General features: G+C 46.2%; 1 protein-coding gene across 2 annotated transcripts; it reads left to right on the forward strand.

Annotated features, from left to right (window-relative positions):
* The first annotated feature begins 1,626 nt into the window (after positions 1 to 1,626).
* Positions 1,627 to 31,770, forward strand: LOC135036325 (oocyte zinc finger protein XlCOF6-like). 2 transcript variants are annotated; one of them, XM_063954426.1, is made up of 5 exons: positions 1,627 to 1,815; positions 3,588 to 3,666; positions 3,785 to 3,882; positions 11,546 to 12,218; positions 28,046 to 31,770. In XM_063954426.1, exons 2-5 carry the CDS (start codon positions 3,633 to 3,635, stop codon positions 29,626 to 29,628), a joined length of 2,388 nt encoding a protein of 795 aa, XP_063810496.1. In that variant the 5' UTR covers positions 1,627 to 1,815; positions 3,588 to 3,632; the 3' UTR covers positions 29,629 to 31,770. The 2 variants fall into 2 exon arrangements, with proteins under 2 accessions (XP_063810496.1, XP_063810497.1); XM_063954427.1 differs by having other exon boundaries at positions 28,049 to 31,770.
* The last annotated feature ends 38,339 nt before the right edge of the window (positions 31,771 to 70,109 follow it).

Consider the following 70,109-nt stretch of genomic DNA (forward strand, 5'->3'; position numbering starts at 1 on the left):
GGAAGTGAGTTTTCATCGACTGCTGCAGCCTCCCAGTGTCCTTGGAAATCAGGTAATGGCGTCTTACTATACAGGGGGAGCAGCCTGTGGTGACCTGTTATTATTATTATACAGGGGGAGCAGTCTGTGGTGACTTGTTGTTATTACTATACAGGGGGAGCAGCCTGTGGTGACCTGTTATTATTATTATACAGGGGGAGCAGTCTGTGGTGACTTGTTGTTATTATTATTATACAGGGGGGAGCAGCCTTTGGTGTCCAGTTATTATTACTCTACAGGAGGAGCAGCCTATGGTGTCCTGTTATTATTACTATACAGGGGGAGCAGCCTGTGGTGTATTGTTATTATTACTATACAGGAGGAGCAGCCTATGGTGTCCTGTTATTATTACTATACAGGGGGAGCAGCCTGTGGTGTCCTGTTTTTATTATTATACAGGGGGAGCGGCATGTGGTGTCCTGTTATTATTATACAGGGGGAGCGACTTGTAGTGTCCTATTATATTTTTTCAGGGGGAGCAGCCTATTGTGTGATTTTATTATTAATATAAAGGGAGAGCAGAATGGGGTGTGTTGTTATTAGTGTTATACAGGGGGAGCAGGTTTTTGTGTATGGTTATTATTATACAGGGACAGCAGCTTGTGGTGTCCTGGTATTATTATTATACATTAGGAGTGGTGGTGATTTCCTACAATACAGGAGGAATGGTCTGTGGTGTCCTGCTTTTAAATACATTTGTTATTATTGTTATACTGGTGTGCAGCCTTTAGTGTCATTATTATTACTACAGGTTGAGTATCCCATATCCAAATATTCCGAAATACTGACTTTTTTGAGTGAGAGTGAGATAGTGAAACCTTTGTTTTTTTGATGGCTCAGTGTACACAAACTTTGTTCAATGCACAAAGTTATAAAACAATATTGGCTAAAATGTTCTGGCTGTGTGTATAAGGTGTATATGTAACATAAATGCATTCTGTGCTTAGACTTGGGTCCCATCACCATGATATCTCATTATAGTATGCAATTATTCCAAAATACGGAATAATCCGATATCCAAAATACCTCTGGTCCCAAGCATATTGGATAAGGGATACTGTGGGGATTGAAAATATTGCTCAAAATCTAGGATGTATTAAAGCAGAGACCATAATATCCCTGGCATGTGTATCAGATGATAATTGGAGCAGTATGAAGCAAATGTATATCAGACTCCTGGGAGTGTCACAGTGACATAACATATCTATAATAATAATACAGGAACATGACTGGGGAGGTGAGGGGGATCTGGGAGTATCACAGTGACGTCACTTATATCTATAGTAATAATACAGGGACATGACTGGGGAGGTGAGGGGGATCTGGGAGTATCACAGTGACGTCACTTATATCTATAGTAATAATACAGGGACATGACTGGGGAGGTGATGGGATCTGGGAGTGTCACTATGACATCACTTATATCTATAGTTATAATACAGAGATATCACTGGGGAGGTGAGGGGATCTGTGAGCATCACAGTGACATCACTTATATCTCTAGTAATAATACAGGGACGTGACTGGGGAAGAGAGGGGATCTGGGAGTATTTGCAGCGAAATTGATGTCTCCCCATTTCGCAGGGTTACACAGTAGTGAAGAAGATCTCTGGTGAGTGTGAGACACCCAGCAGCCATCCTCGTGTGTCAGGCGGACTAAGCAGGACCCACAGCCCCATCACAGTGCCTCCACCTCACTCACTAATACATGAGAGACACAGTGACCAGAAGATCCTGGAACTCACCAACAAGATCATTCAGCTGCTGACTGGAGAGGTGACTGCTGGGAATGGAACATTATACAGTAACACCAGGGGATGTGACTGGGTGATGACTGGAGAGGTGACTGCTGGGAATGGAACATTATACAGTAACACTGGGGGATGTGACTGGGTGATGACTGGAGAGGTGACTGCTGGGAATGGGACATTATACAGTAGCAACAGGTGATGTGTCTGGGTGATGACTGGAGAGGTGACTGCTGGGAATGGGGCATTATACAGTAACACCAGGGGATGTGACTGGGTGATGACTGGAGAGGTGACTGCTGGGAATGGAACATTATACAGTAACACCAGGGGATGTGTCTGGGTGATGACTGGAGAGGTGACTGCTGGGAATGAGACATTATACAGTAACACCAGGGGACGTGTCTGGGTGATGACTGGAGAGGTGACTGCTGGGAATGGAACATTATACAGTAACACTGGGGGATGTGACTGGGTGATGACTGGAGAGGTGACTGCTGGGAATGGGACATTATACAGTAGCAACAGGTGATGTGTCTGGGTGATGACTGGAGAGGTGACTGCTGGGAATGGGGCATTATACAGTAACACCAGGGGATGTGACTGGGTGATGACTGGAGAGGTGACTGCCGGGAGTGGAACATTATACAGTAACACCAGGGGATGTGACTGGGTGATGACTGGAGAGGTGACTGCTGGGAATGGAACATTATACAGTAACACCAGGGGATGTGTCTGGGTGATGACTGGAGAGGTGACTGCTGGGAATGGGACATTATACAGGAACACCAGGGGACGTGTCTGGGTGATGACTGGAGAGGTGACTGCTGAGAATGGGACATTATACAGTAACACTGGGGGATGTGTCTGGGTGATGACTGGAGAGGTGACTGCTGGGAATGGGACATTATACAGTAACACCGGGGACATGTCTGGGTGATGACTGGAGAGGTGACTGCTGGGAATGGGGCATTATACAGTAACACCAGGGGATGTGTCTGGGTGATGACTGGAGAGGTGGCTGCTGGGAATGGGGCATTATACAGTAACACCAGGGGATGTGTCTGGGTGATGACTGGAGAAGTGACTGCTGGGAATGGGGCATTATACAGTAACACCAGGGGATGTGTCTGGGTGATGACTGGAGAGGTGACTGCTGGGAATGGGGCATTATACAGTAACACTGGGGGATGTGTCAGGTTGATGACTGGAGAGGTGACTACTGGAAATGGGACATTATACAGTAACACCAGGGAATGTGTCTGGGTGATGACTGGAGAGGTGACTGCTGGGAATGGGGCATTATACAGTAACACCAGGGAATGTGCCTGGGTGATGACTGGAGAGGTGACTGCTGGGAATGGGACATTATACAGTAACACCAGGGGACGTGACTGGGTGATGACTGGAGAGGTGACTGCTGGGAATGGGACATTATACAGTAACACCGGGGGACGTGTCTGGGTGATGACTGGAGAGGTGACTGCTGGGAATTGGGCATTATACAGTAACACCGGTGATGTGTCTGGGTGATGACTGGAGAGGTGACTGCTGGGAATGGGGCATTATACAGTAACACCAGGGGATGTGTCTGGGTGATGACTGGAGAGGTGACTGCTGGGAATGGGGCATTATACAGTAACACCAGGGGATGTGTCTGGGTGATGACTGGAGAGGTGACTGCTGGGAATGGGACACTATACAGTAACACCAGGGGTCGTGTCTGGGTGATGACTGTATCACTGTGTGTGTCAGGTTCCTATGAGGTGTCAGGATGTCACTGTCTATGTCTCCATGCAGGAGGAGGAGTATATAGAGGAACACAGGGGTCTGTACAAGGACGTGATGATGGAGAATCACCGGCCCCTCACATCACTGGGTAAGAGGAGACTGTCATGTATTGTACAGGGGAGAGCAGGTATGGGGCCCCCTATATACACACATCATCTGATAATCACATATATACACTGTACTCAGTCACTGTGTGTCTCCTACAGATGGGCCCAGTAACAGAGATACCCCAGAGAGATGTCCCTGTCCTCTGTATTCCCAGGATTGTACAGAGGAGAATCACAGGATCCCACAGGAGGATCAGGTAGGTGGGCTATGGGTTCTCCCCAATAAACCTAAGTGACTGTCACTATATGATCTGTAGAGGAGCTGTGTGACTTATACACTGATATTATACTGTTTCACCTCCGTTTAATCACTATGTAAATGCCATTGGATTTTCTGCAGCGGGATACACTGGGCTCCACAAGGATTAACATCGGGTGTAGAGTAGGATCTTGATCCGAGGCACCAACAGGCTCAAAGCTTTTGACTGTTCCCAAGATGCTCAGTGCCGCCTCCTCTATAGCCCCGCCTCCTCTATAGCCCCGCCTCCTCTATAGCCCCGCCTCCGTGCACAGGAGCTCAGTCAGTAAGTTGGTGTCTTGCAGTAAGCAGGCACATAACAGGGGTGCTGCATTAGGCAGCCTATTGATGGGTTTATTGTAAAGGAAAAGACTGAAGATTCTTCTGACAGAGTAACAGGGCTGCAGCCGGCAACATCTCACAGACGTCCCTGACTGCAGCTCCATCACTTCCAGCGGCGCTGTATACTCCCGCGCCCTAATTGCCGGGTCACTGCAGCGGAGGCTCCGGTTCTTTCACAACATCAGTCACACACTCGCCGCCGTCCTCCCGGATCGTGGGGCCGCAGGTACGGGGGAGGTAAGGGGTCTCTCTGGCCGCACTTTACCGCGATCCAGTGATCTAGTAAAGGGTATTTCACTCAGCGGGCTATTCCTATATTGCTGTACCTGAGGGACTAAGTGTATCAGATTTCTTTCTGTATAATATAGGATTGTATCACAAGATATAGTTGCTGTGTATTTTTCCTTGTGATTTATAGTCACCATATTGATTTATATCTCTTGAACTCCCGGTTTGTGCTGTCATAGTCACATCACCAAGTGTTCTTGCTGGGTATATTCCTGCTACACCTTGTGACTGTTGATTTAAAAGGAAGGAAGGACCAGACAGGAGGCATACTTACACCTTGACAAAGACCCCAGTTAGGGGAAGAAACGCGTTGGTGGTGGAGGAGGCGACCCGATCTTTGCCACACAGGAGAACTGCCGAAAGCTCTGACGATCCTTGAGGGGGGATACCGTGGGATTATTTGTTCTGAGCGTGATTTGAACTGTCTACACCACAGTTCAGATTATACTGGTAATTATCCGCTGTTAACTATTGACGGGAAAGCCACCTCCCTAAAAAGGAACTATATTATGCCATGCACTGCACTTTTATGTTCATCATAGAACCAGTTTACTTGTTGTCTGTCTATTTGTGTATATTAAAACGATGTTACACTATATACTTTCCATTTTTTTCTTTTTGCATACCTTGTATATCCTAAACGGAAAGGGTTAATGCGAATGAGCCACCTAATACCCTGATTTATACCCTAATGGGGGCTGTGCATAGGCCAACCATTGCAGCAACTTGGGCTGCTGAAGCTGTTGAGGCGTGGGCTCAGGAGCTTGAGGCGGAACTGCCTTCCATGCTCCACAATGTCTCTCGTATATTACCACGGCTTCTCTATACCTTAAGGAGGTGGCCTCCGATGCCAGGGTGCTCGAGACCAAGGCTGCTACTACGTCTGTCTTGGCAAGACTTATCCTTTGGTTGAGATTCTGGTCGGTGGATGTGGATTCCAAGAAAACCCTGGAGGTGCTTCCTTTCAAGGGAGACATTCTCTTCGGAGAAGACCTCAATAAGATTGTGGCTGATCTGGCTACTGCTAAAACTGCTTGCCTACCTAGTACGACTCCTTCCGCACAGAAGGCTAAAAGTACTTTCCCTCTGCCCTTTCGTCCTCCAGGAAAAGCAAAAGGTCAGGTGTACCCAAAGCAAGCTCGTGCTTCCAGACCTGCCAAGCCCAGACCGAAGAGTGCCTGGGCCGCCCATCAGCCTGCTTCCATAACTGAAAAGCCTGCCACATGATGGGGCGGGCCTCCCACTGGGGGATCCCAAGGTGGGGGGCCGACTTCTAGCTTTTGCCCAGGAATGGTTGCAGACCACTTCGGATAACTGGGAAAGGGAAGTCGTCACTCGAGGTTACGCCATACCCTTCAAGAATCTTCCCCCTCATTGATTTTGTTTGACAGATGCGCCTCTGGATCCGGCAAAAGCAAACACTTTGTATTCGGTGGTGCGCTCCCTCCTGTCCACCGGAGTGGTGATACAGGTGCCTCTAGCTCAAAGGGGCAACGGGTACTATTCAACGCTGTTCCTAGTCCCGAAACCGGACGGGTCCTCACGGCCCATTCTCAATCTGAAGTCCTTAAACAAGCATGTGCGGGTCTCCAAGTTTCGTATGGAAACTCTGCACTCTATTGGGGTTCACTACGGTATGCCGGCGGCCGGGATCCCGGCGGCGGTATACTGTGCGCCGGGATCCCGACAGCCGGCATACTGAAGACAACCCCTCTATTGTTCTGGCCTTGGAGCCTGGGGACTTTATGGTCTCCCTGGACATACAGGATGCCTTCCTGCATATTCCTATTGCGGTATCTCATCAGCAGTACCTGAGGTTTGCGGTGGGCAACCTACATTACCAATTTCGGGTGTTACCCTTTGGTTTGACAACGGCTCCCCAAGTTTTCACCAAAGTTATGGCGGTCATGACAGCTTCACTCTGCCGTCAAGGGGTCAAGATCCTGCCGTATTTGGATGAATTTTTGATCCTGGCGAATTCCCCAGATCTTCTCCTGTGTCATCTCGATCTGACGGTCCAGTGCATGAAAGCCCACAGGTGGCTGATCAACTGGAAGAAATCCTCCCTGGTTCCTGCTCGGAGTATGGTACACCTGGGAGCGTTATTGGACACTCACAACCAGCGGTTGTTCCTGTCTCAGAAGAAAGTCCTGAAACTTCAAGACAGGATTCAATGCTTCCTATCACGTCCGCAAGTGTTGATTCATTCGGCAGTGCAAGTGCTAGGTCTCATGGTGTCGGCTTTCGACATGGTGGAGTATGCTCAATTCCATACTCGCCCTCTGCAGAATTTGATTCTGTCAAAGTGGGACGGCCTGCCTCACTGGATCAGGTTTCACATGATCTCCTTGTCTCCGGGGGTCCGCCTGTCACTGAGCTGGTGGCTCCAGGACCAATGGTTGTGCAGGGGCCGTTCCTTCTGGATATCCAACTAGGTCCTGCTAACGACGGATGCCAGTCTAAGAGGTTGGGGAGCAGTGTTGGAACAGCACTCTCTTCAGGGTCAGTGGACCAAGGAGGAGTCTCTACTCCCGATAAATATTCTGGAACTGCGGGCAGTGTTCAATGCATTGACAATGGCCCAGCATCTCATACAGAACAGACCTGTTGAAGTACAATCGGACGCCACCACGGTGGCGTACAGCAATCAGGGCTGCACTCGAAGCCGCATGCCATTGAGGGAAGTATCACAGATTCTTCAGTGTGTGGAACGTCATCTGCCAGCCATATCGGCAGTGTTCATTCTGGGGGTCCTAAACTGGGAAGCAAACTTTCTCATTCGTCAGGACGTACATGCCAGAGAGTGAAGCCTCCATCAAGAAGTGTTTCAACTCCTCGTGGACAAGTGGGGCCTTCCAGATGTGGACCTGATGGCATTTCAACACAATCACAAGGTTCTGGTCTTCAGAGCAAGGACAAGGAATGCTCAAGCTGCGCTCGTGGACGTTCTTTCAATACCATGGAACTTTCAGCTACCGTATGTGTTCCCTCCGGTGTCACTCGTGCCCAGAGCAATACAGAAGTTCAAGTAAGAAGGCGGAAACCTGCTTCTGGTTGCTCTAGCGTGGCCCAGATGGCACTGGTTCTCCGATCTACTGGGTCTCTCGTGGGATCGTCCCCTTCTACTTCCACAACGACTGGACCTCCTCGTTCAGGATCCTTGTGTTTACCAGGATTTGGCCTGTCTGTCTTCGACAGCGTGGCTCTTGAAGCTTTCGTCCTGAGGGCCAAGGGTTTTTCTGAGGTGGTCGTTCAAACTGTGTTGAAGGCCCGTAAGCCGGCTTCTGCTCGGAACTACCATAGGGTCTGGAATGCTTACTTCACTTGGTGTGCGTCTCATAATCATGACGTTTTCAAATTTAGTGCGGCCAAACTATTGGCCTTTCTACAACAGGTCCTGGACTTAGGCCTGCGTCTAGCCTCTCTCAAGGTTCAAATCTCTGCCATCCCTCAAGGTTCACATCTCTGCTTTGTTGGTTTGGTTTCAGAGAAAGATAGCTACCCTACCAGATGTCCATACATTCTCTCAGGGTGTGCTGCGGATTCAGCCTCCATATGTGCCACCTGTGGCCCCTTGGTTTTGGAGGCCTTGCAGGAGTCTCCGTTGAGCCTCTTGCCTCTGCTGACCTTAAGTGGCTGTCCCTTAAGGTCCTCTTCTTGCTGGCGATTGTTTCAGATAGAAGGGTATCGGACTTGGGTGCCTTATCCTGTAAGTCTCCCTATTTCATTTTTCACTGTGACCGGCCGGGTTATTTGCCTATGGTGGTGTCTTCCTTCCACCTTAACCAGGAGATTGTGGTTCCGGCTTTTAATTCTCCTGAGTTGTCTTCCAAAGAGCGGTCTTTGGATGTGGTACGGGGTCTCCGTATCTATGTGAAGAGAACTGCCTCTTTTAGGAAATCTGATTCTCTTTTTGTGTTGTTTGGTTTTCACAAACGTGGCTGGCCTGTTTCCAAGCAGACTTTGGCCAGGTGGATTAGAATGGTGATTGTAAATGCTTATGTACAGGCTGGTCGTCCGGTTCCTGCTACTATTAAAGCCCATTCTACTCGGTCGGTTGGACCTTCTTGGGCGGCCCACCATGGTGCGACCCTTGAACAGTTTTGCAAGGCGGCAACGTGGTTCTCTGGGAACACGTTTATAAGGTTCTATGCTTTCGATTCTACCGCCTCCCAGGATGCTTCCTTTGGACACCGGGCTCTTGTGCCCACTACAGTGCTTCCCTCACATAAGGAACTGCTTTAGGACATCCCCGATGTTAATCCTTGTGGAGCCCAGTGTATCCCGCAGCAGAAAACAAGATTCATGGTAAGAACTTACCGTTGTTAAATTTGTTTCTGCGAGATACACTGGGCTCCGCAAGGCGCCCACCCTGACACACTTAGCTTCTTTGGGTTGGTATTGGCATAGCCGCTGTCACCCTTTCCTGTGGTGAGTGTGCGGTGTACTTGGCTACGAGCGATTGTCGTCTCTGATACCTGCTACTGCATTGAGCTGATTAACAAAACTGAGCTCCTGTGCACGGAGGCGGGGCATATAGAGGAGGCGGCGCAGTGCATCTTGGGAACAGTCAAAAGCTTTAAGCCTGTTGGTGCCCCGGATCAAGATCCTACTCTACACCCGATGTTATCCTTGTGGAGCCCAGTGTACCGCGCAGAAAGAGATTTAACAACGGTAAGTTCTTACCATAAATCTCGTTATTTCTCTGACGTCCTAGTGGATGCTGGGAACTCCGAAAGGACCATGGGGAATAGCGGCTCCGCAGGAGACTGGGCACAACTAAAGAAAGCTTTAGGTCACCTGGTGTGCACTGGCTCCTCCCACTATGACCCTCCTCCAAGCCTCAGTTAGATTTCTGTGCCCGGCCGAGCTGTGCGCCATTGCTCCTCATACACACTTCACACTCCGGTCACTGAGGGTGCAGGGCGCTGGGGGGGGGGGGCGCCCTGAGCAGCAATAAAAACACCTTGGCTGGCAAATATATCACAATATATAGCCCCAGAGGCTATATATGTGATAAATACCCCTGCCAGAATCCATAAAAAAGCGGGAGAAAAGTCTGCGAAAAAGGGGCGGAGCTATCTCCCTCAGCACACTGGCGCCATTTTTCCCTCACAGCTCCGCTGGAGGGAAGCTCCCTGGCTCTCCCCTGAGAGATATTGCGCCAGGTCAAGGGACCCTCAGGCGATAGCTGTGGACGCTCTAGTGACACCGTGGGTGTACCAGTCAAGTTATGTGTTCCCTCCTCTGCCTCTCATACTAAAGGTACTGAGAATAATAAGAAAACGAGGAGTAAGAACAATACTCGTGGTTCCGGATTGGCCAAGACGAGCGTGGTACACGGAACTTCAAGAGATGATCTCAGAGGACCCATGGCCTCTGCCGCTCAGACAGGACCTGCTGCTGCAGGGTCCCTGTCTGTTCCTAGACTTACCGCGGCTGCGTTTGACGGCATGGCGGTTGACCGCCGGATCCTAAAGGAAAAGGGCATTCCGGAGGAAGTCATTCCTACACTGATTAAAGCCAGGAAAGATGTAACTGCAAAACATTATCACCGCATATGGCGGAAATATGTTGCTTGGTGTGAGGCCAGAAAGGCCCCAACAGAGGAATTTCAACTGGGTCGATTTCTGCACTTCCTACAGGCAGGAGTGACTATGGGCCTGAAATTAGGCTCCATTAAGGTACAGATCTCGGCTCTGTCGATTTTCTTCCAGAAGGAACTAGCTTCACTACCTGAAGTTCAGACATTTGTAAAAGGAGTGCTGCATATTCAGCCCCCGTTTGTGCCTCCAGTGGCACCTTGGGATCTCAACGTGGTGTTGAGTTTCCTAAAATCACATTGGTTTGAGCCACTAAAAACCGTGGATCTAAAATATCTCACGTGGAAAGTGGTCATGTTATTGGCCTTGGCTTCGGCCAGGCGTGTATCAGAATTGGCGGCTTTGTCATGTAAAAGCCCTTATCTGATTTTCCATATGGATAGGGCGGAATTGAGGACTCGTCCCCAGTTTCTCCCTAAGGTGGTATCAGCCTTTCACTTGAACCAACCTATTGTAGTGCCTGCGGCTACTAGAGACTTGGAGGATACCACGTTACTGGACGTAGTCAGGGCCTTGAAAAGTTATGTTTCCAGGACTACTGGAGTCAGGAAAACTGACTCGCTATTTATCCTGTATGCACCCAACAAGATGGGTGCTCCTGCTTCTAAGCAGACTATTGCTCGCTGGATTTGTAGCACAATTCAGCTGGCGCATACTGCGGCTGGACTGCCGCATCCTAAATCAGTAAAAGCCCATTCCACAAGGAAGGTGGGTTCATCTTGGGCGGCTGCCCGAGGGGTTTCGGCTTTACAACTTTGCCGAGCTGCTACTTGGTCAGGGGCAAACACGTTTGCAAAATTCTACAAATCTCTCATTCGGTGCTGCAGAGTCATCCGCACTCTCCCACCCATTTGGGAGCTTTGGTATAATCCCCATGGTCCTTTCGGAGTTCCCAGCATCCACTAGGACGTCAGCGAAAATAAGATTTTACTCACCGGTAAATCTATTTCTTGTAGTCCGTAGTGGATGCTGGGCGCCCATCCCAAGTGCGGATTGTCTGCAATGCTTGTACATAGTTATTGTTAACTAAAGGGTTATTGTTGAGCCATCTGTTGAGAGGCTCAGTTGTGTTTCATACTGTTAAACTGGGTATAGTATCACGAGTTATACGGTGTGATTGGTGTGACTGGTATGAGTCTTACCCGGGATTCAAAATCCTTCCTTATTATGTCAGCTCTTCTGGGCACAGTATCCTAACTGAGGCTTGTAGGAGGGTCATAGTGGGAGGAGCCAGTGCACACCAGGTGACCTAAAGCTTTCTTTAGTTGTGCCCAGTCTCCTGCGGAGCCGCTATTCCCCATGGTCCTTTCGGAGTTCCCAGCATCCACTACGGACTACGAGAAATAGATTTACCGGTGAGTAAAATCTTATTTTTTTTGGGTTATTTAGGTAGAACGTCTGTCTGATATTAAGGCAGAAGATATAGATGAAGAAGAAGAGATGTATGTGACGGATATAAAGGCAGAAGATATAGAGGAAGAAGAAGAGACGTATGTGACTGAAATAAAGGCAGAAGATATAGATGAAGAAGAAGAGATGTATGTGACGGATATAAAGGCAGAAGATATAGAGGAAGAAGAAGAGACGTATGTGACTGAAATAAAGGCAGAAGATATAGAGGGAGAAGAAGAGATGTATGTGACTGATATAAAGGCAGAAGATATAGAGGAAGAAGAAGAGACGTATGTGACTGAAATAAAGGCAGAAGATATAGAGGGAGAAGAAGAGACGTATGTGACTGATATAAAGGCAGAAGATATAGCGGGAGAAGAAGACATGTATGTGTCTGATATAAAGGCAGAAGATATAGAGGGAGAAGAAGAGACGTATGTGACTGATATAAAGGCAGAAGATATAGCGGGAGAAGAAGACACGTATGTGTCTGATATAAAGGCAGAAGATATAGATGGAGAAGAAGAGACGTATGTGACTGATATGAAGGCAGAAGATATAGCGGGAGAAGAAGAGACGTATGTGACTGATATGAAGGGAGAAGAAGAGACGTATGTGAGGGGTGATCAGCAGTGTAAGGAGGAGGAGATGCCTACAGATATCAGCACAGGTGAGTAATAAACACTTATTACAGAAGTCACATATTCTCATTGCTCAGTCACTACAGCAATCTCTTATCCTACACCCTCCTCCGCCATCAGCCCTGTTCTCAGTTGGGTGTTTCTAACACAAGGCTATCCATGACAAATATCACATGTAGAGAGTTATTACACACAACACTATAATGTTATTAAAAGTAACAAGCAGAAGTTTATTATTAGTGATTATATATAATGTGTATATATGTATGTATATAATTAGTATTATTTTTTGTGGAGTGTCTAATTTATATGCATTTTGTTAGATGATGCAGGTATGAAATATTTCCTGCTATACAGTAGACCTGAGCTCACCAAATACAATTCGTATAAGATTCAGAAATAAAATGAAATTTGAATCTAGGACTTCAAGTAAAACAGATTAAAAGCTTATCACAAGTACATATCTGTATAATCATAAGACAAGCGTTTTGCACTTGTTGTCACCCTTGCATGGGCAGGCTTGCTCTTATCCACTCCAATTCACTCTAAATACAAATTGTGTATTCCCAACGCGTTTCATCAATAGTGACTTCTTCAGGGGTGTTTTCTGTTAAAGGCTTTATCCTCAAATATCAATTGTGTAGACTTGAAATAATTGTGTAAACTTCAGACTGTAATTGTGGACTTGTTCATGATGAACACATTCCTAATTACTTGTGAATAGTTTCTGCTCTATGTTGTGGACTTGTTCATGATGAACACATTCCTAATTACTTGTGAATAGTTTCTGCTCTATGCAGGTTTGAGGTTAGGACTTTAGGGAATGTAATGGTCAGATCCAATATTGCTCAATCTAAGGTCTCCAGTAGCCTTACTATATATATAAATGTGTCTTGCACTCACTATATTAACTAACAATAATAAACAGTGGAGTTTTAATTCATGTATTGCTCAGTGCATTTAAGTCTTCAGCTCCCGACAAGGAACCCCACTATACTGCAGGCCCTACTCTATTGCTCAAAACAATTACCATAAAAACAGCTATCACATTAGTGTTAAACTTAAGGTATGCTCTCAGCGGTGTAACAGTGGCTGAAAGGCTTGGATTGTTTTTCAGAGCACCAGTCTGATGTACCACATCTCACGTGGCCCTCCAATTCACCAGATCTGGGACTGTGGGACTGTTTGGCTGGGTCCGGCATTGTACTGTTGGTGCAGTTCCTGATGTGTTTGTAACGATTGGTGGTTGCTAGGCGCCCTAAATGCCTGTGGTCCCGATTTGTCGTGATCTACTTTCACGACCACTGTTCCGCCGCTGAGATTCTTGGTGTCCATTCTTCTTCCACTGTAGATGGATACTACTCACTGTCTACAAGGGATCACCAACAAACAAATGCCGGTCTCTGCCAAAACCAATGGCTCCCTTATGTGTTGTTGAACTTTATTTTTATATATTTATATATCTATATCTATAAAATATTTTTTTTTTTGGGGGGGGGGGGGGGGGGGGGTTAAGCGGCACTCCTCAAGAAGACCTGAAGTAAATATTAAAGAATCAATAGCCGGTGCCCTCCAAACCAGGCTGCATGAGTTGGTGCAACGTAATATAGAATCCATACAAGGCAGCACTCAGAATAAATAGACCGGGCAGGTTTAGTGTACCAACGTTTCAATGCTCTGTTTGTGGCATTTTCATCAGAGTGCAGAACAAAAAGAGACATACAACCACTCACCTAATATACCCTGTGGAACCATCCATGTCGCCGTCCGTCGCACGCTCCAGTGCATCAAAGTGACGTCATCTGACACACGCTACTTCTGGAGACACGGAGAGAACCTCATCTACATGACCTAACAACACCGATCAAATTCTATCCTCTTAGATATATATATCTTTTCTCCGCCAGGGTCCACAGGTTATCCACAGGATAACATTGGGATATGAAGACGTGACAGCGGATTTGTACCAAACGGTCAAAGCTTTCGGCCTCCCAGCATGCAACGTGCCTGTCCATATATCCCCACCTCCTGGCTCAGGCAAATCAGTTTTTTGTTTGGTGTGGCAGGAGCCGGACCATGGTCAGGGGGTTGCTGTTTTTTAGTAACCATGAGCTTTCTTATTTTTTTTTTAGTATTACTGTTTTGTTTTTTTGTGATCTTTCTAAAAAGCGTCTTAGATGCACCTCAGAGTCGCTCCAACAACTCCCCGCCGGGTCGCGACAACGCTTACCCACGTGTACAGTGTAGTTTCGGCGGACGTCTGTGTAGAATGTACTAGCAAGCAGCGAGGAAGGCACAGGTTCTGGTGAACCTTCATGGGCTACTTTGCAGACATTATCTAATGTAGCTCAGCAGTTTATACCAGCTCCTATACCAGTGATAGGTTTCCCTATTAACCCTTACATGCAACATTCATTCTGAAGTTTATACACCTAGGGAATTGTCAGCCTCTCAAAAAAGCAGGCTGAAACGCTAGTGGTAAGTAAATCACATAGACATGATACATCTTCACAGTCTACACATGTTTTAGATGAGGATTCGTTGGAGGATGAGGACTCATTGCACTTCAGAAGGTCTCAGCTCAGTGGACATATCATCTGAGCTAATTAGTGCTATGTAAGCCATTCTATCCTTAGAAGAGGCAGCAGAGTAGGCAACTGTGTTTAAACATCCCAAAACAGCTGATGGAAATTATGGGTTACGCCCAGTAGGAAGTTAGAATTCCAAGAAATGGAATTTTAATTATCCTTGTCCAGCTGGGGACTGTTAAAAAAAAAAAAAAAGGGAGGTGGCTCCCAAAGTAGATTCGCAGGTCTTAGATTGGAACAAAACTCTACATTACTTTTGTTTTCAACATTAATAAATTATGTCACGGGGTGTGTGGCCTGACTGGAAAGGCAGCTCCTGCTTATATTGGTCCTTTCTGCCTTTTACAGCTGTCCTATGGGCTCTTTCTGGCCCCTCTGATTGTTTTGACACTCTGGTGTGTAGGCTGCGGACCCGGGGAGCCATTCATTTGGCTTTTGCAAGTTGCGGCCTACAACCAGATTCGAAGCTGCGGACTGAAGTTGTGCAGTGATCCCACCACGGACCGGACCTCAGCGAGGTAGCGCTGCTACTCACCGAGGATTGTGCGCCCTGTCCACTCTTGTGCCTAGCCATGCTGTTGGAGTCGTGTGGAGTGGCTGACTGGGGAACAGCGGTGGCATCGGCTGGAGACACGGAGCGGAGCTGCTATCCCGGCATCTGATGCAGCGCATACTACGGGGATTGGTGGCCCCAGCAGGGATGCATTGGGTTAGTCAGCTCACCAGCCCGCAGCCTGCCTTCTACTGTCAGGCCGTTGGAACCCGTAGTCGTGGCAGTGGGGAATACACGGAGCGCTTGCCTATCATCACTCCAGCGTGTCCCAGCATCTCCTCCTCTCCTCCTAATTTATGGTGCTACGGGGGAATCTGGCAGAGCTGTGAATTATAGAGGACATACATGTGGGGTTCCTATGCAGCCAGATACGCTACCCTGTGCCACTGCATCCTAGTACCCTCTCCTCTCCTGCCTTATTACTGACCTGGTTCACCCGCCATAGCCGAACAGTTTCTTCTGATCTAGGCTTCCCTGCCAGAAGTGGCCATCTTGAAAACTGGCTATATAGCCACATGCCCTCCTGAAACCAGCCGCTTCTCTGGGAGCTACAGACACTGACAGCCCATGATCAGTGCCCTTCACTACAGCCTCAGTGATTTCCGGCAGGGACTTCTGTCGCTGCGGCCCTACCTGGGCAGTAAGTGGTCGCCTGGACTGCTTTTATTATTATTATTGCCTGGCCTCCACTCCTGCTCTGTCGACTCCCTCTGATGGCTCCTGTGCGACAATGCCCCCAATTCTGACACACATCTGGCAGAAGCCAAGGCCAATAACGTGACCGCCTTTCAAGTAAGAAACTTTACGTCCACCTCCTGTAAAAGTTCGAACCAATCCGATTGCAGGAACTGCAGCACCACATTAAGATCCCAAGGTGTCATAGGAGGCACAAAGGGTGGTTGGATGTGCAGAACTTTCAAGAAAGTCTAAACCTCAGGGATAGCAGCCAATTGTTGCTGGAAGAAAATAGACAAGGCCGAAATCTGGACATTGATTGAGCCCAAGCATAGGCCAACATCCACACCTGCTTGCAGAAAGAGGAGAAAATGTCCAGTTGAAACTCCACCGTAGGAAACTTCTTGGATTTACACCAGGACACATACTTTTTTCAAATCCGATGGTAATGCTTAGACATTACCCCTTCCTAGCTTGGATCAGAGTAGGAATAACCTTATTTGGATGGCCCTTCCGGGCTAAGATCTGGCGTTCAACCTCCATGCCGTCAAACGTAGCCTTGGTACGTCTTGATAGGCAAACGGCCCCTGCAGTAGAAGGTCTTCGTGAAGAGGAAGAGGCCTCGGATCATCTAGCAGTAATGCCAGAAGATCCGCGTACCAAGGCCGCCTTGGCCAGTCCAGAGCGATGAGGATCGCTGGAACTCTTGATCTTTTTATTAGTTTGAGAATCCTTGGGATGAGTGGAAGTGGAGGGAACACATACACTGACTGGAACACCCTTGGAGTCACTGCCTGTGGGTCTCGTGACCTGGAACAGTACCTCTGAAGCTTCCTGTTGAGGCGAGAGGCAATCATGTCTATCTGAGGTACATCCCATCGGCGTGTTACCTCTGTGAATACCTCCAGGTGGAGGCCCCATTCTTCTGGATGGAGATCGTGTCTGCTGAGGAAGTCCGCTTCCCAGTTGTCCACTCCCTGAATGAAGATCGCTGACAGCGCCAGCGCATGTCTTTCTGTCCAGAGGAGGATTCTTGTTACCTCTGACATTGCAGCCCTGCTCTTCGTTCCACCCTGCTTGTTTATGTAGGGCACCGTTGTGACGTTGTCCGACTAAACCTGAATGGCTCGATCTTGCAGAAGATGAGCCACTTGTAGAAGGCCATTGTATATGGCCCTTAGTTCCAGAATGTTTATTGGAAAGACCGATTCCTGGCTTGACCACTTTCCTTGGAAGGTTTCCCCCTGGGTGACTACTCCCCAACCTTTGAGGCTTGCATCCGTGGTTAGAAGAATCCAATTCTGAATCCCGAACCTGCGGCCCTCGAGCAGGTGAGAAATTTGCAGCCACCAGAGTAGTGAAATTCTGGCTTTCGGCGACAGGCATATCCGCCGGTGCATGTGAATATGCGATCCTGACCACTTGTCTAGGAGATCCAGCTGGAAGAACGGTGCATGGGATCTACTGTATTGTAGAGCCTTGTAGGAGGCTACCATCTTCCCCAGAAGGCGAATGCACTGATGAACCGATACCCGGGGGGGGGCTGGGGTTTCAAGACATCCCGGACCATTGATTGGATCACCAATGCTTTTTCCTCCGGTAGAGACACCCTCTGCATTTCTGTGTTGAGTATCATCCCCAGGAAGGGCAGTCTCCTTGTTGGTTCCAAATGTGACTTTGGAAGGTTCAGAATCCACCCATGATCCCAGAGTACTTGAGTTGAGAGCGCAATACTCTGCAACAGCTTCTCCTTGGAAGATGCCTCTATCAGCAGATCATCCAGATATGGAATTATGTTCACTCCCTGTTTGCGTAGGAGGAGCATCATCTCCGCCATGACCTTGGTGAACACCCTCGGTTCTGTGGAGAGGCCAAATGGCAACGTCTGGAACTGATAGTGACAGTCCTGTAGTGCAAACCGTAGATAAGCCTGGTGAGGTGGCCAGATCGGAATGTGATAGTACGCATCCTTGATATCCAGGGATACTAGGATTTCCCCCTCCTCCAGACCTGAGATCACCGCTCTCAGAGACTCCATCTTGAATTGGAAAACCCTCAAGTTAGCGGTTCAACGACTTCAGGTTCAATATAGGCCTTACCGAACCGTCCGGTTTTGGTACCACAAACAGGTTTGAGTAATAACCCTTAGTTTTTGGGTGAGGTGGAACTGGAACAATGACATTTGTTTGTGCCAGTTTTTGAATGGCTTCCTGTAGGATAGCACTTTCTGTCAGTGAAGTTGGTAAGCCTGATTTGAAGAATCTGTGAGGTGGGAGTTCCTGAAACTCCAGTATGTACCCCTGGCTAACAATATCTGTCACCCAGGGGTCTAGACATGATGATGCCCAGACGTAACTGAAATCTTTTAGTCTCGCTCCCACCTGCCTGATCTCCAGGCTGAGAGGTCCACCGTCATGCTTAATGTTTGGAGGAAGCAGAACCTGGTTTCTGTTCCTGGGAACCTGTTGGTGCAGGTTTTTTGGATCTTCCCCGACCTCGTTTAAAGAAGGTGGGAGGCGGTTTGGATTTTTAAAATTTTGCGGTCCAAGAGGACTGCAGTGTAGGTGTAGGTGTAGGATAAGATTTCCTAGCTGGGGCTGCTGTGGAGGGAAGAAATGTCAACTTACCCGCAGTCATCATGGAAATCCACGCATCCAATGCATCCCCAAATAGTGCCTGTCCTGTGAATGGCAGGTTCTCCACACTTTTCTTGGATTCTGCATCCGCAGTCCATTGGCGTATCTGGAGTCCTCTGCGTGCCGAGACAGCTATGGAAGTAACAGGCCAATATCCTTCATGGCCTCCACCATGAAACCTGCAGAATCCTGTATGTGACGTAAAAATATGTCTATGTCACTCCTATCCATAGTATCTAAGTCCTCTTAGGTGCCTGATCACTTTACTATGGCTTTAGGAATCCATGCACAAGCAATAGTGGGCCTTAAAGCCACGCCTGTAGCTGTGTATAGTGATTTGAGCGTAGTCTCAGTCTTGCGATCAGCTGGCTCCTTTCAGGCGGTTGAAGCAGGGACAGGTAAAACCACCTTTTTAGACATCCTAGATACTGAAGCGTTTACTGTAAGTGGGTTTTCCCACTTCTTCCTATCCTCTTCAGGGAAAGGGAAAGCAATGAGAATTCTTTTAGGGATCTGGAATTTTCTCTGGGTTTTCCCAGGATTTTTTAAACAAGGAGTTTAACTCCTTAGAAGCAGGGAAGGTAAGCGAGGACTCTGCAGCACAGGACACAGAGTCCTTAGACAAGGTAATGTGGATATACACACACACACACACACACACACACACACACACACAGGAAAATGTCAGATACAGTTTCCCCCAGAGTACCTTCAGAGAGTCATAGAGTATAAGGAGCCAGCCACACAGCGCCCCTGTAGGCAGTTATTATGATAAAAGCCCGGCGCTGACTAACTCACCTTAATAGGGAGGGCAGCGCTCCCTGTCAGTGTCCTAGTTCCTATGATCTGCAGGGAGAAAATAAGAATTTACTTACCGATAATTCTATTTCTCGTAGTCCGTAGTGGATGCTGGGACTTCCTTAAGGACCATGGGGATAGCGGCTCCGCAGGAGACTGGGCACATCTAAAGAAAGCTTTAGGACTATCTGGTGTGCACTGGCTCCTCCCCCCATGACCCTCCTCTAAGCCTCAGTTAGGATACTGTGCCCGGACGAGCGTACACAATAAGGAAGGATTTTGAATCCCGGGTAAGACTCATACCAGCCACACCAATCACACCGTACAACTAGTGATCTGAACCCAGTTAACAGTATGATAACAGAGGAGCCTCTGAAAAGATGGCTCACTACAGCAATAACCCGATTTTTGTAACAATAACTATGTACCAGTATTGCAGACAATCCGCACTTGGGATGGGCGCCCAGCATCCACTACGGACTACGAGAAATAGAATTATCGGTAAGTAAATTCTTATTTTCTCTGACGTCCTAAGTGGATGCTGGGGACTCCGTAAGGACCATGGGGATTATACCAAAGCTCCCAAACGGGCGGGAGAGTGCGGATGACTCTGCAGCACCGAATGAGAGAACTCCAGGTCCTCCTCAGCCAGGGTATCGAATTTGTAAAATTTTGCAAACGTGTTTGCCCCTGACCAAGTAGCTGCTCGGCAAAGTTGTAAAGCCGAGACCCCTCGGGCAGCCGCCCAAGATGAGCCCACTTTCCTTGTGGAATGGGCTTTAACAGATTTTGACTGTGGCAGTCCTGCCACAGAATGCGCAAGCTGAATTGTACTACAAATCCAACGAGCAATAGACTGCTTAGAAGCAGGAGCACCCAGCTTGTTGGGTGCATACAGGATAAACAGCGAGTCAGATTTTCTGACTCCAGCCGTCCTGGAAACATATTTTCAGGGCCCTGACTACGTCCAGTAACTTGGAGTCCTCCAAGTCCCTAGTAGCCGCAGGTACCACAATAGGTTGGTTCATGTGAAACGCTGAAACCACCTTAGGGAGAAATTGAGGACGAGTCCTCAATTCTGCCCTGTCTGAATGAAAAATTAGGTAAGGGCTTTTATATGATAAAGCCGCCAATTCTGAGACACGCCTGGCTGAAGCCAGGGCTAACAGCATTACCACTTTCCATGTGAGATATTTCAAGTCCACAGTGGTGAGTGGTTCAAACCAATGTGATTTTAGGAACCCTAAAACTACATTGAGATCCCAAGGTGCCACTGGTGGCACAAAAGGAGGCTGTATATGCAGCACCCCCTTGACAAACGTCTGAACTTCAGGCACTGAAGCCAGTTCTTTCTGGAAGAAGATCGACAGGGCCGAAATTTGAACCTTAATGGATCCTAATTTTAGGCCCATAGACAGTCCTGCTTGCAGGAAATGTAAGAAACGACCCAGTTGAAATTCCTCTGTGGGGGCCTTCTTGGCCTCACACCACGCAACATATTTTCGCCAAATGCGGTGATAATGTTTCGCGGTTACATCCTTCCTGGCTTTAATCAGGGTAGGGATGACTTCATCTGGAATGCCTTTTTCCATCAGGATCCGGCGTTCAACCGCCATGCCGTCAAACGCAGCCGCGGTAAGTCTTGGAACAGACAAGGTCCCTGCTGGAGCAGGTCCTTTCTTAGAGGTAGAGGCCACGGATCCTCCGTGAGTATCTCTTGCAGTTCCGGGTACCAAGTTCTTGGCCAATCCGGAGCCACGAGTATAGTTCTTACTCCTCTCTTTCTTATGATTCTCAGTACTTTCGGTATGAGAGGCAGAGGAGGGAACACATACACCGACTGGTACACCCACGGTGTTACCAGAGCGTCCACTGCTATTGCCTGAGGGTCCCTTGACCTTGCGCAATATCTGTCCAGTTTTTGTTGAGACGGGACGCCATCATGTCCACCTTTGGTTTTTCCCAATGGTTTACAATCAGTTGGAAGACTTCTGGGTGAAGTCCCCACTCCCCCGGGTGGAGGTCGTGTCTGCTGAGGAAGTCTGCTTCCCAGTTGTCCACTCCCGGAATGAACACTGCTGACAGTGCTACCACATGATTTTCCGCCCAGCGGAGAATCCTTGCAGCTTCTGCCATTGCCCTCCTGCTTCTTGTGCCGCCCTGTCTGTTGACGTGGGCGACTGCCGTGATGTTGTCCGATTGGATCAATACCGACTGACCCTGAAGCAGAGGCCTTGCTTGACTTAGGGCATTGTAAATGGCCCTTAGTTCCAGGATATTTATGTGAAGAGACGTTTCCATGCTTGACCACAAGCCCTGGAAATTTCTTCCCTGTGTGACTGCTCCCCAGCCTCTCAGGCTGGCATCCGTGGTCACCAGCATCCAATCCTGAATGCCGTATCTGCGGCCCTCTAGAAGATGAGCACTCTGTAACCACCACAGGAGAGACACCCTTGTCCTTGGAGATAGGGTTATCCGCTGATGCATCTGAAGATGCGATCCGGACCATTTGTCCAGCAGATCCCATTGAAAAGTTCTTGCATGGAATCTTCCGAATGGAATCGCTTCGTAAGAAGCCACCATTTTTCCCAGGACTCTCGTGCATTGATGCACTGACACTTGGCCTGGTTTTAGGAGGTTCCTGACTAGCTCGGATAACTCCCTGGCCTTCTCCTCCGGGAGAAACACCTTTTTCTGGACTGTGTCCAGAATCATCCCTAGGAACAGTAGACGTGTTGTTGGAATCAGCTGTGATTTTGGGATATTTAGAATCCACCCGTGCTGGCGTAGCACTACCTGAGATAGTGCTACTCCGACCTCTAACTGCTCCCTGGACCTTGCCCTTATCAGGAGATCGTCCAAGTAAGGGATAATTAAGACGCCTTTTCTTCGAAGAAGAATCATAATTTCGGCCATTACCTTGGTAAAGACCCGGGGTGCCGTGGACAATCCAAACGGCAGCGTCTGAAACTGATAATGACAGTTTTGTACCACAAACCTGAGGTACCCTTGGTGAGAAGGGTAGATTGGGACATGGAGATAAGCATCTTTGATGTCTAGAGATACCATAAAGTCCCCTTCTTCCAGGTTCGCTATCACTGCTCTGAGTGACTCCATCTTGAATTTGAACCTTTTTATGTAAGTGTTCAAAGATTTTAGATTTAAAATTGGTCTCACCGAGCCGTCCGGCTTCGGTACCACAAACAGCGTGGAATAATACCCCTTTCCCTGTTGTAGGAGGGGTACCTTGATTATCACCTGCTGGGAATACAGCTTGTGAATAGCTTCCAATACTGCCTCCCTGTCGGAGGGAGACGTTGGTAGAGCAGACTTCAGGAACCGGCGAGGGGGAGACGTCTCGAATTCCAATTTGTACCCCTGTGATACTACCTGCAGAATCCAGGGGTCCACTTGCGAGTGAGCCCACTGCGCGCTGAAATTTTTGAGACGGGCCCCCACCGTGCCTGAGTCCGCTTGTAAAGCCGCAGCGTCATGCTTAAGACTTGGCAGAAGCAGGGGAGGGCTTCTGCTCCTGGGAGGAGGCTGTCTGATGCAGTCTTTTTCCTCTTCCTCTGCCCCGGGGCAGAAATGAGTGGCCTTTTGCTCGCTTGTTCTTATGGGAACGAAAGGACTGAGTTTGAAAAGACGGTGTCTTTTTCTGCTGGAAGGTGACCTGGGGTAAAAAGGTGAACTTTCCAGCCGTTGCCGTGGCCACCAGGTCCGATAGACCGACCCCAAATAACTCCTCCCCTTTATACGGCAATACTTCCATATGTCGTTTGGAATCCGCATCACCTGACCACTGTCGCGTCCATAACGCTCTTCTGGCAGAAATGGACATAGCACTCACTCTCGATGCCAGGGTGCAAATATCCCTCTGTGCATCTCGCATATATAGTAATGCATCTTTCAAATGCTCTATAGTTAATAATATACTGTCCCTATCCAGGGTATCAATATTTTCAGTCAGGAAATCCGACCACGCCACTCCAGCGCTGCACATCCAGGCTGAGGCGATTGCAGGTCGCAGTATAACACCAGTATGTGTGTATATACCTTTTAGGATATTTTCCAGCCTTCTGTCAGCTGGTTCTTTGAGGGCGGCCGTATCAGGAGACGGTAACGCTACTTGTTTTGATAAACGTGTGAGCGCCTTATCTACCCTATGGGGTGTTTCCTAACGCGCCCTAACTTCTGGCGGGAAAGGATATAGTGCCAATAATTTATTAGAAATTTGCTGTTTTTTATCGGGGGAAACCCACGCTTTACACACCTCATTTAATTCATCTGACTCAGGAAAAACTACTGGTAGTTTTTTCACACCCCACATAATACCCTTTTTTGTGGTACTTGTAGTGTCAGAAATGTTCAATGCCTCCTTCATTGCCGTGATCATGTAACGTGTGGCCCTACTGGACATTACGTTTGTCTCCTCACCGTCGACAGTAGACTCAGTATCTGTGTCTGGGTCTGTGTCGACCCACTGAGGTAACGGGCGTTTTAGGGCCCCTGACGGTGCCTGAGACGCCTGGACAGGCACTATTTGATTTGCCGGCTGTCTCATGTCGTCAACAGTTTTTTGCAAGTTGCTGACATTGTCACGTAATTCTTTAAATACGATCATCCAGTCAGGTGTCGACTCCCTAGGGGGTGACATCACTAACACAGGCAATTGCTCTGCTTCCACATCATTTTCCTCCTCATACATGTCGACACAATCGTACCGACACCCAGCACACACACAGGGAATGCTCTGATAGAGGACAGGACCCCACGAGCCCTTTGGGGAGACAGAGGGAGAGTTTGCCAGCACACACCAGAGCGCTATATATATACAGGGATAACCTTATATAAGTGTTTCTCCCTTTTATAGCTGCTGTTTTATATTAGCTGCCAATAGTGCCCCCCCTCTCTTGTTTTACCCTGTTTCTGTAGTGTAGTCTGCAGGGGAGAGTCAGGGAGCCGTCCTTCCAGCGGAGCTGTGAGGGAAAATGGCGCTTGTGTGCTGAGGAGATAGGCTCCGCCCCTTCACGGCGGCCTTTTCTCCCGCTTTTTTCTGGAAAACTGGCAGGGGTTAAATACATCCATATAGCCCAGGAGCTATATGTGATGTATTTCTTTTGCCATCCTAAGGTATTTATGTGTTTTATTGCGTCTCAGGGCGCTCCCCCCCAGCGCCCTGCACCCTCAGTGACCGGAGTGTGAAGTGTGCTGAGAGCAATGGCACACAGCTGCGGTGCTGTGCGCTACCTTATCTGAAGACAGGACCGTCTTCTGCCGCCGCTTTCACCGGACCTCTTCGCTCTTCTGGCTCTGTAAGGGGGGCGGCGGCGCGGCTCCGGGACCCATCCAGGCTGAACCTGTGATCGTCCCTCTGGAGCTAATGTCCAGTAGCCTAAGAAGCCCAATCCACTCTGCACGCAGGTGAGTTCGCTTCTTCTCCCCTTAGTCCCTCGATGCAGTGAGCCTGTTGCCAGCAGTACTCACTGAAAATAAAAAACCTAAATATACTTTTACTTCTAAGCAGCTCAGGAGAGCCACCTAGATTGCAACCTTCTCGGCCGGGCACAAAAATCTAACTGAGGCTTGGAGGAGGGTCATAGGGGGAGGTGCCAGTGCACACCACCTGATCCTAAAGCTTTTATTCTTGTGCCCTGTCTCCTGCGGAGCCGCTATTCCCCATGGTCCTTACGGAAGTCCCAGCATCCACTAGGACGTCAGAGAAAATGGCGCTGGTGAGTGCTGGATCCGCTCTGAGGAAGCCCCGCCCCTTGTAATGGTGTACGGTTTCCTCCACTAATTGTTTATACTGGCCTGAGGATTAGCCCCTGTTAGCTGTGTGACCAGTGTAGGGTTTATCCGCGCTGGCTCAGGACGCCCCTCAAAGCGCCTACACTGTGTTGCTGAGCCTTCCTGGAGCGCAGCCTGTCAGAGCTGCGCTTCCACCCTTGCGCCGGCAACCTGCTAACTGGGACGCCGGCGCTGTACTCACCACTTTCTTCTGGCTTTGTTAGGGAGTGGCGGCCGTGCTGCGGGAGAGAGCAGTTGCCTCGTGGACTTGCGATCAGCAACCTCAGGAGCTCAGTGTCCTGTCAGTAGAGTAGAGAACCGTTAACTCTTCAGTAGTGATGAGCAGGTTCGGTTTCTCGGAATCCGAACCCCCCCCCCCCGAACTTCACGCCTTTTACACGGTTCCGACGCAGACTCTGATCCTCCCGCCTTGCTCGGTTAACCCGAGCGCACCCGAACGTCATCATCCCGCTGTCGGATTCTCGCGAGATTCGTATTCTATATAAGGAGCCACGCATCGCCGCCATTTTCACTTGTGCATTGGAGATGATAGGGAGAGGAAGTGCAGCGTTCTCTCAGTTTCTGTGTTCAGTGTGCTGCAAATATCTACGTTCTCTGCCTGAAAAACGCTCCATATCTGTGCTGCATTGTAGTATAGGAGGACAGTGCAGAATTTTGCTGACCAGTGACCACCAGTATTATATAGCAGTACGGTACAGTAGGCCACTGCTCTACCTACCTCTGTGTCGTCAAGTATACTATCCATCCATACCTGTGGTGCATTTTAGTTGTGCGCAGTATATATAGTAGGAGGACAGTGCAGAATTTTGCTGACCACCAGTATATAATATATAGCAGTACGGTACAGTAGGCCACTGCTCTACCTACATCTGTGTCGTCAAGTATACCATCCATCCATACCTGTGGTGCATTTTAGTTGTGCGCAGTATATATAGTAGGAGGACAGTGCAGAATTTTGGTGACCACCAGTATATAATATATAGCAGTACGGTACAGTAGTCCACTGCACTACCTACCTCTGTGTCGTCAAGTATACCATCCATCCATACCTGTGGTGCATTTTAGTTGTGCGCAGTATATATAGTAGGAGGACAGTGCAGAATTTTGGTGACCACCAGTATATATATATATATATATATATATATATATATATATATATAGCAGTATGGTACAGTAGTCCATTGCTCTACCTCTGTGTTGTCAAGCATACTACAAAAGTTCAGTAAAATGACCTAAAAATCTAAATTAAAAGCATCTGATGAGAAGCGTAAACTTGCCTATATGTCATTTACGACACGGAGTGGCAAGGAATGGCTGAGGCCCTGGCCTATGTTTATGGCTAGTGGTTCAGATTCACATGAGGATGGAAGCACTCATCCTCTCGCTAGAAAACTGCAGTGCCACTCCTAGGTGGGCCAGGTGTTTGTGTTGGCCACTTGGGTCGCTTAGCTTAGCCATCCAGCGACCTTGGTGCACCTCTTTTTTTCTTTGCATCATGTGCTGTTTGGGGACTATTTTTTAAATCAGCCATCCTGGCTGACACTGCAGTGCCACTCCTAGATGGGCCAGGTGTTTGTGTCGGCCACTTGGGTCGCTTAGTTTAGTCATCCAGTGACCTTGGTGCAAATTTTAGGACTAAAAATAATATTGTGAGGTGTTCAGAATAGACTGGAAATTAGTGGAAATTATGGTTATTGAGGTTAATAATACTATGGGATCAAAATGACCCCCAGATTCTATGATTTAAGCTGTTTTTTAGAGTTTTTTTTTTTTTAAAAACACCCGAATCCAAAGCACACCTGAATCCGACAAAATATTTTCGGTGAGGTTTTGCCAAAACGCGTTCGAATCCAAAACACGCCCGCGGAACCGAAACCAAAACACAAAACCCGAAAAATTTCCAGTACACATCACTACTCTTCAGGAAGTTGGTCCCACGAAGCAGGGAGGCTGTTGCCAGCAGCCTTCCTGTAACCTATCTCTAGAAAATAAAAAGCTAAGAAAACTCCTAGGAGCTCCCCTAGCTGTGACCGGCTCCTCCGGGCACATTTTCTAAACTGAGTCTGGTAGGAGGGGCATAGAGGGAGGGGCCAGCCCACACTATTAAACTTTTAAAGTGCCAGTGGCTCCCAAAGGACCCGTCTATACCCTATGGTACTAAATGGACTCAAGTGTCCTCTAGGACTTAAGAGAAAGTGGATTATAACCTAGCAGATGATGATGATTACAGGGTATCATATGGTGTATTGCATGTAAAGTACCTTGTACCACACCTACTCTGCTGTAGGAATATACCTTTATATAAGGGAGAGTAACACTTGTACAGGCTTACCAGCGTATGAGCACACACGTAAAGGAATACTACCTTACCAATGCTTCCAGGAGTAACGTTAGGAGACATTTCTCTGATCCATCAGCTCATACGCCTGAGGTTATTGTTCATCTAGAATCTCCAATTCATACGATATGTTTCCCATCCATTGTTTTACATCGGTGCTGACATAGGACTTGCCGAGTGACTACATCTCCATTTATACTTCATGGTTAGTTACCAGTACAAGAGAGAGAGATATCTAAGTCTTATTATAATATTACATTTGTTATTGTGAGTGTTCTCAGGAGGGTGGACACAATGATTGTCTGAGACACAATATTATAAAGCCTTCATTAAAAGTTATGTTTTATTATACACACATTTACAATTAAGTGTCCCAGAGAGTCGTCTTCTCCTATTGTTTACAAGATAAATATTGTTACAGAAAATGTCACATTTCCATAATGTATTTTATTTCCAGCAGATGGACACACAAGCAGGAATATCTCAGAAGGACATCTAATGTTATCCCCGGATTGTGACATAAAAGATGACAGTAGACCGGGTTCTCCAGGAGATAACCCCATTACCCCAATTATACATCCAGCTCTATCAGCTGATCCCTCTGATCCTGGGAAATGTTCTCCTGATCACTCTGATATTGGTGCATCTGTTACAGCTCTGACAGTAGATACAGTGTTTCAGTGTTCTGTAGATGCCAAATGTTTTACGAAGAACACAAAGCCTAATAACCCATACACAGGTAAGGCAGGTGAGAGGCCACTGATATGTTCTGAGTGTGGGAAATGTTTTACATACAAATCACAACTTGTTATACATCAGAGAAGTCACACAGGTGAGAAGCCATTTTCTTGCTCTGAGTGTGGGAAATCTTATTTAACTAAATCACATCTTGTTATACATAACAGAAGTCACACAGGTGAGAAACCATTTCCATGTTCTGAGTGTGGGAAATGTTTTGCACACAAATCGCAACTTGCTACCCATCAGCAAAGTCACACAGGTGAGAAGGCATTTCCATGTTCTGAGTGCGGGAAATGTTTTGCACACAAATCAGTTCTTGTTAAACATCAGAGAAGTCACACAGGTGAGAAGCCATTTTCTTGCTCTGAGTGTGGGAAATGTTTTACACAGAAATCACATCTTGTTATACATCAGAGAAGTCACACAGGTGAGAAGCCATTTTCTTGCTCTGAGTGTGGGAAATCTTATTTAACTAAATCACATCTTGTTATACATAACAGAAGTCACACAGGTGAGAAACCATTTCCATGTTCTGAGTGTGGGAAATGTTTTGCACACAAATCGCAACTTGCTACCCATCAGCAAAGTCACACAGGTGAGAAGGCATTTCCATGTTCTGAGTGCGGGAAATGTTTTGCACACAAATCAGTTCTTGTTAAACATCAGAGAAGTCACACAGGTGAGAAGCCATTTTCTTGCTCTGAGTGTGGGAAATGTTTTACACAGAAATCACATCTTGTTATACATCAGAGAAGTCACACAGGTGAGAAGCCATTTCCATGTTCTGAGTGTGGGAAATGTTTTGCACTTAAATCATATCTTGTTAAACATCATAGAAGTCACACAGGTGAGAAGCCATTTTCTTGCTCTGAGTGCGGGAAAAGTTTTACCTGGAAATCCAAACTTGTTATACATCAGAGAAGTCACACAGGTGAGAAGCCATTTCCATGTTCTGAGTGTGGGAAATGTTGTGTAAGTAAATCACAACTTGTTAGACATCTGCGCAGTCACACAGGTGAGAAACCTTTTCCATGTTCTGAGTGTGGGAAATGTTTTGCATGTAAATCAGATCTTGTTATACATCAGAGAAGTCACACAGGTGAGAAGCCATTTCCATGTTCTGAGTGTGGTAAATGTTTTGCACTTAAATCATATCTTGTTAGACATAACAGAAGTCACACAGGTGAGAAGCCATTTTCTTGCGCTGAGTGCGGGAAATGTTTTACACAAGAATCAAATCTTCTTAGACATCAGCAAAGTCACACAGGTGAGAAACCATTTCTATACTCTGAGAAATAATTCCGCTCTTGTTGCACACATTAGACATCACTCAGGTGAGGAACCATTTTAATCTTCTGGAGTATACTTATCATTGCCATGCGTTGTTCTTCATGGTTCTTATCCTATCTCCTATGCTTTTTGCAATATACATGTTACCACTGGGTGAAATAATCAGATGTCATGCCATCATCTACCACTGCTATGCAGATGACCTGTCTTTGCTCTAGGTACTGAGAACCCAGTACCAATCCTAAATGGTTGTCTAGCTGAGCTCCAGGTGTGGGTGATGCCAGTTGGCTGTGATTCAGTCCTGGTGAAACAGGTCTTTAAGCTCACCAACAAAGGGCAGGGCTACAGTTCAGCTTTGCTACCAACCAGGCTTACGCTTGGGGGTTCAGAGTTACAAAATGCTGATCATGTGCGGAATCTTGGTGTCCTAGGTGGTGGAGTGACACTTAGATATCGGTATCTGCCACAATTAGATCCTCATTTGAGGAACATAGCCAGACTCCAGCACTTTATTCCCTCAGAAAATCTACCTACAGCAGGGGTGGGCAATTATTTCAGCTGGGGGGCCGCTTAACACTTCCAGCGAATATTCGAGGGCCACACACAAAATACTCAAAAAGAGTCCCCTTTTTACACATTACAGCAGACATCGTCCCCCTTTTTACACATTACAGCAGACAGCGCCCCCATTTTTACACATTACGGCAGACATCGTCCTCTTTTTACACATTACAGCAGACAGCGCCCCCGTTTTTACACATTACGGCAGACATTGTCCCCCTTTTTACACATTACGGCAGACTGCGTCCCCTTTTTACACATTACGGCAGACATCGTCCCCCTTTTTACACATTACAGCAGACAGATCCCCCGTTTTACACATTACGGCAGACATCGTCCCCTTTTTACACATTATGGCAGACATCGTCCCCTTTTTACACATTACAGCAGACAGCGCCCCCGTTTTTACACATTACGGCAGACATTGTCCCCCTTTTTACACATTACAGCAGACAGCGCCCCCGGGTACTAATGGTTCCCTGAAGGAGGTCTATTATTGGGATCCCGGTGCCCTCTGGAGGGGACTTTACTTCTAATCAACGGTTGTGCTGCCCGTGTCCAGTGTATGTATGTATGTATGTATGTATATATATATATATATATATATATATAAACACACACATATTATATATATATATATATATATATATATACAGTATATGTTTACAAATACTCACACACACACATATATATATATATATACACACACATATTATATATATATATATATATATATATATATATATATAAACAGACAATGTGACCCGGCACTCACAGCTCCTTGATAAGGCTTCCTTGGCTCACGGTGCCCTCCCTCGGGTGACGACCCGACAATACAGCGAAACAGACGGGCGGCACTCAGAGCATGTAATCAGGTGAAAGCGTGCAGTGAATTTATTATCATAAAGACATCAACGTTTCGGGGTCGCAGCCCCGTCGTCAGGATTAGTGTACATAAGCAAATAAAGTGTTTAAATACCTTAACTTCAGGAGGCACTCCTCCCACTCGTGGAGTCCACGCCGCCCGGATCCCGGTCGAGACGTCCCTCACTTCCGGAAGTGACGTAATGCCGGTCCGTCCAGCTGACGTGTTGCCAGTGAGGGGGAGATCGCCATGGTAACTGAGCACACAAATGAGAAAACAGCGTGAACTGAATTTACATAAGTAAAAAAAGTCAAAAAAAATAAAAAAAGTGATTACTTATACATTGCTTTTGATAGTACTAATAATCGTGTAGTGTGTAGGTAAAAAATCATAAAAATACAAACAGCGTGTTACAAAACAGTGATCACAAACAAATATATACACATAGCAATGTATCGTGTGTAAAAATGAATAAATAAAGCATATCAGTAGATCTGTGACATTACTATAAGAACATGTTGAAAAGTTAATCTATAAAAATTCGTTAAAAAATAAGAGAGCACATATAAACTCTCTTCGTAATTAACCATGGTGCTATAATCATACAAACTTGTTGTCTGGAACTTGTGAATCAATCTGATCCATAGAGATGCTTATCAACAGTAAAAAATGTGAACAATGCGACTAAACAGAAACCTACTGTCTAGTGGAAATACATAAATAAAACAGAGTGTAAAAAAAAAAAAAAAACTCTGTGTTAATTAATCTACAGGAAACATCTCAAGTTCATATATTCATTTAAACCTTTCGGATAGATGGTGTTTAATCTGTGTATCCATCTGGATTCTAGTTGCAGTAGTTTCTTAGAACGATCACCTCCTCGTAGTGATTGGGGTACATGATCTATTATTTTGTACCTCAGCGTAGCCATGCCATGTTTGGCTTGGGCAAAGTGCCTGGCTACAGGTTGTTCACTGTCGCCTGTTTTAATGGCCTCCCGGATTGCATACCTATGTTGCGCCATACGTGTTTTAAACGTGCAATCCGTTTTGCCCACGTATGCTAGTCCACATGGGCAAATAATAAGGTATATGACAAATTTAGACTCGCAGGTAAGTGGATATTGTATGGTGAATGTCTTACCTGTATGTGGATGTCTAAATTTGTCACCCGGAGTAAGATAGCTGCAGGTTGTGCAGCCACTACAACGGAAACAACCCGATTTCCTACTGAGAAAGTGTCGTTTGTGCGTTTCAAAGTTAGATATGTCGGTTTTGACCACATAATCCCTAATACTTTTGTTTCTGGTATGACTGACAAGGAGTTTAGAGTCAAAGACTTCACCAAGATCCTTGTCCGATGCCACTATAGGCCACAGTTGTTTCATTTTTTTAGTGAGATGTGTACTACTGGTGTTATACTGTGTGACCCATGGAAATCTCCCAGACAGCGTTTTTTTCTCTTTAGGGACTAACAGTTGTTCCCGTGTGTATTCAAGAGCTTGTGTCCTGGCCCGTTGCAGCTCATTGAGTGGATAACCTCGCTCTTGAAATTTTTTTAACATCATATCAAGATCAAGATCTCTTTTTTCTGGTGTGTTATCAATGCGACACACCCTAAGAAACTGGGAAAAAGGTAAGCTACCTGTAGTTGATCTAGGGTGAAAACTATCGTGTTTGAGAAGGTTGTTTCTGTCTGTGGGTTTAACATAGAGTGACGTATTGATTCTGCCATTCTGTAGGGTAATCTGTACATCCAAAAAAGTAATTGTGTTTGGATGGGAGACAATGGTAAATTTAACCGGACTTGATGTCAAATTGTGTGTCCGTATCAATGTGTGTAATTGTTCCAATGGCCCTGTCCAGAAAATTAACACGTCATCAATGTACCTAGTGTATAACTTAAGATGACAATTGATGTATTGGTCTTGTAGAAATAAATCTTTTTCTACTTCCCACATGTAAATATTTGCAAAGGCTGGGGCTACCGCTGACCCCATCGCACAACCTGTGCGCTGGATGTAATATTTTTTATCATGTAAGAAGTAGTTATGTGTCAGAGTGTACCTGAGAAGTTGTAAGAAAAACTCAGTCTCTGGGCCTTTATACAGAGGATTATTGGTAATTAGGCGTCGTACCGCTAGTAATCCTGCTTCATGCGGTATGCATGTATATAGACTCGTGACGTCAATTGATGCTAGTATCGTATCTGGGGGAAGTGTATCAATCATCTGTAACATCCTTAGTAACGAGGATGTATCTTTTAAGTGAGTACTGGTTTGTTGGATGCAGGGTTGTAGAAAGGTATCACAGTAAACAGCCAACGGTTCACACAATGATCCCCTTGCCGAGATAATCGGCCGGCCGGGGGGCTTAATGGGGTCCTTGTGTATCTTTGGAATGCAATAGAAAATAGGTACAATGGGATTTTCTCTACTTAAGGCTTTAGATGTAGATGTAGAGATAATCCCCACAGAAACAGCTTCAGATAAAATGGTGTCTAATTCACGTTTAAAAATCTTAGTAGGATCATTCTGTAGACTTCCATATGTGTTAAGATCAGACAATAAACGTGTGCATTCAGTTTTATATACATCAGTATCAAGAACCACAATACCACCCCCTTTATCCGCACCCCTGATTATAATGTCCTGCCTTTTACTTAGTCCCTTCAGGGCAGTAAACTCGTCCTTGGACATATTAGGGTGTGGACAGAAATGGGGTTCTTCATCCAAATGTTCCATCATCCTGCTAAAAGTCCTGATGGAAGGATTAAGTGAGGTAGGTTCAAATGTAGATTTATTGAGTTTACTCACCTGAGAGGGGATTTCCCAGGAAGCCGTGTTGTTATATCCCGGTGGTTGTTTGTGAAAAAATTCCTTTAGTTTGAGGGATCTGGATAGTTTATAAGTCTCTATTTTCCATTGAAAAGGATCAATGGACTTGGTGGGGACAAATCCAAGTCCTTTGCTTAACACCTTAGTTTCCACAGGAGTTAGCAATTTTGTGGATAAATTGAATATCAATTGCGTCCCCTCCTCGGTGGCTTTGAGTTGTTCTTGGGTCCTCTTCTTCCTCCTCGTTTGTCCCCCTCTCCTCGTGAACGTGCTCCTCTGCCTGCGATGATGGCCCTGGTACGAACCCCTAAAGGGGCCTCTCCTGTCTGTTGTGTATTTGTGGGGGTCTCATCAATTTCGCTGGCTGATGTACTGGAATATGGTTGGCGTAGTTCACGGCGTCTGGCATATTGCTGTCTTGCTGGAGTAAATCTGGTGTTGCTGTTATAGAGCCATGAGTATACTCTATGTTGAGCATAATCTTGTTGCACTTTGATCAGTTTCTGTTTTTTAAACTTGATCAGATTGATCTTATATTGTTCAACTTCTCCTTCCAGTTTTATCATCCAGTCTGGCGGTGGGGAGAGTGGTATGGCATGCTCTGTGTTGAATGCTCCAATTTTTTGTTTGGTGATATTCATCTCCCGTGTAGCTTCTTCAATCACAAGGAGTAGTAGATCCATGGAGCATTTATTCAACACAGAGATCCATTTTCTGCAAAATGTCACATCATATCTCCCAATTGTGGGCATATTATGGATGCGAAATCCTCGTGGGATTTGCTTAGCCCTGAAGTAGTCTGACAGCGTCATGCCATGATAGAGATAATCGATTTCTCGTTTGCGTAATTTAAGTAAATCTCTATATAGATCATCACTTGAGGTTCCTGCCTCCGTTTCAAAAGCCGAGGTTTTAAAAAGAATATTCTCTGCTTCAGCCTCAGAGAAACTGAGTGTATCAGAGTTGTCACATTGCAAAAAGTGTGTAGCACCATCAGCTACTTGCTCATCCAGTGCAGCCATGTTACACTAATAGAATGTCCAGATAAAGTGCTGAGTGCTGTGCAAAATAGAATAAAGTGCAAATCCGCAACCTGTGCGTGTGTTGCGGGTGAAAAGAGTCCTCCTGAGCAAATGAAATATAGGATGTACGTGGTGCCCTGGTCGACAAATGGTTAACCCCTGCCAGGAACCAATTTGTAATGTAAACAGACAATGTGACCCGGCACTCACAGCTCCTTGATAAGGCTTCCTTGGCTCACGGTGCCCTCCCTCGGGTGACGACCCGACAATACAGCGAAACAGACGGGCGGCACTCAGAGCATGTAATCAGGTGAAAGCGTGCAGTGAATTTATTATCATAAAGACATCAACGTTTCGGGGTCGCAGCCCCGTCGTCAGGATTAGTGTACATAAGCAAATAAAGTGTTTAAATACCTTAACTTCAGGAGGCACTCCTCCCACTCGTGGAGTCCACGCCGCCCGGATCCCGGTCGAGACGTCCCTCACTTCCGGAAGTGACGTAATGCCGGTCCGTCCAGCTGACGTGTTGCCAGTGAGGGGGAGATCGCCATGGTAACTGAGCACACAAATGAGAAAACAGCGTGAACTGAATTTACATAAGTAAAAAAAGTCAAAAAAAATAAGAGGGAAAATCCCCTCTCAGGTGAGTAAACTCAATAAATCTACATTTGAACCTACCTCACTTAATCCTTCCATCAGGACTTTTAGCAGGATGATGGAACATTTGGATGAAGAACCCCATTTCTGTCCACACCCTAATATGTCCAAGGACGAGTTTACTGCCCTGAAGGGACTAAGTAAAAGGCAGGACATTATAATCAGGGGTGCGGATAAAGGGGGTGGTATTGTGGTTCTTGATACTGATGTATATAAAACTGAATGCACACGTTTATTGTCTGATCTTAACACATATGGAAGTCTACAGAATGATCCTACTAAGATTTTTAAACGTGAATTAGACACCATTTTATCTGAAGCTGTTTCTGTGGGGATTATCTCTACATCTACATCTAAAGCCTTAAGTAGAGAAAATCCCATTGTACCTATTTTCTATTGCATTCCAAAGATACACAAGGACCCCATTAAGCCCCCCGGCCGGCCGATTATCTCGGCAAGGGGATCATTGTGTGAACCGTTGGCTGTTTACTGTGATACCTTTCTACAACCCTGCATCCAACAAACCAGTACTCACTTAAAAGATACATCCTCGTTACTAAGGATGTTACAGATGATTGATACACTTCCCCCAGATACGATACTAGCATCAATTGACGTCACGAGTCTATATACATGCATACCGCATGAAGCAGGATTACTAGCGGTACGACGCCTAATTACCAATAATCCTCTGTATAAAGGCCCAGAGACTGAGTTTTTCTTACAACTTCTCAGGTACACTCTGACACATAACTACTTCTTACACGATAAAAAATATTACATCCAGCGCACAGGTTGTGCGATGGGGTCAGCGGTAGCCCCAGCCTTTGCAAATATTTACATGTGGGAAGTAGAAAAAGATTTATTTCTACAAGACCAATACATCAATTGTCATCTTAAGTTATACACTAGGTACATTGATGACGTGTTAATTTTCTGGACAGGGCCATTGGAACAATTACACACATTGATACGGACACACAATTTGACATCAAGTCCGGTTAAATTTACCATTGTCTCCCATCCAAACACAATTACTTTTTTGGATGTACAGATTACCCTACAGAATGGCAGAATCAATACGTCACTCTATGTTAAACCCACAGACAGAAACAACCTTCTCAAACACGATAGTTTTCACCCTAGATCAACTACAGGTAGCTTACCTTTTTCCCAGTTTCTTAGGGTGTGTCGCATTGATAACACACCAGAAAAAAGAGATCTTGATCTTGATATGATGTTAAAAAAATTTCAAGAGCGAGGTTATCCACTCAATGAGCTGCAACGGGCCAGGACACAAGCTCTTGAATACACACGGGAACAACTGTTAGTCCCTAAAGAGAAAAAAACGCTGTCTGGGAGATTTCCATGGGTCACACAGTATAACACCAGTAGTACACATCTCACTAAAAAAATGAAACAACTGTGGCCTATAGTGGCATCGGACAAGGATCTTGGTGAAGTCTTTGACTCTAAACTCCTTGTCAGTCATACCAGAAACAAAAGTATTAGGGATTATGTGGTCAAAACCGACATATCTAACTTTGAAACGCACAAACGACACTTTCTCAGTAGGAAATCGGGTTGTTTCCGTTGTAGTGGCTGCACAACCTGCAGCTATCTTACTCCGGGTGACAAATTTAGACATCCACATACAGGTAAGACATTCACCATACAATATCCACTTACCTGCGAGTCTAAATTTGTCATATACCTTATTATTTGCCCATGTGGACTAGCATACGTGGGCAAAACGGATTGCACGTTTAAAACACGTATGGCGCAACATAGGTATGCAATCCGGGAGGCCATTAAAACAGGCGACAGTGAACAACCTGTAGCCAGGCACTTTGCCCAAGCCAAACATGGCATGGCTACGCTGAGGTACAAAATAATAGATCATGTACCCCAATCACTACGAGGAGGTGATCGTTCTAAGAAACTACTGCAACTAGAATCCAGATGGATACACAGATTAAACACCATCTATCCGAAAGGTTTAAATGAATATATGAACTTGAGATGTTTCCTGTAGATTAATTAACACAGAGGTTTTTTTTTTTTTTTTTTTTTTTACACTCTGTTTTATTTATGTATTTCCACTAGACAGTAGGTTTCTGTTTAGTCGCATTGTTCACATTTTTTACTGTTGATAAGCATCTCTATGGATCAGATTGATTCACAAGTTCCAGACAACAAGTTTGTATGATTATAGCACCATGGTTAATTACGAAGAGAGTTTATATGTGCTCTCTTATTTTTTAACGAATTTTTATAGATTAACTTTTCAACATGTTCTTATAGTAATGTCACAGATCTACTGATATGCTTTATTTATTCATTTTTACACACGATACATTGCTATGTGTATATATTTGTTTGTGATCACTGTTTTGTAACACGCTGTTTGTATTTTTATGATTTTTTACCTACACACTACACGATTATTAGTACTATCAAAAGCAATGTATAAGTAATCACTTTTTTTATTTTTTTTGACTTTTTTTACTTATGTAAATTCAGTTCACGCTGTTTTCTCATTTGTGTGCTCAGTTACCATGGCGATCTCCCCCTCACTGGCAACACGTCAGCTGGACGGACCGGCATTACGTCACTTCCGGAAGTGAGGGACGTCTCGACCGGGATCCGGGCGGCGTGGACTCCACGAGTGGGAGGAGTGCCTCCTGAAGTTAAGGTATTTAAACACTTTATTTGCTTATGTACACTAATCCTGACGACGGGGCTGCGACCCCGAAACGTTGATGTCTTTATGATAATAAATTCACTGCACGCTTTCACCTGATTACATGCTCTGAGTGCCGCCCGTCTGTTTCGCTATATATATATATATATATATATATATATATGTGTGTGTGTGTGTGTGTGTGTGTATATATATATATATATATATATATATATAGTACACACAAAACACGTATACACATTACGTATACACATTACACATTACGTATACACACCAAGCCAACACGATATAGAGCCAAATATTCCAATTTAATAAATAGCATTATAAAAAAAAACTAAGAAAAAAAAAATACAGCCAGCTTACTTTTGTCTCTGCTGCTGGCAGGCTACAAGTGACACAAGGGATTGACATCCGTAAGTGACAGGAGAGTGAGAGCTCGTCCCTCCACTCATGCACCCTCCGCTGGCTCCACTTTCCACGCTTCTTTGCTCTGCAGCCTGCATGCCCAGTAAATGACTGAGCCGTAGGCTGCATGTTTACTCTCCATTGGACAGCTGAGCCGTTGTGGCTGTCCTTCGCTTCTACGTGGTGCTGCGGCTGTAATTAGGTTGTCAGGGCAACCCATGGGGAGCGCAGCGCCGCAGATCGGAGGTCTGATCTGTGTGCGGGCGCAGGGAGCCCTTTTAGGAAGGGGGGGCCTGGGGTGCTTCCCCCCCCCCCCCCCCCGCTCCCCCCTTAATCCGGCTCTGCGCCCAGTGCAATTGCTAACAGAGGAAATCCCGGTCAGCTCACCCTGTGACGTGACCGGGATTTCCTCAGCGGCGCCTCGTCTGAGAGCAGTGCAATGACAAGCAGCCTGTCGGGCCGCTTGTCATTGCACTCTAATGAGGCACAGCGGGCCAGGCACGATCGGTCGGCCCGCGGGCCGCCTGTTGCCCACCCCTAACCTACAGTCATACATGCACTTGTATCATCACACATAGACTACTGCAATGTCCTCTACCTGGGTCTCCCAGCAATAGAATTGCACCGCTTGTAGCTTGTACAGAATGCAGCAGCCAGGCTGCTACCTAACCAGCCCGTTCCTGCCACATAACACCCATTCTCTACTCCCTTCACCGGCTGCCTGTAAGATGGTGACTCTATTACATAATCTTACTGACTCTCCCAGCTGTACATGACCAGGGTCCATGGTACCAGAAGCAGCTTCTGCCTCCTTACTGCCCTGCTTTCTTACTTCCATCTGCAGATGAAGGACTGTTACCAGCAGTACCAAGAATCCCCAAGCAGTGCTGAGAGGTCAGGAGGAAGACAGGGTGGTGGCACTAGCGGGGGCTGCTGGAGGCACTGTCTGTGGGTAATATTGTCCCCAAGCAGCGCTAAGGTGTCAGAGGGGAGACAGGGCAGTGGCAGTAGTGGGGGGAGAAGGGGTGGTGACAATAGTGGGGGGATACAGGGCGGGTGGCAGTAGTGGGGGGAGACGGGGCGGGTGGCAGTAGTGGGGGGAGACGGGGCGGGTGGTAGTAGTGGGAGGAGACGTAGGGGGAGACGGGGCGGTGACAGTAGTGGGGGGATGTAGGGCGGGTGGCAGTAGTGGAGGGAGACAGGGTGGGTAGCAGTAGTGGGGTGAGACACATAGCGCTGGCAGTAGTGGGGGGAGACAGGGCGGATGGTCACAGTGCAGTACCAGGGGATGCTGGAGGCAGTAAAGAGGTGTATGGGTCCCGCACAGAACCAGTTGATAATTAGACCTAATGATGATTATGCTTCCTTATTTCTAATTAATCCCTTGTATGTGTTACTGTTATTTGCTGTGTCAGCCTATATGTGTGTTCTGTGTAATAATCCTGAAAGTAGTGCTGCCACCGATCTCATATCATTTGTAGTAACTTGGAAAAGATGAGATATGAGGTGCACTCTGGAAGCTTATAGGGGGTTAATCAGAGATGAACGCAGATGTGACATCACGCAGCCCCCGGAAAATGGTCCCGGCCCTTCTGTGCTTTAAAGGATATTTTATCCATGTTGTGCAGAGTAAAGTATTTTTTAAGTTTAAAATATAGAGAAAAATCTGTGTATTAAAGATATGAAATAAAGTTGTTTAAAAACAAAAGATTTCCGTTGAGTCTTTTTATGTGTCTGTGTATTATCTTATTTCCAGATAATTGTCGCTATGGTGACAGAAACAATTTCCTGTTAATGTGTCATTTGTATTGTTACTTTTGTGTCCAGCGAGTGGGCTCGGAAATGTTATCCTTTTCCTCGCAGCCCCAGTTGCTGGAGAAAATGAAGGAGGAGCTGTTAACGGGTCACGTTCCGCTTGAGTTGACAATTTTCTCACCAGCAGGTCTTTCCACCTCTGCAGACTTGTGTCCGGGAAGAGAGATACAACGTAGGCTTTAAACCTAGAATCGAGCACGGTGGCCAAAATGTAGTGCTCTGATTTCAACAGATTGACCACCCTTGAATCCTGGCAAAGCGAATGAAGGGCTCCATCCACAAGTATTTCCAGGGAAGACGTTAAGTCTGAGGGACTATGCACAGGCCCAAATGATAATTGTTTTATGATCCTTCTATGTATGAACCAACCGATAGAGGGAATAATCCGAAAGTGTTAATACCAAAGATTAGCTAATCTGGTTGGAGGTGCACCATTAAGCAAATTGCAATGACTGGTTAGGGGGTTTAGAAAAAACACTAGTGGGCTTATATCTAAAGAAGCCTTAATGTGTGGCACACTCTTATTTCTTTATGTTTCATGAATAAATTAAAATATAACTTTTGAATTATTTTTATTTAAGATAGATTTGTCAATAGGCATGATATAAGGCAATTGATTGTCAAATACAGAAGGTTGTGCTGCGCTCAGTCCTATTTGTGATGGTAATGTGCTCGCACCTTAGTGAAATAAAATTGTATCGTTTGTCAGATTGAAGAACAAACTAAGTACTAAACCTACGACCCTTATGAGTATTTGATTGTCAGCCTGGAAAGACAAAAAAATGAATGAAGGATATGAAATAGATTATATTATTATTCTCCTTTATTTATATGGCGCCACAAGGGTTCAGCAGCGCCCAATTACAGAGTACATAAATAAATAATCATACAGGAAAACAGCAACTTACAGTTGATGACCGTATAGGATAAGTACAGGGTAATTAAACATAGTTACATCAGCAGATGACACTGGAATAAGTATCAGGTGGCAGAAGACTGCTGGATTTGGTGCAGTTGAAGATTATTAAAGTAAGAAAAGGATAAGCACATGAGGGAAGAGGGCCCTGCTCCTGAGAGCTTACATTCTAAAGGGGAGGGGTAGACAGACAGGGGTGACACAGATGGTGTACATAGAGAGCGTACCTATGTACCAGCACTACCTATGTATGCATAGGCGTGTGCAGCACATTTTATTAGGTGGTGCACCGTCAGAGGGGATGTGTCTACACAACCTTTTGGGCGTGCTGACGGTCAACGCAATATAAAAATATAAAATATCCACCCTTGTACCAATCCTAATAAAGCAGATACATTGTCAGATGTTATGGTGTGCACCAAACACCCCTGATGGCGCTCACTGCAATTACACTGCTCCTCAGCCTGGTCTGGCTACCCCTCTCTTTCCCCTGCAAACTGCAGCAGCTTACTTACAAGTCAGTCACTCACTGACACTGACAGTCGCAGACTAGTACTGCTGCTGCTGCTGGAAAAACGAGTGTCGTGTCCATGCTGCTGCCGACCGCCGTATTGAATTTGTCTTCCTAAGAGGAACGCTGGCTGCATGCTGATCCTCATCAGTGGCTGACGTTGGCATAGCATAGGAGAGAGGTGTGTATGTGGCAGGTGTGATGCGTGGGCGTGCGAGCAGCCTGACTTAATCACATCACATCACGCTGTTTTTGTACATGGAGGTGGAGCCGGGAGTTTGAAAGCCGGTGGCAGTGGCACCCTTGATTAAACCAGGTGTCCGGTCAGTAATGTAGTCCTGACAAGGTGCAGTGCAGAGGGGACAGTAATCAGCCTGCGTGGCGATCGCTGCATCAGGCATGTGAGATCAGGGTGCCAGAAATTATGGGGTGCCTGTGCGCACCAGGCACCCCCCCTGCGCACACCGATGTATGTATGGGTATATGGGTAGAGCAATAATTGATATAAGCAAGTGAAATATAAAAACAGGGTTTTTTTAATCAAATTTATGAGATCCTTTCACAACGGGAGTTTGATCTCAGAAAAAAAACTGTTTTAATGCTGCGCCCTGCAGAGCGTTACTACTGCATACAACCTAAGTGCTCCCTGCAGAGCGTTACTACTGCATACAGCCTTAGTGCTCCCTGCAGAGCGTTACTGCATACAACCTAAGTGCTTCCTGCAGAGCGTTACTGCATACAAACTAAGTGCTCCCTGCAGAGCGTCACTACTGCATACAACCTAAGTGCTCCCTGCAGAGCGTTACTACTGCATACAGCCTTAGTGCTCCCTGCAGAGCGTTACTGCATACAACCTAAGTGCTTCCTGCAGAGTGTTACTACTGCATACAACCTAAGTGCTCCCTGCAGAGCGTTACTACTGCATACAACCTAAGTGCTCCCTGCAGAGCGTTACTACTGCATACAGCCTTAGTGCTCCCTGCAGAGCGTTACTGCATACAACCTAAGTGCTTCCTGCAGAGCGTTACTGCATACAAACTAAGTGCTCCCTGCAGAGCGTCACTACTGCATACAACCTAAGTGCTCCCTGCAGAGCGTTACTACTGCATACAGCCTTAGTGCTCCCTGCAGAGCATTACTGCATACAACCTAAGTGCTTCCTGCAGAGTGTTACTACTGCATACAACCTAAGTGCTCCCTGCAGAGCGTTACTACTGCATACAACCTAAGTGCTCCCTGCAGAGCGTTATTATTGCATACAACCTAAGTGCTACCTGCAGAGCGTTACTACTGCATACAACCTTAGTGCTCCCTGCAGAGCGTTACTGCATGCAACCTAAGTGCTCCCTGCAGAGCGTTATTACTGCATACAACCTTAGTGCTCCCTGCAGAGCGTTACTACTGTATACAACCTAAGTAGCCTTTTCTGGTAACCACTATGTCTTACAATGACCACTTTGTTACTACCCGTAGCGTATCACACGATAAGACAGTGTTACTACCTATAATGTATAACAGTGGGATCGTTCTCACAGGCACAAAGAAACATATATGTACAATTCAGCACATATGTAATAATATTGGTATTGAGAGGAAATGTTTTCCTATAACAAGTATATCATTGTAAAACCCTGTACCAGAGCAGAATCCTCAATCACATGTGTTACCCATTCAGTACATATATAAATTGATAACTGACCACATCACAAAGATCTGCACATGGAATAAAACAATATTGTTGGTAATAAAAGGTGTTCTCCTGTGACTGAGCATATCATGTGTAACCCTGTAACACAGCACAGTTCTCTAAGGCATGCATATCCAATTCTACACATTTGTATCACTTCTGTGACAATATTGTTATTGAGAAGGGATGTTCCCTGTAACAAGGTATACACTATGAAACCCTGTCACAGAGCGAGGTATACATTATATTATCCCAAGGTTAGTACATAGATAATATCCAGCTTTCTGCCTGTTTCATTCCAAAGGCCTGCTAAGTTGTCCCAACATGCATCTACACAATACTATTGCCAATCACTGAGTGACGCCTGATATAAATATAAATCAGTCAGATAACGAGTAGTAATCAGTGACTAGTAATGACGTGTGTATGCAATGAGTCCCCAAATCAGGAGAACCACCTTTCTGTATCTCCAGCACCCGCTACAGAAATATAACATCTGAAGAATTAATGAGGCTGGGGAGAGAGTAGCAGCCTGCAATAATGATAATATATGCTGTTATATAAACAGTGCTATAACCATTCTTCTGGTAAAGATCCTTCCTATGATACAAAAACTAGCTCTGGTGTATATAGGCTGTGTGAAGACACGGATTCTCTGATCACTCAGGTAAACAGTTTAGTAAAGTGGCAAATGCCCTTTATTGTAAATATACACACACAGTACACAATAACATTAACAATTGTAAGCCAGGATGGTATCTTATTTACTAAGTCCCCACAGTAGTATAGGACCACAGTCTCCTGATGTGACATGCCAGCAGTAGTTCTGTGTCCATAATGCATCCAGACACAATCCTTACTCAGCACACTGGTAGCGCTATCCTACTAGTAGCTTTCAGAAGCAATCCACCTCATTCCTCTCAGGTCAAAAACTCCACACTCTCTGTCCCAATAGCCTCTGTTCTCCTCAAACCTTTGTCCTACCGTAAGGCGACACCTTCTGGCTCTGTATTGGGTGGGTTACATTAAAGGGGCTGATTGCAGAACACTTTTAGATAGACCTACTTTCACATGTCCCGGCATGTCCTCTATCTAGGCCACAATAGATGTTAATTAAATGAACCTTAATTAATCTGATTGTGTAGCCAGGAATCCATTGTGTGGGGAAGAATGAGGGGGGTGTATGGACTGACATCTGAGACTGGCTGTATCTCCAACAGCAAACACACAGGTTATCTGATCAGTCACATGGGACGGGGACATTATTTTACAAACTATAACACAATAACCAATACATTCATATATATACATCTTCATATGCATTCTGTACAAAACATCAGGCTAGACATATTGGCCCTCATTCCGAGTTGATCGTAGAGAGACATCGCATCGCAAATGTGCAAAACCTAACTAACTGCGCAAATGCGTAACTACGCATGCGCGAGCTCAGCCGTGCGACACCGGTGCATAAATACGACTAAAAAAGCCACACGTTACTCACAAACTAAAATGATGAGTGGCGGAGGCAAGACTTTGCAATGGTCCGACATGGGCGTGAAAGTGGGCGTACAGTGTGGGAGTATGCAACTCGCAATGGGCGTGTTTTTCGCAATAAAACATTGTCGCTGTTAAAACTAACATAGGAATCCATAGCAAGCTTCATGCAGCAGCCGAGTAGGTCTGCAGTTACTCTACATCTGCGAAGTCCTGTTACAAGTGTGTATGCACTAATTAGCTGTTAATTGGAGAGCACATTAATCTGTTGGTCAATTACTTGTTAAATACTGCTCAGATGTAAGTTACCAAACAGCAATTGTCTGAACCCACATTACATGTTTATTCTACTCACATATAAATCTCACACACTGCCAAATAAGGTTGTTGTTTGTGTAAAAGTTGGTGTGTAAAATGTTTGTAAAGGGCAGGTTTTAATGTGTGTAAGACTACTAACTGCAAACAAGTTAATTTACACAAAATGTTAATTGCAAGCAGGAACATTTTACCAAAATAAACACACTCCCACATAATGCAGCATACACTTAATTTTGGCCACAAATGTTTGTTTGTTTTTTTTAATTTATGACAATGTTTTAAATGATATCCTGTTGACCATAGATACAACTAAAAAGTGTTATGTCAGTTTAATTAATATGGACATTAAAGTGTGGTGCAAGGCATACCTGTAGTATTTTTGAAGATGCAATTGTTTGATAAACTTGCAGATTGTTCCCTCGTTACACAAGTGTCTATATGCTTACATAATCTTCCTGGAACTAAGATTTACATAATGCATTACCTTGAATAAAGTGCACAATTGTTGGTAAAATATGATATGTTTATTACTGTAGTAATATTTGTAAACATCAAAACAACATGGCTACATGTGAGTATCACAGGCAGAGATGGACCAAGCAGCAAGCAGATGACACTGACACAAATGAGATATCAGAACTCAGTACTCGGCAAAATTCAGCTTCTGACAAACTGATAAATTTAACTAACACAATAAAATATTGCACACCCTGCCACACAAAAAAATTTAACAAACTGTGAAAGAATTCGGATCCACCACACAAACACATCAATACATAGCACACTAGTAAGAGGAAGATGGCTCTGTTGTTTCTGAAAATAAGCTCACAGGCTACAATACCTCCAAACATTAATAATACATTTCACTAAGAGGGAGTTAGCCATTCTGGACACACAAGCTAACTCCAAAATAACATAGAGGCAACATGAAAAACATGGTTGCTGCCCATCTGGAGAGACATCACTTTCTTTCTTTTTTTTCTCCCCGCCTGAGGCTCTTCTTCTTGGCTTGGTCTGTGGAGCGACCTTCGTTGGCCCTGCCCAGTGGGCTGTTCTTCCTGGGCAGGGGCAGGGGAGGGAGCCGATGTGGGTGGCTCTCTGCCACTGTGGGCAAGGGACACAGCGATGGCCTGGAGCCCTTGCAAGATGTTATTTGCAAGGCTTTGGAATGAGGAGGCAAGTTGTTCTTGGCCCTGCCTGATCTCTGCCAGACCTTGGCAGAGTTGAGCAACACCTTGCTCAACACTGGTTCGGTGCTCAGTGAGCCGGACAGCTATCTGGCTTACCTCCTGGATGACCCTGTCTTGAAATGCATTTAGGCTCTCACCATACCTATGTTATGATTCCAGGACTCCTGACCGGAGGAGATTTTATGACAAGGACCAGAGCGCTGGAATGGAATGCAGGTAACGGGAGCAGGGAAGACTAGTTGCCCCTGGCGCCCTAACTCTATTGTCTCACCCGTGCTATCGGAAATCCCCTGCGAGACTATGGTTTCTTGAGCCCCTGGCAGCCACGTTTGAAGGGCGGATTATGTCTGCCCAACTCCGGTGCCCCCCGGTCTTAGTGAGAGACAAAGGGAAATCCGAGGCAGGATGATAACAAGAGGACCTCTGACTGACAACAGGCCAGGGGCAACAAGCTAACTAACAAAAACAGAAGTATGTGCGGAAACCCACCAGGGAAAAGGACAACCAAAATCCACTTGTCCAATACTCCTACCCGGCACCGCCGGATACCAGAGTGGACCTGTGGAAGCGGAACCCTCCGCAAAATGCTCCAAAACACAAATAATAAATAATAAAGCGGACAAGCCGATACACACGGCAAGGCCGCGACTCACGAACACCACTGGGTGTTATACAGTGATTAGTCAGGACTCCAGAAATAAGATGACAAACTTCCGAGTTCAGGACTTCCGAATACTGGAATGACCGGATACAGCAAGACTGGAACAGACTCTCAGCAAACAGAAACAGCATGCAGGAAGCTATTACCGGCGTCTGTGAGAAGCCCTGGGAGTGTATTTAACAAGGAGTCCTCCAATCAGCTGCCAAAAGGCTGATTAGAATAAATGCCTTGCAGCTGCCTTGCTGCATGGCCAGAGAGCAGGAGAATACATTAACTCTTAAAGCCTAGCAATGGGGAACACGGTCCGCCAGTGGCGTCCCCGTTGCTAGGGTCCGTGCGACTCAGCGCGCCCGTCGTCCAGCGTTGCCAGGGAGCCGGCGGCTGTCCGCGTACGGCGTCCCTGGTTGCTAGGCGCCGGGCAGCACCGACGAGCGGACCCCGGTGCCTAACAGTACCCCCCCCCTTGAGGAGGGGTCAAGGAACCCCTAAAGCCAGGCTTCCAAGGAAACTCCCGAAAAAATGCCCTCTTGAGCCTTGGGGCATGAAGATCCTTATCCAGGACCCAGGACCTTTCCTCTGGACCATAACCTCTCCAGTGAACCAGAAAATAAAGCCGGCCCCTGGACAACTTGGAATCGAGAACCTTCTCCACCAGGAACTCCTGTTGTCCCTGTACATCCACTGGAGATCTTCCCTGAGAGATCTTCCGAGGAAATTTATTGGAAGAAATGTATGGCTTCAACAGGGAGCAATGAAACGTATTACCAATCCGAAGAGATTTTGGTAAACGTAACCCGAAAGCAACTGGGTTAACTTTTTTAATGATATGAAATGGTCCAATAAAGTTGGGTCCCAACCTAGCTGAAGATTGTCGAAGTCTAATGTTACGAGTCGACAACCATACCCTATCTCCCACCTTAAAATTGCAAGGACGTCGGAGCCGGTCAGAAAAAATTTTCTCACGAAAGGCCGCTTTTCTGAGAGCAAGGTGCACTTTTTTCCAAATGGCTCTGAGATGGGAGGTTAAGGTTAGCGAGGAAACTGAGGAATGTTGAAAAAAAGAATTAGCTCTGGGGTGAAAACCAAAAACTGAAAAGAATGGAGACACGTTGGTGGAGGAATGACAAGAATTATTGTAAGCAAACTCCGCCAATGGAAGAAACTCGGACCAATCATTCTGGAGTTTGGCTGAGTACAAACGCAAATACTGTTTCAATGATTGGTTAACTCGCTCGGTTTGCCCGTTGGACTGTGGGTGGTAACCAGATGTTAATGACAATCTCATCTTTAATGAAGCACAAAAACACTTCCAGCATTGTGCAACGAATTGTGGACCCCGATCAGAAACAATATCAGTGGGCAACCCATGAAGTCTGAAAATATGGCGGAGAAACAACACTGCCAATCCTTGGGCAGATGGCAGTCGGGGAAGGGCAATGAAATGAGCCATCTTGCTAAAACGGTCTACTACCACCCAAATGACTCTGCATCCAGCTGAAAGGGGAAGGTCCACCACAAAATCCATGGAAATATGAGACCATGGCCTGAGAGGGACATTCAAGGGCATAAGTTGCCCGATAGGCAAGGAACGGGGAACAAACCTGACATGAAGAAACAAACTACTTAACGTCTTTAGAAAGACCAGGCCACCATACTGAGCGGGAGACTAACTCCAATGGCTTAGAGATCCCTGGATGCCCGGAAACTTTGTTATCATGGAACTCAGTCAAAACATTAGCTCTCAGGAACTCAGGGACGTAAAGACGACCAGCAGGAGAATTTCCAGGAGCTTGGTGTTGAAGCTGTTTTAACTGGGTAAATAAATCTTGTGTGAGGCCTGCCCAAATGACTGAAGATGGAAGTATGGGAGTAACAGGACTGTTATCATGAACCGGAAGAAAACTGCGTGACAGAGCATCTGCCTTGGTATTCTTGGAACCTGGCCTAAAAGTTATAATAAACTTGAAACGAGTAAAGAACAAAGCCCAACGAGCCTGCCGGGCATTCAGCCGCTTAGCTGATTCGATGTATTGCAGATTCTTATGGTCAGTCAATACTGAAATGGTATGTATTGCTCCCTCCAGCCAATGCCTCCACTCCTCGAAAGCCCATTTTATTGCCAGTAGTTCCCGGTTACCAACGTCATAGTTGGATTCAGCGGAGGAGAATTTCCTAGACATAAAGGCACAAGGATGTAGTTCCTGAGACTCTGGATCCTTTTGAGATAGTATAGCCCCTACTCCAACCTCTGAGGCATCAACCTCCACAACGAAGGGCAATCCTGGATTGGGATGTCTAAGGACTGGAGCCGAGACAAAAGCTTGTTTCAAGGCCCGAAAGGACAACTCCGCTTCACGCGACCAGTTGGTAGGATCCGCTCCTTTCTTTGTCAGGGCCACAATGGGAGCAACCAGGTCGGAGAAGGAATGAATGAACCTCCTGTAATAATTCACAAACCCTAAAAAGCGCTGAATTGCTTTTAAATTGGTGGGTTGCGCCCAACTAAGGATGGCCTGAAGCTTCTTTGGTTCCATGAAAAATCCCCGAGGGGAAATAATGTATCCTAAAAAAGATACCTCCGTGACATGAAACTCGCATTTCTCCAGTTTGGCATATAGATGATTCTCACGTAACTTTTGAAGAACCTGACGCACCTGGGTAACATGTTGTTCAATAGAGTCAGAATAAATCAGGATGTCGTCTAAGTAAACGACCACGAATTTCCCTAGGAAGTCACGGAGCACATCGTTAATGAGGTCCTGGAAAACTGCTGGAGCGTTAGACAAGCCGAACGGCATCACTAGGTACTTGTAGTGACCCGACTGAGTACTGAAGGCTGTCTTCCACTCATCTCCGGACCTGATTCGGATGAGGTTATACTCTCCTCTTAGATCGATTTTGGAGAAAATCACAGCCGAACGCAGCTGATCAAAGAGGACAGAAATCAGCGGCAGAGGATAAGTATTTTTAACTGAGATTTTATTTAAGGCTCTATAGTCAATGCAAGGTCTGAGCGAGCCATCCTTTTTCTCCACAAAGAAGAAGCCTGCACTTAAAGGAGATTTAGATGACCTAATAAATCCTTTCCCTAGGCTCTCTTTAACATAGTCATTCATGGCCGCAGTTTCTGGCCCGGATAAAGCATATAACCTTCCCTTTGGCAATGCGGCACCAGGAATTAGCTCAATGGCGCAATCATAAGGCCGATGGGGAGGCAGAATGTCTGCATTGCCCTTGGAGAACACATCAGCAAACTCCTGGTACTCCACGGGAAAGAGTTCAGGAATTGCAGCAGCTATTCTGACTGGAAACGAAATACATTCCTTATCACAGAAGGCACCCCATTGAGAAATCTTCCCTGACCGCCAATCAATGGTGGGATTGTGAAAGGCCAGCCAAGGGTGACCCAGAACCACTGGAACTGCTGGGCAATGGGTAAGGAAGAACTCGATCTTTTCAGAATGAAGAGCTCCTACCGTAAGTAGTACAGGGGGTGTACAGAGGGAAATAACCCCATTGGACAGTGGACTCCCATCTAAACCATGCATGGTGACACTCCTACCCAAAGATAACTGAGGAATGCCTAAGGCCTTGGCCCAAGTTAAATCCATAAAGTTTCCTGCGGCTCCACTGTCGACAAAAGCCGACACCGAGGAACTGAGGCTGCCAAAGGAAACCTTAGCTGGGACTAAAAGGGAGTTATGCGAGGAGATAAGCTGCAGACCTAGGTGAACCCCCTCACAATTCACCTGGTCAAGGCGTTTCCCGACTTATTCGGACAATTACGAGCAAAATGTCCCTTACCCCCACAGTACAAACAAAGACCAGAGTTTTGCCTTCTGGCTCTCTCTTCAGGAGACAACCGGGAGAGACCCATCTGCATGGGCTCCTCTATGTCCTCAGGGATGGAATATACACACGGAGATGACCTGACCGATGCTCCTTTTTCAGCCTTCCGCTCTCTGAGACAACGATCAATCTTAATAGAAAGCTCCATGAGTTTATCGAGAGTCTCAGGAGCGGGATACTGGAGGAGACTGTCTTTAATAGATTCTGATAAGCCGAGGCGAAACTGACTGCGCAGGGCTGGGTCATTCCAGCCACAGTCGTTCGACCACCGGCGAAACTCCGTACAATAAACCTCTGCGGGATTCCTACCCTGTCTGAGAGCGCGCAACTGACCTTCAGCGGATGCCTCTCTATCAGGGTCGTCATATAACAGTCCTAAAGACCCAAAAAAAGCGTCTACTGACAACAACACCGGATCATCTGCTTTTAAACCAAATGCCCAAGTCTGGGGATCCCCCTGGAGCAAATAAATAATAATCCCGACCCGCTGAGATTCAGTACCCGAGGAGATCGGTCTTAAACGAAAATAAAGTTTACAGGATTCTTTAAAATTAAAAAACTCTTTTCTATCCCCAGAAAAACGGTCAGGCAAATGCATTTTTGGTTCAGGAACTACCCTCGGGGAAGTTCGTAAAAGATCTTCCTGCGACTTCACCCGAAGGGAAAGATCCTGAACCATCTGAGTAAGTTCTTGAATCTGACTGACTAAGAGCTGACCAGGATTTGGTCCTAACCCTGTTGGATTCATGAGGCCGACAATTTCTTACAAAAACTGAATAAGAAAAAATTAAACTCCGTTTAATTTTAAGTTTTGGTATGGCCGGTAATAATGTTATGATTCCAGCACTCCTGACCGGAGGAGATTTTATGACAAGGACCAGAGCGCTGGAATGGAATGCAGGTAATGGGAGCAGGGAAGACTAGTTGCCCCTGGCGCCCTAACTCTATTGTCTCACCCGTGCTATCGGAAATCCCCTGCGAGACTATGGTTTCTTGAGCCCCTGGCAGCCACGTTTGAAGGGCGGATTATGTCTGCCCAACTCCGGTGCCCCCCGGTCTTAGTGAGAGACAAAGGGAAATCCGAGGCAGGATGATAACAAAAGGACCTCTGACTGACAACAGGCCAGGGGCAACAAGCTAACTAACAAAAACAGAAGTATGTGCGGAAACCCGCCAGGGAAAAGGACAACCAAAATCCACTTGTCCAATACTCCTACCCAGCACCGCCGGATACCAGAGTGGACCTGTGGAAGCGGAACCCTCCGCAAAATGCTCCAAAACACAAATAATAAATAATAAAGCGGACAAGCCGATACACACGGCAAGGCCGAAACTCAGGAACACCACTGGATGTTATATGGTGATTAGTCAGGACTCCAGGAATAAGATGCCAACTTCCGAGTTCAGGACTTCCGAATACTGGGATGACCGGATACAGCAAGACTGGAAACAGACTCTCAGCAAACAGAAACAGCATGCAGGAAGCTATTACCGGCGTCTGTGAGAAGCCCTGGGAGTGTATTTAACAAGGAGTTCTCCAATCAGCTGCCAAAAGGCTGATTAGAATAAATGCCTTGCAGCTGCCTTGCTGCCCGGCCAGAGAGCAGGAGAATACATTAACTCTTAAAGCCTAGCAACGGGGAACACGGTGCGCCAGTGGCGTCCCCGTTGCTAGGGTCCGTGTGACTCAGCGCGCCCGGCGTCCAGCGTTGCCAGGGAGCCGGCGGCTGTCCGCGTACGGCGTCCCTGGTTGCTAGGCGCCGGGCCGCACCGACGAGCGGACCCCGGCGCCTAACAACCTAGCAATTTCAAGCAGGATCTCCGGGATAGCAGAGGGTTGGGTGGGGGGGCCAGTAGGAACCTGCAGAGGTGGGATTTGTGGGCCCACACTGCCAGACCCACTAGGTCCCTCCACCTCAGCCTCAGCCACATAACCCTTCTGTGACTCAAACTGATCACCCCCCTGTGCTGTGTTTTGTGGCAAGCAAATAGAAGAATGTGTGGGAAAAGAGTACAATCAAAAATTAGTTTATATTTTATAAATACAGTTTAAATTGCAGACAAATACATGTGTAAACTTACCTGGCAAGTCATGTCCCGTCAGGATCTCAGGCAGGTCCGTGTCCATATTAGACACCCCTTGGCCCTCCTCATAACTGACACAGTCCATCGCTATCTCCTCCAAGTCTGTATACTCCACAGCGACAGATGGTCCTCCACCTGTAGCCCTTGAGGCATTCCACTCCGCAGACCTCTTCTTTGCCTTCAGGCGGGATTTGAAGTTGGCCCACCTACATATGTATTGGGAAAGAGGGGCAAAGTAGAGTCTTATTATTTCTGGATTTAAATATATAGGACACATGTTCTGCTTTTGTTTGCTATACATAACATCACATGTAACTACATTTTTAAGTCAACTTAGCACAGAAAAAGGACTGCCAAGATGCCCTTACCGTCGTCTAACTTCCTGCGATGTTCTGACGACAGAGCCAACTTCATTCACAGAATGTGTGATGTCCCTCCAGATGCGATCTTTTGTAGCAGCACCCATGTTTTTGGGGCCTCTATGTATTTTGGACATGGCCTTCGTGACCAAGACACGCAACTCTCTCTTAGTGAATGCTGGCTGTCTTTTCTTACGTCTGGAGGTAGCCTGTGAGGTTTCTTCCCTTTGCTCCTCACCATCTTCCTCGTCACTAGCAGCTTCTGTCTGTTGTGTTTGTGTGGATAATGATAATTCTCCCTCAGTTTGGCCAGTATGTGTATGTGGCAGGGTATCCCCACTCAATTGTTGGGGCTCAGAAGCTGACATTTCCAGAGTACTAGGTCCTGCCTCTTCAGAATCCGCAGAGGCGGATTCCATCATCCGTCTCTGGCACTCAAGGCATTTTTTCGCCAATGCCATCTGCTGCTACGCAATGCGGTCCATCTCTGCTGCTAATTCCTCATGAGACGCCATGTTGGAGATGACGTGTGTACGCCCAGGTGTGTGCCTATTTATACCTACGTGCGGCGCGTTCATTCACACAGGTGTACAGTATGGTAATCTTGCCAATGATTGCACTGCTTATTTAAGGGCCTGGTTTGCACGCTGTGAGTGTTTTGGTGATGAATGGAGTTTGGAGTTTGTGTTTCTGGCCCGTGCGAGAAGGTGCTCTTGTTATTTTCTGAGTGAGCAATTTTAGCATTGTCAATCATACAGTTTTCAGTTTTTTAGCTTTTAGCATATACACAGTATTGCATATTTTTTATTTTATCTTATTTTTTCCAGGATTGTTCTGCAAAGTAGTGTTGTTCTTGGCTGTATTAGCTACTAAAGGACTATATTTTGGTCTGAATCTAGTTTAGATGTCTAACATAATTTTCATAATTTATACTTAGGTGTTGGTTATGTTTGTGATGCTCTTATTATGTGTCTGTTTGGTTGTTTGTATTTTTTTAGTATTTTTGTGCTTAAACTATGGGGTACATTTACTAACATTCGTAATTTTCAAATTCATGTCCAAGTTCAATCACGAATGACATCGACAGTGTAAAATTGCAACTTTTTGAATTGATTACGACTAATTTACTAAGCTGTCGTATTCGTATTTTTTGTTTCTTCCGATGTCGATGTCATTCGTGCTTTTATGATGTAGATTGCGGCCGCATTTTCTATTTCGCGGCCGCGTTGGTGTGTTTTTTTTACGACTGCGTCACAAGTCTGTTACGGCAGTGATTTGGAAATTACTGCCGCGTTTTTACTCCTAAGTTTCGTTTACATCACGCGGCCGTGATTGGTTGTATTCGTGAAGGAGGAGTGTCTGTGCAGATTACTATAAAAACGCCCCAAACACTCCGCACCTCGTGGGTTTAGCTAGTGGAGAGGAGAGAGGAAGGTGTATTTGGAGTTGGTGAGTTTGGTGGATTTTTTGGTGGATTTGGAGAGGAGTTTGGTGATTGTTGAGTGCTGTACTGTGTGTGTAAGTAGTCTTGTCATATTTGTAGTATTGTTTTTTCACAGTTTGTCATTTTTTTTGTCCTTGTTTTTTTTTACAGTCTTTTGTCATTGTTTGTGAGTGAGTGAGTGAGTGAGTGAGCGAGTGAGTGAGCGTGTGTGTTGGCTGTGTGGTGTGTAGTAGTAGGAGTAGTGGAGGAGTGTGTTTTGTGTTTTGATTTCTCAGTGTTTTTTGTTGTTTGTCATGTCCGACTCAGAGGTCAGTGTGGTGGCGGAGGTTAGTGAGGTGGAGGCTGGTAGTGAGGTGGAGGCTGGTAGTGAGGTGGAGGCTGGTAGTGAGGTGGAGGGGGGTAGTGAGAGAGAGGAGGTTAGTGAGGAGGAGGAGGAGGGGGTGCCTGTTGCTGTATTTTCCAGTGATAGCGATGGTGTTGTGGCTCCGCAGCCACGCACCACTACCAAGACTGGCAGGAATATAAAGTTCAGCTATGCTGAAAACATGGCTTTGGTGCGTGAGCTGATGAAGCACCATCGCCAATTGTTTGGTCAGGATGCTGGCAAGGTGTCCTCCCGCAGGAAGTCTGTCCTGTGGGGTCAAGTAATACTTGCTGTGAATAGTGAGGGTGTGGTGAGGCGGACTGAGGACACGTGCCGCAAGCAGTTTTATGATATTAAGCGGCGTGTCAAGGCCAAGATGGCCAAAGAGGCCAAATCTGCTCGTAAAACCGGAGGTGGCCCACCTTTCCGTGCAAGCTATCGGGACTGGGAGGAGCCTGTGCGGGCATTGATTCCTGCAGAAGTGGTGTCTGCTACTCATGTCCGGGATTCGGACCGACCCACGCAGGATGGTAAGTTTGATTTGTTATATTGTTTTTAAAATGTATGCTAAATGTTGTAAATTTCATTTTTAAAGGGTAAATGTTTTATTTTATTTTTTTTAACATATTGCAGGCCTATGCTCCCTTAAGGTGTGTTTGTGTTTAGAATCTGCTTTTTTCACCTTGCATAGGCTATGTTTACCCAAAAATATTGCGTAAAAACATGTGTAATGTATTTTTTGTGTTTAAAATTATAAATATTTTTTTAGGCGATAATGCTTGGCCATGTGTTTTGTCTGATTATTTATTTTTAATTATTTTTATTTTATCTTCTGCAAAGCGGTGCAATTTTTGCAACATAACATTTTTTAAACATTTGCAAGTAGTGAATTTAGACAATATCTGAGGCATAATTCAAAAATGTAACATATTTATTGTGTGCCACATCATGTACATTTGGATATACAACTCAAAACAATGAAGCTAGAAGCTCTTAATCTGAAATTATTTGTTTAACCAATACCTAATAGATGGTTACAGTACAATAAGGCTTTGCAGTGGTTTATTTAACACAAAGCATGGTAATAATGTTTGGAACACTTTTTCAACAGTCCCACAGACCAGCCGGCCAGACAGGCCTCAGACAAGTCAGGATGAGGCTGGGATTGCAGGTAAGACTTCACTGTAGTCACATATTCTGTAAACACATAGAAGTACAAAATATTAATGTTTTTATTTCCACATAGGTTCTGCTTCTGGAAGACGACCTCCTGTAAGGCGCCCATCACAGGGCTCGGGCCACTTACCCAGGAGGCCAAGTTCGACACGGCGTCTTGCCTTGGAATCTGCTGCTCCATCATCCCCACCCACCCACTTAAACACCTAAGCAATAATATACACAGTACAGTTAATATGTTGTTAGTTGGTTTGGAAATTACATGTTTTCCAGAACAAGCAATGTGTTGTTCCGTCTTTAATTGGTAAAGGTGCCAAAAAAAAATAAAAAAAGGGCTTAGTGTATTTTCTAGACAACATCATTTTGTTACTAATTCATTTTTAACAACAAATAGAACCCACACACATGCTCAATTTTTTAAAATATTAATAAAATTAGATAGAAAAAACACCCTCTACAACATTATAGTGTTCACACATCTCCCCTGTCCAGTATGTAGATGGCTTACTTGCTCGGCTCCTCTGGACTATCCAGGTAAGTAGTCTATATCGTGGTCAGGGGAGGGATTCTAACAGTGTAATGCTGTGGAGGGGAGGTAGTTAGGTGAGGATTTTTCAAATCTGTCTATGTTTCCGCCTGTGTTGGTATATATTTTTAAAATCCTAGACAACATTATAAGTTGAAAAAAACAACTGTAAAAAGTTTCTAAATGGAGTATTATGAATGTAGTAATGTGTAGCATTAGCCTTGTAATATTATATAAAAATTACAATGCATGTTGCCCACCCCATACAGAGCCCAGCTTGATGGCCGACGTGGACCAGCAGGGCCAAGACCAACAGGCAACAATCATACTGCAACTTACACCTGTTGACCCAAGCCAGCCAATACAGTTGCAGGATATCCCCCAAGCATCCATCAGTCCACAACTGGCACAAGCTCCGCCCCCAAGCCAAATCCCAGATGACTTTTGGGCCAGTTGGACAAGCCAACAGGCCCAAAGCAATGCCAGCCTCACTGCACATACACAACACCTTGCCAGTCTGCCCCATCATCTACCGCGTATTAGTCGCAACTCGGGCAGACTGATAGTACAAGTAGGGCGAATGGCTACCTCAATGGAGCAAATTAGGGCTGACAACAGCCAAATGCTTGCACATTTAGGTCGCATCATAGATGAGCAACAGCGCCATCAGCAGGCACTCGTTCAGCTCATTCAGCACAACCAAGTGGTGAATGAGTCATTATCCAGGATTGTAGCCAGCCACACTGCTACCAACACTCAGCTGATTGCAAGTTTAAATAATTTGAGCAGCAATATTTCCCTGATGGGAGCTCAGCAAGTAACCTCCAGCTCGGGGACCACGACCCCTATCCAAACGCCAGTAACCTCCCCTGTTCGGCATTCCTCAAGAGCACGTGCCAGTGAGCCAGCACCCAGCACACACAAGCGCAAAAAATAACCACAATGTTATTAGAAAAATAAAAATTTGTATTTGACAAACACACAACTTCCTGTGTCCGTCTCCAACATTGTCGAAGCTGCTCTGTATGTATGTATGTTTTTCATGGGGAATGACTGAAAATGTATTTTTTTCATAAACTAAGCACAATGTACACACCACTATAAACAACAAACAGTAAGTAACAAAACACACAATAGAAAGTAGTGCAAAGTGTTTAGTCAAGGATAATTACAGCCTAAGAAAACTGACCAGAAAAATATCGCCGGATCACTTCTTGCCGTACCTGCCTCCCTACATTTGTACTCACACTGTCACCAGATGGGTCTAACTCCTCTGCTTGCTGACTGCTTTCTCCCTCATCATGTGCCAGATGTTGACTTAAACACAGATTATGGAGAAAACAGTAGCAGAACACAATTCTAGTCACCTTTGAGGGACTATACAACAAAAGGCCGGCAGATTTATCCAGACACCGAAACCGTGACTTCAGCACACCAAAACATCTTTCTATCACATTCCGCGTAGCCTTATGTGCATGATTGTAACTGTGTTCAGCAGGAGAATCAGGTTGGGACAATGGAGTAAGGAGCCAAGAGTAGCAGCCGTAACCCCCATCACCTGAAAAAAAGATATAGTCAACATTAGTACATATGTAAGATTATTCTCTCACCTCATCCAAACTCGAGTTTGTGGTTAAAAGACATACACATAAAACATTTTAAACATACCCAACAGCCAGCCATCAGGCATTTGTCCGTCCTCAAATTTATCGAAGAGCGATGACTGACTGAGGATGAAGGAGTCATGACAGCCACCAGGGTAACCTGCAACAACACTCATAATTTTTATGTTTGCATCACAGACCACCTGGACATTAGTTGATTGTGCCAGATGCCTATTAGTATATATATATTGGCGGCCCTTAGGTGATCTCAGCTGAACGTGTGTGCAATCTATGGCCCCCAGCACATTGGGCATGCCAGCAAGCTCATAGAAAGCTACCCTGACAGCACTCCACTCCGACTCCTCGGTAGGGAAGCAGATTGAGGCTTTAATGTGTGGCTCCAACACATCCAAAACCTGAGTGGACATTAAAGAAGCTAAGGTGAGTGTCATGTTAGGTATTCTCAACAATACTGTGGTGTTTCAACTTCCAGAAGCAACACTTAGACATAACCGCATATGTATTTTTAGACTCACCTGAATCAAATATCTTGAAAAGGTGGGCTGTGAGATACCAATGACGTCGCCTGCCACAGCCTGGAAGCTCCCAGTAGCCATAAGGTGTAACACAGCCAGGAGTTTGTGTAGGCCTGAGACAGAGCGAGAGCGTGCTGTCTCAGGGTCTATGCCCAGTTTGACAAGGTCATACAGGTGGAAAATGTTGGCTCTATTTAGGCGGAACATCTGTATGACCCTATCATCGGACAATGCATTTAAGTTTAAACGCCCTCTAAAAAAACGAGGCTGGCGCAGCCTCCACGGTACCTGGACAACCTGTTGGCCATGTTCACTTACCTGGGCCTGATTCCTGGAAGCCTCATGGAGCAATCTAAGGTATCCCACAGCAAGCAAAAAATCATTGCCACACACCACAGCCGCCATTTCAGAGTGAGAGAAGTTCAGAATGTGCCTGAAACACTTTTATAGGGCCAAACATTCAGGTGTGAGTAATGGATAATTGAGTACACATGTAAACGCGGTTTTCAAAGGCTGGCGCGTTTTTTTTTAGGAAAAAAATACGATTTGTAATTTTTCACGGCCGCGAATGCATTTTCGCGGCAGCAATTACAATTACGAATGGTTAGTAAATGACCGAGATTCATATCTAAACAGGCGTAATTTGACCGATGGTGTATTCATTCGTAATTTTTAACTTGGACTTGCAAAAAATTACAAATGCCCTCATCACTGCCGTGATTAGTGCTTAGTAAATTACCGAGATGACACTTTGAAGAAAAAACGCCATCTCGGTCAAAATCGGGACCTTAGTAAATTTACCCCAGTAAGAGCACTGAAGATGGAACGTGGCTGGGTCTTCCAGCATGAAAATTACCCCAAACACACCATCCGGGCAACTAAGGAGTGGCTCCGTAAGAAGAATTTCAAAGTCCTGGAGTGGCCTAGCCACTCTCCAGACCTCAACCCAGTAGAAAATGTGTGGAGGGAGTTGAACGTCCGTGTTGCCCGACGACAGCCCCAAAACATGACAGATCTAGAGAAGATCTGCATGGAAGAGTAGGCCAACATGGGTGGTATTCATGTGACTGGCGGTCGGGAGACAGTCACATGACCTCCACCGACATCCCGCCTCCTCACTATCCCGATGGTCGGCATGCCGACCAACAGGGACTATTTCCACTCGTGGGTGTCCATGACACCCATAGAGTGGGACTAGAACCCGTGGCGACCTCAGGTCGCCACCGAGCCCGCAAGGGGCTTGCTGCACTCACCCCTCCCCGCCGGGATCCCGGCGTCGGTATGCTGCCAGGATCCCGGCGTCAGTCTCCTGACCGCCAGTCAGACATACTACACCCGGCCAAAATACCTGCTACAGTGTGTGCAAACCTGGTCAAGAACTACAGGAAACGTTTGACCTCTGTAATATTACAAAGTATTGAGTTAAACTTTTTGACTGTCCAAATATTTATTTTCCGCAAGAATATACAAATACATTGTTTAATAATCATACAATGTGATTTCCAGATTCTGTCTCTCACAGTTGAAGTGTATGATGGAAATTACAGACCTCTCAGATCTTTATAAGTGGGTCAACTTGCACAATCGGTGGCTGTCCAAATACTTTTTTGCCCCACTGTATGTTCAAGATTATTCCATACATGAGATTATAATGAGGTACTCCTTATGAAAGTGAATGATCTTTTTTTAGTAGATTAGAGGTGGCGTACCTCACTTACACAATATAATGTGCTATAACCCTTATAATGGTTTCTTTATATCTTAACCCCACAAATAAGATATGCAGGTGATCTTAGGAACAGCATACCTCACTTACATAGTGAGGAACAGTATAACACACATCAAGGTATCGTTATCGTAAGGTACGTCTCAAGCGTACCATTACTCACAATGAATACAGCATAACGTATAAAGGTCTCTGCGTCAAATAGACTTGAACAGTGATGCAATAAAGGTACAATTTATTTAACAAATGGTTTAAAATGGATGAAAAAATAAACATACAAGCCTTAGGGGGGGAGGGGCTGTGTGAGATCCCAGCAAGGAAGAATATATGATTTTGTTGAGCTGAGGTCCAGTAATGAAGCTCCAAATCCCACATATATAGAAATAAAATAGGTCTTACCTTACATGGGAGACACACATCCACCTCACCTGTGCAAATACCTTCTTTGGTCACCTCAGACTCAAAACGCATAGAGAGTCCCCCCCCCCCCCCCCCCCATAATGTCATCCCACTATTCAAATTAGCTGTCAAAATCAGACATAGCCACAATCACAAGTACATACAGTCACTATTGGCGGTTCTGGGCTCCGGCCAGTTCAAGGGAAATTGCACAGTCACAATGGCAGCGTGTGTACCCACCTTTATACACCAGACAGGATATTTATACACAGCTACACTGATAATGGGGGTCATTACAAGTTGTTCGCTCGTTATTTTTTTTCGCTACGGAGCGATTAGTCGCAAACTGCGCGTGCGCAATGTACGCAGCGTGCCTGCGCCAAGTAAATTAGCACAAAAGTTTGGTATTTTACTCACGGCGTGACAAAGTTTTTTCATCGTTCTGCTGATCAGAGTGTGATTGACAGGAAGTGGGTGTTTCAGGGAAAAAAGCGGGAGTGGCTGGAGAAACGGGGGAGTGTCTGGGCGAACGCTGGGTGTGTTTGTGACGTCAAACCAGGAACGAAACTGACTGAACTGATTGCAGTGTAGGAGTAAGTCTCGAGCTACTCAGAAACTGCTCAGAAATTTCTATTCGCAATTCTGCTAATCTTTCGTTTGCAATTCTGCTAAGCTAAGATTCACTCCCAGAGGGCGGCGGCTTAGCGTGTGCAATGCTGCTAAAAGCAGCTAGCGAGCGAACAACTCGGAATCACCCCCATTATGTGGACACAAAAGTAACACTACAAGTGACACATTAACAGGAAATTGTTTCTGCCACCATAGCGACAATTATCTGGAAATAAGATAATATACAGACACATAAAAAGACTCAACGGAAATCTTTTGTTTTTAAACGACTTTATTTCATATCTTTAATACACAGATTTTTCTCTATATTTTAAACTTATAAAATACTTTACTCTACACAACATGGATAAAATATCCTTTAAAGCACAGAAACAATTCCAGTTACATTATAGTATTGCAGGTAAGTAAAACAGATACATGTCAGGAGAGCCAAAACCCTATGGGGGTCATTCAGACCCAGCCGCAATAGCAGCCCGCAGCAGTTTGCGGGTGTTGGCAATATGCACATGCGCAGCGGCCACGCAGACACACATTGCGGCCGCATGCCTGAGGGGCAAACGCGGGCGGGCCAGGACTATTTTCCGGGGGACTGCGTGATCTGCGTTCATCTTTAACCCCCTGTAAGCTTCCAGAGTGCACCTCATATCTCATCTTTTCCAAGTTACTACAAATGATATGAGATCGGTAGCAGCACTACTTTCAGGATTATTACACAGAACACATCACGCTTCTATCATAAGGACCTGTTTCACCAGGACTGAGTCACAGCCTACTGGCATCACCCACACCTGGAGCTCAGCTAGACCACCATTTAGGATTGGTACTGGGTTCTCAGTACCTGAAGCAAAAGACAGGTCATCTGTATAGCAGTGGTAGATGAGGGCATGACATCTGATTATTTCACCCAGTGGTAACATGTATATTGCAAAAAGCATAGATAAATAAGATATTAAACCTACCGGTAAATCTTTTTCTCCTAGTCCGTAGAGGATGCTGGGGACTCCGTAAGGACCATGGGGTATAGACGGGCTCCGCAGGAGACATGGGCACTCTAAAGACTTTAGATGGGTGTGCACTGGCTCCTCCCTCTATGCCCCTCCTCCAGACCTCAGTTAGAGAACTGTGCCCAGTGGAGACAGACAGTACGAGGAAAGGATTTTTGTTAATCTAAGGGCAAGATACATACCAGCCCACACCATATAACAGGAATATACGCAACCAGTTAACAGTATGAACAAAACAGCATCAGCCAGAGACTGAACTCAACTGTAACATAACCCTTATGTAAGCAACAACTATATACAAGCCTTGCAGAATTTAGTCCGCACTGGGACGGGCACCCAGCATCCTCTACGGACTAGGAGAAAAAGATATACCGGTAGGTTTAAAATCTTATTTTCTGGGGGGGCGTGGTCTGACTGCTGAGGAGAAGAGACGTGCAGCCTGAGAGCTCCTGCTTGAGGCTTTATTAAACACCTATTTTTCGACAACGTGGACCTACCCAGCTTCCCACAGACTACCCTCCTGCGGCAGTGAATCCATCTGAGCTATCCTAGGGGGACACCGCGGAATCGGGGAGTGCTTTTGAGCGCTCTCGCGGGTTGCGGCCTTCCCCCCAGACCGAAGCCGGGGACTGGAGTGACGGGAGATCCGGAAAAAAAGGCCTCGACGGCTGCACAGCCCACGGACGCCCTCCCGAAGACATTGAGGCCACTGGTGAAGCCGGTCAGGCTTCCAACTGGCCCTACGTGCGCCCGGTGAAGAGACACTGCCGGGCCCTGGACTGCCGGAGGCCGAACGCCGTAACGGGGACGCGCGCCGGTTCGCGGGGACACGGTGAGCACAGGTCGGCCGACGACGACACGGGACACCTGACCCGCCGCGCTCCTGGGCAGCATCTCACCATCCAGCGAGGGAGACACCCGTGACGGAGCTCCGACGGACCGGAGGAGATGCCGGTGGCCGAGAGGTAAGAGGTGCCTCTCCTGGCCTCCCGAGACGCGCGGCTCACATCCCCGCACAGTTCCCACCCTGACCCTCCTTGAAGTTCTGTGCCATACATACCTCGGCCTCCTTGCCCCCGTGAAGGGGTGTTAGTGAAGGGGTGCTGTGATAGTGAGAAAAGGCTTAGGCCTGCTTGGTGGGCTGCGGCCTTCCCGCTCCACAAAGGCAGGGGACAGAATTTAAATAACACTCCCAGACGGGACGGAGAACTACAAATCAACTAGACACATATATATGTGCCTTCCTCTGTGTCCTTCTCTGCTCCCCTCACCACCTAGAACCTGGTGTACAGCTGCAATAAGTGAGGACAGATTAAGTGAAGCCTCATACTCCCGGGACCGGGAGGCGGCCACACAGACACCAGTGACCCCCACCCTCGCCCACCGGCAGGTTCTTAAAAGTCGACGGTGTTAGCGGGACCCCCTAACCAGGGATATGTGAGTCCCAAAAACGGAACAGGACCGACAGGGTATCACACGCTGCCACACTGCTGACTTCGGTGCTCTCGGGCCTCCGTCCGACGTATAATATGATATAAGACCGAACCGCGCAAGGGGAACAGCGGGTTGAGCTTCCATCCGGGATATGTCGTAATGCTCTCCTCTCTGAGGCTCTATTCTGGTCTCCTCACCTGGACCAATGACAAGACGGCGCCGCTTTGGTAAATCATCAAAAGTTAAATCGACTACCACACAAGCCGCAGCCTTTCATACTCTATTTGGCACCCCCGTCACTGATCATAATACCGCCACCGCAGTCATTGATCACTTGCCACCAATCATCATGGAAGATCCCGGGTCCTCTCCCCCTCCAAAACATCGCCAAACTGGATCTGCTAGTAAAGACTCTGCCGACATGGCAGCAGTCCTCACACAGTTACGCTCTCTTCCGACTCGCCAAGACATCCAACAAGATCTATCCAACATGGAGAAAAGAATTCATGATTCCCTACAAGCGAGTCTCTCCACTATCCAAGCCGACCTCACACAAGTGGCAAACAGAGTAGTGGATCTAGAAGAACACAGAGATGAAACAGACTCTAAGCTCGCGGACCTCCACGATCTTGTATCCCGATACTCCCATACCACCACTGAAATGAGACGTAGACTAGACGATATAGATAATAGAGGGAGGCGGAACAACCTGAGGGTCAAAGGCCTACCCGAGGACGTGCTACCCCAAGGTCTGGCTACGGCATTGACTGCAATATTCAACGACTTATTAGGTGCCGAACCCGACTCTCAAATTGTGTTCGATAGAGCACATCGGGCACTACGACCAAGGGGAGCGCCTACAGAGCGGCCTAGAGACGTCATCTGCCGGCTACATTACTTCCAGGTGAAGGAGACTATCCTACAGAAGTCCAGACAAGCCTCGAATATAGCCTTCAATGGCCACCCCATCCAGATCTTCCAGGACCTTTCCTGGATGACTTTACAGCAGAGGCGTCTACTCCACCCCCTCACCGAAGCTCTTCGGAAAAAGGACATCAGATTCCGCTGGGGCTTCCCTCTAAGCGTCCAGGTCACCCGCGACGGGAACCGACATGTCTTGGAGGACTATGATGGTGTTCCAGCATTCTGCAAGGCACTGGGCCTACCGTTGATCTCATTGCCAAACTGGACAGACCCTCTGCAGCTTCCCACTACGGCACTACCCCGCAGAGAGCCTTGGAGGAGAGTGGATGCCCCGAGAAGACGTAACCGGGCTGGCAGAGCTAATGAAACATCTGAAGCCTCATGAGGGGTCTGGTACCCAAAATTGTGATATCCTTTTTATGCTGCCTTAATGAAAGCTCACAATAATCTTTGTTTCCTTTTTTGCACTTTTTCTTAATATGCAATAGGTTGTTTTAAAAAAAAATAAAAAAAATAAATAAAAAAATTTGAGTTTCAATTACATTAAGAGTGCTCACCACTCCCGTACTGTTACAAGTTGAAAATGTTGCTAATTGGAAGATGTTTCCTGTGGGCCGGGATGGACTGGTTGGCGAGGTGTGGGGGGCGGCCGTTTGCGTACCCCCCCCCTCCTCCCATCTCTTTCCTGACCATGATATATCCCTCTCAGGCATCTCTTATTTGACTACATAATATTGTTGAACCCGCTGTTACCCCTTGGACCCCCTTCTCTGCTGTACATTTCTTAGACCATGGGATGCTTAGTATATACCCATGGCTATCAATGCAGAGACTACCACTACCTGTGGTTATGTAAGTTTATGTTTCTTTTCTGGTTTCTCCTTTTCTTTTTCTATGTTTATGTACCTATGTCTCCCTTTCTTTCCTCATGTGTTGACCCTACTACCCCCCCTTTTCCTATGCCACAGCCAATTTCAGGCCACATACGACCCAGCACTGGGCCAGAACCAGAGCCCCGACATATCGTTAAGTCAATTGATCCCTATGCTTTTTCTACATGGCTAGTTTAAAAATTGTTTCCCACAATGTTAAAGGCTTAAATATCCCAGAAAAAAGGTCAGGCTTACTGCATACCTTGCATACTGACGGTGCGGAGGTTATTTTCTTACAAGAGACGCATTTTAAACGAGGGGCCTCCCCTGGTCTTCGCTCCCGGTACTTTCCCAATGGCTATTTTAATGACTATACTGGGGCGAGGGCTAGGGGTGTTGCTATCCTTTTTGCCAAACATCTTAGACTACTAGATGTCACCGAAATGTCGATAGGGGATGGGAGGGGGATCCTGGTTAGAGCTACTATAGCACATCAGACATTTACCTTTGTGAACCTCTACCTTCCTAACCGAGGTCAAACTCGGTTCCTCAAAGAGTCACTAGAACTGATCGAGCAAAATTTGATGGGCACTTTGGTAGTGGGAGGAGACCTCAATTGGATCCTAGATTCGCGTATGGATTCCTCCTCTGGGTCCCCAAGGAACACGCTTAAGGAATCCAGGCGATTCAGAGCTGTTCTGCATGACTTCCAGCTAGTTGATACCTGGCGTCTTCTACATCCTTCAGATAAGGATTATACGTTTTATTCACCCCCACATAATACGTACTCCCGAATAGACTATCTCTGCGTGAGCCATGCACATCTAGACCTGGTGATGGATGCGACCATCGGCCAAATTACAATTTCGGACCATGCCCCAACTACGCTCACACTCTCTCTCCGACACCCCCCTCCCAAACACTGGCGCTGGCGATTTAATGAACAACTCCTCCGAGACCCTGTTTGTAGAGCTCAAATTGAGAAAGCAATAGATGACTACATCGATATGAATGCAACTGGCGATGTATCCCCGGTTGTACTATGGGAGGCCCATAAATGTGTGGTCAGAGGCCATTGCATACAATTAGGCTCACATCTGAAAAAACAGAAGGTTGAATGCAGAAATGCCTTACTTGAAAAAATAAAAATTCTGGAACTGACCCACAAGTCTACGTTGGCGTCAGATATCTATGCTGAACTCCAAACAGCGAGACAAGCTCTTAAAACTCTGCTTAGTGATGGTACGCGCAGAGCATTCCGCAAATGTAGACACAAATATCATAGATGGGGCAACAAACCCGGTAAACTCCTGGCACGGGCTCTTAGAGCTCAGAGGTCTTTAACATACATATCTAAGCTCACAGACGCCGACGGGACATCCCGGGCATCTGACACAGAGATAGCGGAGATCTTTCACAATTATTACTCAGCCTTATACAACTTGACCTCCACACGGACATCTACTGCACGTAAAGATCACATACGCAACATACAAACTTTCTTAGACGAAATCACTTTTCCGACTCTCCCGACAGACGTAGCCCAGACCCTGGATGACCCTTTTACTGGAGAAGAGCTGCTTGCAGCCCTAAAGTCATCTCCTAACGGTAAAAGCCCGGGACCGGATGGCTTTCCAGTCACGTACTACAAGGCATTCCAGGAGAAACTTAGCCCCCTTCTCCTTCAGGCCTGCAATGCCATCTCATCAAAGACCCCCCTATCAGGTCAAGCCTTAAACGCCCATATTACTGTTATCCCAAAAGAATCTAAAGACCCGACACTACCTTCCAACTATAGACCGATATCATTATTAAACGTAGATATTAAATTATTCGCAAAACTTATGGCCAATCGCCTTAAACCATTACTGCCAGATATACTACACCCTGACCAAGTCGGCTTTGTTATGGGCAGAGAGGCTAGGGACAATACTATTAGAGTCATTGATTTGATATCACATGCGCAGACGACTGAAACTCCCACTATGCTCCTTTCCACAGACGCAGAAAAGGCCTTTGATCGGGTGGATTGGGATTTTATGGAGGCAGTGCTCCGACGCTTAGGCCTGGGAGATGTCTTCCTGCAGAGAATCCTTTCATTGTACAAAACCCCATCGGCCCGGATTAGGGTAAATGGTGTTCTTTCTGAACCCATATCGATATCCAATGGCACACGCCAAGGATGCCCGCTATCACCTTTAATCTTTGTCCTATGCATGGAAGCTCTGGCCCGGGCAATTAGACTCAACCCTAATATCACGGGCCTGCGAGTAGGCAAGAACGAGCATCGTTTGGCCCTCTTTGCAGATGATCTACTGGCAATCATAACAAATCCTTTGATCTCCCTACCCAACCTTATGAAGGAATTTAAACGATTCGGAGACATGTCAAATTTTAAAATTAACTACTCAAAATCCATGGCAATGAATATCACGCTCTCACCCGCTGCGGTATCCTCCTTATCGCAATCATTCCAATTCACATGGCAAAAATCTCACATTACATATTTAGGAATTCAAATCCCATCGACACTCACTACTATAATTAATATTAATCACACTCCCCTGTTGCGCAAACTGCGACAGGAGATGAAGCACTGGCTCACGCAGAGGTTCTCATGGCTAGGACGTATAAATATAGTAAAGATGAACATTCTTCCCAGGTTGCTTTACCTCTTCCAAACCATCCCTCTGAAACTTCCCCCACAATTTTTAGCCGAAGCACACAAGGCAATAAGCCATTTCATTTGGGGCGGACGGAAGCCTAGGTTCAAGCACAGTCATCTATCTAGACTGAAAACACAAGGCGGACAACAATTACCTATGATTTCCACATATTACCATGCCGCGCTACTACATAGAATTGTGGATTGGTCTCGCCCTGCTTCCCAGAGGAAACAGTGGGTCGACCTGGAAATATGTTCCACTAATCTAAACCTACAGGCAACACCTTGGTCCCCTAAGCTTAGTCGCTCACCACATCCTACTGTAGGGCCCACACTGGCTCTATGGCGGATACTTCGTTACAAAATGGGACTCATGTCTAAACAAACACCCGCTATGCCTATATTTGACAACCCATTATTCCCCCCGGGCAGGTCCAAGGAAATTGCTTTCAGATGGGGGGAGGCGGGTGTGACCAGGGTGATCCACCTGACTGCACATGGCAAGCTCAAACCGTTCGCTGAAATACAGAAAATGGGCGCTATACCCGCCAAAGACTATTGGTTTTACCTTCAGGCGAGACATTTTATTACATCACAGCGAAAAGCGACAGACCTTTATGAGGCTCTCACTCCCTTTGAATCCATGTGCAGTCAGGAGATAGCCCCTTCACATGTGGTGTCGGGCATCTATAAGATTCTTCAACAGAGGTCCTTTCCTACGGTTCCCTCTTTCTGTGACGCTTGGGATAGAGATCTGAGGCATCGGGGAATCAAGATCCACTGGGACGCACATTGTAGGGTCATGGCACAGTGCTCCACTAGTTTAGACGTTGTGGAAACACAGTACAAATTATTGACTAGATGGTATAGATGCCCGTCTCTCCTACATAAAATCTACCCCTCGGTCTCTCCCCTATGCTGGAGATGCAATAAGGAAACTGGCACACTGATCCACATATGGTGGGACTGTTCGTTAATTATACCGTTTTGGAACACAATCACGGACCTAGCAACAAAGATACTGGGAGACCAGGTCCCGTTGGGCCCGGACTTCTGGCTGCTATCACACTCAGATATACCCCCTTCTCGCTACAAGAAATCCCTTCTCAAGCATTTAAATAATGCGGCAAGAGCTATACTCCCGGTGCATTGGAAATCCACTAACCCACCGACAATATGGGAGTGGTTCCAGCGCATTGACTTCTATATGTACATGGAAGATGTTTACTCTGCCGCCTTAGACAAATATTC

Source organism: Pseudophryne corroboree, unplaced genomic scaffold (genome assembly GCF_028390025.1).
Source record: "Pseudophryne corroboree isolate aPseCor3 unplaced genomic scaffold, aPseCor3.hap2 scaffold_641, whole genome shotgun sequence".
NCBI classification, from domain to species: domain Eukaryota; kingdom Metazoa; phylum Chordata; class Amphibia; order Anura; family Myobatrachidae; genus Pseudophryne; species Pseudophryne corroboree.

Excerpts from the sequence above, each read along its gene's own strand:
- LOC135036325 (XM_063954426.1), top strand. The coding sequence starts at position 3,633 with ATGATGGAGAATCACCGGCCCCTCACATCACTGG. Across the intron at positions 3,667-3,784 it reads CCGGCCCCTCACATCACTGG|ATGGGCCCAGTAACAGAGAT; the intron begins GTAAGAGGAGAC and ends TGTCTCCTACAG. Across the intron at positions 3,883-11,545 it reads GGATCCCACAGGAGGATCAG|GTAGAACGTCTGTCTGATAT; the intron begins GTAGGTGGGCTA and ends TGGGTTATTTAG.